Source organism: Mus pahari, chromosome X (assembly GCF_900095145.1).
Source record: "Mus pahari chromosome X, PAHARI_EIJ_v1.1, whole genome shotgun sequence".
NCBI lineage: Eukaryota > Metazoa > Chordata > Mammalia > Rodentia > Muridae > Mus > Mus pahari.
Genome location: NC_034613.1, coordinates 2,121,207 through 2,180,825, shown reverse-complemented (window position 1 = coordinate 2,180,825; position 59,619 = coordinate 2,121,207). Strand labels below are relative to the sequence as shown.

The 59,619-nt window shown below is 45.8% G+C and overlaps 2 protein-coding genes, 1 long non-coding RNA gene, 1 other non-coding gene and 1 pseudogene across 7 annotated transcripts; 2 read left to right on the top strand and 3 right to left on the bottom strand.

Moving 5' to 3' along the window:
* The first annotated feature begins 4,481 nt into the window (after positions 1–4,481).
* Was (WASP actin nucleation promoting factor) lies at positions 4,482–12,988 on the top strand. Its single transcript, XM_021188542.2, has 12 exons — positions 4,482–4,629; positions 4,938–5,078; positions 5,596–5,682; positions 5,810–5,912; positions 6,033–6,074; positions 6,168–6,221; positions 7,031–7,205; positions 8,166–8,208; positions 8,418–8,571; positions 8,681–9,117; positions 9,332–9,443; positions 12,532–12,988. Exons 1-12 carry the CDS (start codon positions 4,498–4,500, stop codon positions 12,585–12,587), a joined length of 1,536 nt encoding a protein of 511 aa, XP_021044201.1. The 5' UTR covers positions 4,482–4,497; the 3' UTR covers positions 12,588–12,988.
* Positions 10,853–10,957, bottom strand: LOC115063167. The gene has a single exon (XR_003843062.1). It is a non-coding gene; the product is annotated as a U6 spliceosomal RNA (small nuclear RNA).
* Positions 12,989–19,477: 6,489 nt separating the features above from the next.
* On the top strand, positions 19,478–32,838 carry Suv39h1 (suppressor of variegation 3-9 homolog 1). Of its 4 annotated transcripts, none has more exons than XM_021187429.1 (6): positions 19,478–19,695; positions 21,758–21,903; positions 22,837–23,499; positions 29,919–30,065; positions 30,151–30,280; positions 30,996–32,579. In XM_021187429.1, exons 1-6 carry the CDS (start codon positions 19,677–19,679, stop codon positions 31,127–31,129), a joined length of 1,239 nt encoding a protein of 412 aa, XP_021043088.1. In that variant the 5' UTR covers positions 19,478–19,676; the 3' UTR covers positions 31,130–32,579. The 4 variants fall into 4 exon arrangements, with proteins under 4 accessions (XP_021043088.1, XP_029390318.1, XP_021043087.1 ...); XM_029534458.1 differs by having other exon boundaries at positions 19,592–19,695; positions 30,151–30,289; positions 30,996–32,576; XM_021187428.2 differs by lacking the exon at positions 19,478–19,695 and adding an exon at positions 19,884–20,127 and having other exon boundaries at positions 30,996–32,838.
* Positions 21,266–42,777, bottom strand: LOC110313771. Its single transcript, XR_002380126.1, has 4 exons — positions 42,708–42,777; positions 33,685–33,764; positions 23,023–23,451; positions 21,266–21,879 (listed from the first exon to the last, which is right to left on the bottom strand). It is a non-coding gene; the product is annotated as an uncharacterized LOC110313771 (long non-coding RNA).
* Positions 42,778–49,247: 6,470 nt separating this feature from the next.
* LOC110314267 lies at positions 49,248–50,087 on the bottom strand (annotated as a pseudogene).
* Positions 50,088–59,619: the final 9,532 nt, after the last annotated feature.

The following is a 59,619-nucleotide window of genomic DNA, read 5'->3' as shown; positions in this document are numbered from 1 at the left end:
GGTTTTCTTTTTGTTGTTGTTGTTGTTTTTGGTTTTTGGTTTTTCCAGACAGGGTTTCTCTGTGTAGCCCTGGCTGTCCTGGATCCTGGAACTCACTCTGTAGACCAGACTGGCCTCGAACTCAGAAATCCGCCTGCCTCTGCCTCCCAAGTGCTGGGATTAAAGGCATGTGCCACCACAGCTCGGCTGGTGGTTTGTTTTTGTTTTTGTTTTGTTTTTTTGTTTTTAGGGAAAAAGTATAAATTTTAATTCTGTCTGCTACTTATAAATAAAAACAGAAACACAACCATAGTTAATTTTCTGATTTTTTGAGACAGGGCTTCACCAAGCAGCCCTAAACAGGTCTGGAATTTACTGTTGAGCAGCCTGGCCTTGAGCACGTAGAGATCTTTCTGCATCTGCCTCTGTCTCCCAATTAAAGGCTTGTGCCAACACACCCAGACAGAATCACAACTATCAAATGTTAATTTTAAAAATACCAACTAGCAGAAGCATGAAGGCCTAACGTCATGTGCTGCTCTTGGGCTTTTTCTTATTACAGAAGCAGGAAGAAGATGAAGAACAAAAAACCATAGGAGTAAGGGAGTTAATTTTAATTTCATGCATTCAAGTGTTCCGCCTGCATCTATGCCTATGCACTGTGTGTATGCCTGGGGTCCATGGCTTCCCCCAAACCTGGAATTTACAGAGGCTTAGCGGCTGGCCGGGTGCTAGTTAGAAAAGCAGCCTCTGAGCAATATCTCAATCCCCCAGAACAGGAGAATTTTATCTTATCCTGTGGGTGCCTCCTAAGAGTTGAGTTCTCACAGGACTGGCATCCGCGCACCACTCCCAAGCTTTGTGACCACAGACAACTTGTGCTGCAGTCTCCCTACCAGGAAAATTGGCATTCCCACGGGGTTCCCTGTGAATACTGACTGAGTTAACACATGAGAAAGCTTTTCTTTTTTTTCCCTCTTTATTTATTTTTTTAAAAAGATTGATTGATTGATTGATTGATCGATTTAATGTATATGAGTACACTGTAGCTGTTTTCAGACATACCAGAAGAGGGCATTGGATCCCATTACAGATGGTTGTGAGCCATGTGGTGGCTGGGAATTGAACTCAAGACCTCTGGAAGAGCAGTCAGTGCTCTTAACCACTGAGTTATCGCACCAGCCCTTTTAGAAGGTTCCAGAATAACAAACCACAGAAACAAACCTGGGACAAGCTTCTTTGAGGACACACATTATCAAATTGAAGGTTATTAATCCTCCCATTTATTCCTTCAACATATTTTCTTTCTGAGAGAGGGTCTCATGTAGCCCAGGCTGGCCTCCTATGTAGTTTTGGTTGACCTCCTACCTCTCTTTTCCAAATTTTTGGATTGCATGTGTGTGCTACCATACCCAACAAACATACTTCTTCTTTTTTGTCTTCTTCTTCTTCCTCTTCTTCTTCTTCTTCTTCTTCTTCTTCTTCTTCTTCTTCTTCTTCTTCTTCTTCTTCTTCTTCTTCTTCTTCTTTTTAACAAACATACTTCTTGAGTGTTTTGCTTGGGCTAGTTCCTAAAAATTGTGTGTGTGTGTGTGTGTGTGTGTGTGTGTGTGTGTGTTTTGAGACAGGGTTTCTCTGTGTAGCCCTGGCTGTCCTGGAACTCACTCTGTAGACCAGGCTGGCCTCGAACTCAGAAATCTGCCTGCCTCTGCCTCCCAAATGCTGGGATTAAAGGCGTGCGCCACCACTGCCCAGCCCTAGAAATTCTTAGTAGATATCATTCAGTGTGTACCATTAAGATGAGAGGACCCTGGTCAGTAGAGCGGTTGCTTGGCACAGGAGGCCCTGAGTTTGATTCTCAGCATCCCCTAAATCATGGTGGCACATGCTTGTAGTCTCAGTACTTGGGAAGTTGGGGCTTCGCAATCAGAAGTTCAAGGCCAGCCTTAACTACATGGAAAGTCAGAAGTCAGTTTGTAAAACATTTATTGTAGAAAGAGTTTAATTGAGATATTTACCTTGAAATGTACACATACACACACAATACAGGAAATTAAACCACAGCCTCTACCACACTGGGCCACTCACAGCCTGGAATGTCTTTTTCTCTTTTTCTTTTTCTTTTCTTCCTTCCTTCCTTCCTTTCCTTCCTTCTTTCTTTCTTTCTTTCTTTCTTTCTTTCTTTCTTTCTTTCTTTCTTTCTTTCTTTTTGAGCAAGGGTCTCACGATGTAGCTCTGGCTCTTCTAGAATTCACTATGTAGACTAGGCTGGCCTCAAATTCAAAGTGATCTTCTTGCCTCTGCCTCCAGAATTCTGGAGTTAAAAGTGTGTGCCACCATACCCAGCATCCTACAATGGTTTTTTTTTTTTTTAAAAGTCAACTATGTACTTGGAAAAGCCAAGGATGATGGCATCTGTAATTCCAGCATATGGGAGGAGGTACAGCAGTTAAGAGCACTAACTGCTCTTTTAGAGGTCCTGAGTTCAATCCCCAGGATGGTCAGAAGTTTAATATCCACAGTTACACAAGTTCAAGGTCATCCTGGACTAAGTGAGACTCTATAGGTCCCACACCCTCCCCCTAAATGAAAGAAAATAAGAATCAGGTTGTAAGGTGCTTCAGATCTGGAGATGTCAGTATCTCTGTGTGTTGTGGGCCCCATAAACTATTTGGAGACTGGGTGAGAGGCTGGAAGAAGTTGGAGGAATGATCTCAAAAGGCATTTGGAGTCTGAGTTCGGATCAAAGACCTTGTGCCTGCAAGCATAGACAGTCAAGTTCCAGGCAGCCCCGACGATATCTAATTCAAAGGGTTGTACCCACACCTGAAACCTGCTTCAGCATATCAAACTGCTGTCCCTGCCCCTGAGATCCTCCTCCCCAGCTGGCCAGCCTCATCCCTTAGGCAATGGGATGAGAAGGCATGAGGGTACAGCTCAGTGTTACAACACGTACACTGATACATGGTTAAGGCCCGGGAGCCAATTCTTATCACTAAAAGTGGAGAAAACTAAGCCTTCAAAGGTCCCCTACTTTCAAAATGTCCCAACATAATAAAACCTCAATCAAGATGCTGTTTTAGTGTTTATTTATTTATATATTTATTTATTTATTTATTTATTTATACTGTCAAATCCTTCCTTCCCAAATGAGGTTGAAAAGAAAGTAATTATGGCCAGGCATGGTGACACAGGTCTTTAATTCCATCACTCAGAAGGCAGAGGCAGATGGATCTGTGTCTCTGTGAGTTCAAGGCCAGCCTTGGCTATAGAGTGAGTTTTAGGACAGCCAGGGCTCTACACAGGGAAAACCTATCCCTCCCCCTCCCCAAAAAATCAAAACAAAAACCAAATAAAACAAACAAACAAAAAAAGGGGGTGGGGGTCTGAGTTTGGGTTGGAGAGATTGTTGAGTGGTTAAGAGCACTGACTGCTCTTCCAGAGGACACAGGTTTAAATCCCAGCACCCATATGGCAGCTCAGGACTATCTATAACTCTGACACACTCACAGAGACATACATGCAGGCAAAACACTAAGGCACATAAAGTAAAAATAAATTTTAAAAAAGACCAGCACTCGGGAGGCAGAGGCAGGTGGATTTCTGAGTTCGAGGCCAGCCTGGTCTACAGAGTGAGTTTCAGGACAGTCAGGGCTATACAGAGAAACCCTGTCTCGAAAAACCACAAAAACAAAACAAAACAAACAAACAAAACAAAAAACAAACAAAATATTTTAAAAAGAAAGTAATTGGGGTCTGGAGAGATGGCTCAGTGGATAAGAGCACTGACTGCTCTTCCAGAGGTCCTGAGTTCAATTCCCAGCAACCACATGGTGGCTCACAACCATCTGTAATGGGGATCCAATGCCTTCTTTCTGGTGTGTCTGAAGACAGCGACAGTGTACCCGAATACATGAAATAAATAAACAAAAAAGAAAGTAATTAGGGAGCTACAGGGGGCAAGAGTAAGAGATGGGGAAGTGAGTCATGGCCTTTTATATTGTTGGCCACGTCCAAAGCTAGAGACTGGTTCAATATGCCTTTAAAAGGAAAAGCTGTAATGCAATGGCCCTTTAGCACCTGGAGCTTTAGATTCAACCTCAGGCCAAGTCGGTGCTTTTGGAGGACGGAAGGAGGCTACACAGACTTGTGACTACTCTCTGCGTAGCTACCCTGAAGTAGAAGCGCTACAGATGGCGTAGCTCTCCCTCAGTGTTGACTAGAGCAAGGCTGATCTGAGCCTGTCAGAAGGAAATGGCCCCAAACAGCAAGGGAGAGGACATTGGGAAGAAAGAAGAAAGGAAGAAGCCGTGAGCTTATTACAAACTTGGATCTAGCCAGGCAAATGGAGGAGGGCCCAAGCCAGTCCTAGAGAGGAGGACAGGCCCTCTGGGGGGCCCTGGAGGACTTATTTCCCTTGTGGTTTATTGTACTTCCTGTTCCCTTGCTCACTGCGGAAGTTCCTCTTCTTACCCTGCACCCAGAGCTTGGCTGGAGAGGACTAAGGCAGGAGGCACCATGAGTAGTGGCCCTGTTGGAGGCAGGCCTGGGGGCCGAGGGGGACCAGCCGTTCAGCAGAACATCCCTTCCAACCTCCTCCAGGACCATGAGAACCAGAGACTCTTTGAGCTTCTTGGCCGAAAATGCTGGGTGAGTTGGGAGATCTCCTGGTCCTCCCAGTCTCCCTCCCTCTCCTCCTCTTCCTCTCTACCTCTTCTTCCCAGTTCTTCTTCCCCTCCTCTTACCCGTATTTCCCTGCTCCTTATTCCCATCATCCCTGTTTCCCCCTTGTCCCCATCTCCTCTCCCCAGATTCACTCACTCCCCATTATCTTGATGTCTACTCCCCTTCCTCCTGGCTACACCTCTTTCCCCAAGCTCATGAGAGCCACAGGCAGGCAAGGACCAGGCCTGGCGGCCCATGAGCAGACTGCACTGATCCCTGCTCTCCCCTCCTAGACATTGGCTACCACAGTTGTTCAGCTCTACCTGGCACTGCCCCCTGGAGCTGAGCACTGGACCATGGAACACTGTGGGGCTGTGTGCTTCGTGAAGGATAACCCTCAGAAGTCCTACTTCATCCGCCTTTATGGCCTACAGGTGATCCCATGCCCCACTGAACAGGAAAGCTAGTTCCCAACTTGCAAAACCAGTTTTTGTCTACAGCTCCAAGCCCTCACTCACATCAGTGACCCCTGAGCTCCAGAACCAAAGACCAATACAGATCTCAAGTTGTGTTTTTCTCATTCTGAGTCTAAGACGGACCGCAGAAGGTTTATATCAAGATCTTGATCTACTCCACAAATACCTGAGCTTCAGCCTCAAATCTGTTCTAAATCATGTTGAATACTCTTAGAACTGGAACCTTAAATTCACAATGTGGAGCCTTCAACTCCTACATACAGGCTTTGGCTCCCAAACCTAAATCTCTCATATCAGTGTCTGATTCTCAGACTGTACCCCAATCCTCCATCTCAGACACCTAGAACCCAAACTCTGATAGTGAGCTGAAGAGCTCTAAATAAGTCCCCAGGACACCAAACCTGGACACCATGCTCCAGGGGTCTGCCACACAGGATGCCTGGATGCCAGCATGCACCCCCCCACTCCTCTCCAGGCTGGTCGACTACTCTGGGAACAGGAGCTGTACTCTCAGCTGGTTTACCTCACTCCCACCCCGTTCTTCCACACCTTTGCTGGAGATGTAAGTGAGCAGCCTGTGCATCCTTGCGCTGCAGTTGCGGGTTATGGGGAGGAGATGAGAAAGTCCTGGGGATGTGGGTGTGGGTGTGGGGTGTGCTAGAAGTTTGCTGACCCCAAGGCATGTATAGGAATGTCAAGTAGGACTGAACTTTGCGGACGAGAGTGAAGCCCAGGCCTTCCGGGCCTTAGTGCAGGAGAAGATACAAAAAAGAAATCAGAGGCAAAGCGGAGGTAAGGAGGCCTTGGTGGGAATTGGGGGGGGGTAGTTTAGACAGAGGTGAGTGCCCGGGTGTGAGGCTGGAAAAGCCCCTCTCATGGTTTTGGCTCTCAGTCCACCCTATTTAACCACAGAAAGACGCCAGCTACCACCACCACCAGCACCAACCAATGAGGGTGAGTCCTCTAGTTCAAATAGAGGTTCTGAAGAACTAACCCAGAAATGTAGGGCAAGACTAGGACAGATCTGAACTCATTCCATTTTCCCAGAGAGAAGAGGAGGGCTCCCACCTGTGCCCCCACACCCGGGTGGAGATCATGGGGGTAAGTGGCAATTCTCACGTCTCTGGAGAGATGGGGTGGTCAGTAGATGAACGAGTACTTGAGTGTGTCTGTAAATTCGTCAAGAGGTGGATGGGTGTGGACAGATGAGCGCGGTGATAGATTGGAGGCAGACATGGCTACATTGGGAGATGGACTGATGATGGCGCATAGATAAATAGGTACATGAGTATTTGGGTAAATGGATGAAAACTTATTTGCATTTAAGTAATGAATAGGGGGTTCCGAGAATTCATGAATGGGCAGATGAACAGTGGGCAAAGAGGGCCACTGAGATGGCACAGCGCTTGCCACCAAGCCTAGGCACCAGAGTTCTAGCCCCAGAATCCACCTAAAGATAGGAGAGAAACAATTTCACAAAGCTGTCCTCTGACCTCCACACATGTGCCTTGTATGCACACACACACATAATATACACGTAAAGAATTCAATCATGAAAGCGAGATGAGAGAATACTCTACCCAAGGAAGATCAAATGATTAGGTGTGAATGAATGAAAAACTTTAAATAAGCCTTTTGGCCAACCAGCCAGAGAATGAATGAGTCAGTACTTGAATGATAAAGACACATGAATTGGTGGTTCTTTCAGTTTTTGTTTTTGTTTTGTTTTTTGTTTTTTGTTTTTGTTTTTGTTTTTGTTTTTGAGATACATCCACTGCTCGGTAGGCCTTGCTTAGACCTCTCTTATCCATTTCCTCCATGTCCATTAAACATATCCACAAACTTCTCCAGTGACCTTTCTATTTCTTGTAGGTGAGTTGGTCAGTGGTTCATTCACCATTTTTCCACAGGACCATCAGGCAGTCCACTATCCCTAGGACTTGTGACAGTCGACATTCAGAACCCTGACATCACAAGTTCACGATACCGTGGGCTCCCTGCACCTGGCCCTGGCCCAACTGATAAGAAACGCTCAGGGAAAAAGAAGATAAGCAAAGCTGATATCGGAGCACCAAGTGGATTCAAGTGAGAACGTTTCCCCGGAGGATCCCGGTGGGCAGGGAAGCGTCTGAGCTGAGCAGAGGGAAGCCAGGGAAGATGGGTGAATGGGAAGAATTAATTCTGGACTGAAGACTGGACGGGGAGGTGATTGGTAGGAGTGGGCAGGTAGATGGATGGGTGAGTGGATGAGGATGCAGACAGATCATGCAGGTTGATTGGTTCACAGACAAAGCAGATGGGGATAAACTAGACAGTCAAGTGGATGAATGGTTAGCGTATGATGAGTGAACACACATGTGGAGAGAACATGTAAAAATGCAAATGGACTGCCAAGTGTGGTGGGGCACTCCTGTAATCCCAGAACCTTTGAGATAGAAGCCTTAAGGCCAAGGGCTCATGGTGGCTCACAACCATCTGTAATGAGATCTGATGCCCTCTTCTGGTGTGTCTGAGGACAGCTGCAGTGTACTCACATACATAAAATAAATAAGTCTTTTTAAAAAAGAGAACAACAACCCTCAGACAAGAAAGAAAGTGGGGAAGGAGAAGAGAAGGAGGAGGAAGAAGAGGAGGAGGAGGGGAGAGGAGGAAGAGGAGGAGGAGAGGGAGGAGGAGGAAGAGGAGGAGGAGAAGAGGGAGGAGGAGAAAGGGGAGGAAGAAGAGGAGGAGGGGGGAGGAGGAAGGGAAGGAAGAAGAGGAGGAGGGGGAGGAGGAGGAGGGAAGAGCAGCAGGGAGGAAGGAAGAAAAAGTAAATGTGGGAGTAGATGGGTAGACAACGATGAAAAGAGAGATTGGTGGGCAAATTTGTAAAATGTGAGCAGATGAGTGGAAGGACCAGGGACATGGCCAAGCCATGGTCTGACAGATGAATGGGAACCAAAGTATTCACTCACTTGCTCTGGCTTGTTGGAGGCCCTCTGGGAAGGAGAGGACAAGGGGTAAAGAAGACCCTGGGGTTGATTGCCATCCCTTTCCCTCCCCTAGACATGTCAGCCACGTGGGCTGGGATCCCCAGAATGGATTTGATGTGAGTAGCTCCAAAGACCACCCCCTGGGCCCCACCCAACTTCCACAGACTCTCCCACTGACCAAGGCTCAGAGCCCATGTCCAGACCCAGCCTTTTCCACAGCCCTCTTGGATACTTGACTGTGCTGGCTATGGTGATAATCTGTGCCCCTTCCTAATTCACTCTCTGCTTTTAACTCTGCTCTGTCCTTTGGTTCCTGCTGGAGCAGGTGAACAACCTAGACCCGGATCTGCGGAGCTTGTTCTCCAGGGCAGGAATCAGCGAGGCCCAGCTCACTGACGCAGAGACCTCCAAGCTCATCTACGATTTTATTGAGGACCAGGGTGGTCTAGAGGCTGTCCGGCAGGAGATGAGACGCCAGGGTAAGCTCCTTCTTCTTTGGTCCTAAAGGATGTTATCCTAGAAATGTATAAGAAAAAAAAATGAAGCTCAAAACTTACCATGGGTACATGTCATTTTAACCCTCTGCAGAGCCACTCCCACCACCTCCACCACCATGCCGAGGAGGAGGAGGAGGAGGAGGAGGAGGAGGAGGCCAGCCTCTGAGACCTCCTGTTGTGGGGAGTAATAAGGGTCGCTGTGGTCCACTGCCCCCTGTACCTATGGGGGGTGCCCCACCTCCACCAACACCACGAGGGCCCCCACCACCCGGCCGAGGGGGTCCTCCACCACCACCCCCTCCAGCCACTGGAAGATCTGGACTACCACCTCCTCCACTCCCTGGAGCTGGGGGACCACCAGCACCGCCACCACCACCACCACCACCACCACCACCTCCACCCTGCCCTGGGAGTGGGCCTGCCCCTCCCCCGCTCCCTTCTACTCCAGTGTCTGGGGGGAGCCCAGCACCTGGTGGGGGCCGGGGTGCACTTTTGGATCAAATCCGACAGGGAATTCAGCTGAACAAGGTAAAGATGGGCAAGATAGATAACAGGGAATCTGTGTAAATCAGAACATTGTGGGCCATGGTTGAGAGTCCAGGTTTTGGGGGAATCCAGTGATATATTGGAGATCAGTGTGGTTCCTTGAAAGAGTGTGTGAGAGAGGAAATGAAGAAAGGGCAGGAGAAATGCTCTTCTCCCAGTCCTGAGCCCTCCTCTGTGTGCCAATCTCTCACTGCAGACCCCTGGAGCTCTAGAGAACTCAGTACAGCAACCACCCGTGCAGTCAGAAGGCCTAGTGGGTGCCCTGATGCATGTCATGCAGAAGAGGAGTAGAGTCATCCATTCCTCAGGTGAGCCCACTATGCCAGAATTGTGACCTGACTCCCAGGGCTAGCTAGGGCTTGCAAACAGTTCCAGGTATTGCTCTTATTGGTGACACTAGGAGGCCCATGTATGTGGTGATATATATATATATCAAGTTGTCAGGCAGCAGTAATATAATTAAGTGGATCATTGGCAGTAATATTAGCATATGCCAGAATATTCCCACAGTATGCACATTAACCACATATGTTCAGTGATAGTAACATTCGTTGTATGACAAGACTTTTCTTACCCTGAATAGGGAGCCCATGACAGACCGAAATACCACCAAAGTCCAACATGGTGAATCAATGAGTTTTATTGGGGTTACTTACAGGAATATGGGTGAGGGGTTATTTACAGGAGCAGATATGATTCAAGACAACTGTATCACCAAAGCCCAACACAGCATGGGTGACAGCTCATAAAAGCTAGGAGCCTGGAGCCTGCAGACTGATAACAGGCTGGGAAAGTGTCCTTCCCAAGTGAGTCTGGTCTAAACCTCTTCCAGGCAGCTGGTCTGGTCTTCTTTGTGGCTGGCATGTCTTGAGAGTGACTCACAGTAGTCTTTACTGCCTATTCTGAGAGGAAGGGGCCTGGTGAATCTGGTCAGTTCCAAGGATTTGCTGAAGCTATTTTGAGTTGTTTACCTTCAGGCTTAAGCAGATGGAATACTTCAATCTTCATCTCAGAGGAAACTGGTAGACAGCATTAGCTCATCATGTGAAAATTCTGTTATAAAGCACTCCATCTTTGGTTAAAAGCACTGGCTGCTATTCCAGAGGACATGGGTTCAATTCCCACAGCCCAGGTAGCAGCTCAAAATTATCTTTAAACCCTTGTTCCAAGGGATCTGGCAGTGTCTTCTGGCCCCCACAGCCACCAGGCACATACTTGAGGCACAAATGTATATGCAAGCAAACACTGATGCATAAAATAATAAACTTAAAAAAAATAAGAACTCCATCTTTGCTGAGCTGGTATGGTGGTACATGCCTTTAGCCCCAGCACTTGGGAGGCAGAAACAGGTGAGACTCTCTGAGTTTAAGGCCAGCTTCATCTACATAGAGAGTTCCAGGGTGGCTAAGGCTACATATGGAGACCCTGTTTCAAAACAAAATCAAAGTGTTTAAGGGATGGCTAAAAGGCACCTGCTGCCAAGCCAGATGACCTGAGTTCAAGTGACATCCAGCATTCATATGGTGGAAGTAGAGAATCGGTTCCTGCAGTTATCTTCTAACCTCCACACTCGCACATGGGCACCCACACAAATGAATAATGACATAATTTTAAAAGGAGGAACCTCCATCTTTGGCAATCACATTACCATTAAATCCAACAATTCACAGAAGCATATCAACTCATGGTATGCTAATATAACTAGCTATTTTAGGGCAAAGATATGGAATGATACGTCATGAATGTCCACATCATCCTTCTACAGGGGCCATGCTAATCTTCTCCGTATCACTTCATATGCTCTGTATGTGCTGTCAGACACTAGCCTAGCCTTTCTACTATGTTAAGAACTGACTATGCTAATTATATTGTCATTAACTTGGGATGTGGAGGTGATACTAATCTTGGCCTAGTTCCAATAGGTTGAGAGCAGGTTCCCAATAATGTCATTAACTTCAACTTCACAATAATATTAATATTAACCTAAGTTTGTCTGCAAGACTAATGTGAATTCATTGTGTGATGATATTCTAACAAATGTCATTTGACGGTATTCACATTAGCTTCATTCTGAACCAGCAGTATTAGCATTAATGCACCAAGAAACAATAATAAATTACCCCACTATTGCTGATGTTTAAACCTGCCATATTTAGTAACAAAGGAGTTAGAATGAATGTTCAGACTAAGAACATGTGGTTGTTGTCTGAGGCAAGGTCTCCTGCAGCATAAACTACAAGATATTGAGCTTCGGGACTTCCCGATTCCACGGCACCCCCCGGGGGGGTCTGGGATGACAGGTGTGTACCACCACTCCAAGTTTCTGTGGTGCTGGGAATCGAACCTAATACTATCCTGGAACTCACTCTGTAGACTTGGCTGGCCTCAAACTCAGAAATCTGCCTGCCTCTGCCTCCCAAGTGCTGGGATTAAAGGCGTGCATCACCATGCCCAGCCTAATGCTTCTTAAGTACTAGACAAGCTGTCTAACCACTGAGCCACATCCCTAGCCATGTGTACTTTCATATTTATTCGTTGGTTGGTTTTATGTCTGTGTGTATGTTGGTGCACATGTGCATCTCACATGTGTGTGGGGTTTCTCTCCTTTTCTACCTTACGAGTCCTGAGGATTAAACTAAGGTGGTTAGGCTCAGAGGCAGGTGCTTTTATTTTTATTTTTAAAGATTTATTTATCTATTTTATTTATATGAGTACACTGTAGCTGTCTTCAGACACACCAGAAGAGGGCATCAGATCTCATTACAGATGGTTGTGAGCCACCACATGGTTGTTGGGAATTGAATTTAGGACCTCTGGAAGAGCAGTCCGTGCTCTAAACTGCTGAGCCATCTCTCCAGCCCCTTTTCTTTTTTTTTTTTTTCTATTTTTTTTAAGACAGGGTCTGACTATGTAGCCCAGGCTAGCCTGGTCTCAAATTCATGATCCTCTTGCCTCAACCTTCTGAGTTCTGAAATTATACAAATGCGCCAGTGTGTGCAACTCCACTAACATTTGTTGTTGTTGTTGTTGTTGTTGTTGTTGTTGTTTTAATACAGGGTCTCACTATTATGTAGCCCAGGTTGTCCTGGAACTCTCTGTGTAGACCATGCTGGATCCACTTGCCTCTGCCTCCAGAATGCTGGGATTAAAGGCATGTGCCACCAAACCCAGCCTGACTTTTTCTTTTCAATACTGCATGGACTTGAACTCTAGCTATTACACCCACCGCTGCAGTATAATCTCTATTTTGCCCAAGGTGTGCCTTCAGCAGAGAACTTTAGTCTCTCGACACCCACCCCAGGCCAAGTCCCTTCTAAGCCATAGGAACTTTCTCAAGGCCTTTGAGCCTACCTTCCTGTCCTGAGTAATAAATACTCTGAATCTTTCTTCCTCCAGATGAAGGGGAGGATCAGACCGGTGAGGACGAAGAGGATGATGAATGGGATGACTAAAATAATCCTCCTTCTGGCAAGCCAGTTCCTCTCCACACTCACTCTGCCATCTAGATTCTGCTCTACTGTCAGCTTGCCAATTCACCTGTGGGGGAGCCTCATACCCAGTCTAAACCCCACATCACATCACCTTTCACCTCTCATCACTCAGGGATGAAACAGGATAAAATTGAGTCTTTCATTCTCATTCTAAAATTGAGTGTGTGTTCATTCTCATCCTAAATGAGTGGTTTGGGCTTCTTTTCCTCACAGTCCCTTTTGGCCTTGATCTTGCTTTGTGTGTTGTTTACTGAGCCTTTCACAAGTATGTTCATTTATTCCATTAAGATTTCAGCCACATCGCCTGTATTTCTTTATTTTTCCCTTCCCCCCCCCCCCGCCTCATCCCCGTTTTAAAGAAACTTGAAATTGGGGCTTGGAGAGATGGCTCAGAATTTAAGAGCACCGATTGCTCTGCCAGAGGTCCCGAGTTCAAATCCCAGCAACCACATGGTGGCTCACAACCATCTGTAATGGGGATCTGATGGCCTCTTCTGGTGTGTCTGAAGACACCTACAGTATATACATTAAATAAATAAATCTTTTTTTTAAAGAAGCTTGAAATGTTGTTATGATTTGGGAGAAAGGGGCTACAACAGTCTCAGTACATGTTACCTAGGTTTTCCTCAAACCCTTGGACTTATCCAATCCTCCCGCTTCAGCCTTCTAAGAACTGGAGATCCAGACATGGGCCACCACATCTGGCTTTAGCCTGTATTTCGTTTCTTTCTTTCTAGTGTGTGTGCATGTGTGTAACATAGAGAAAGTATGTGTAGTGTGTGTAAGAGAGAGAGAAAGAAAGAGAAAGAATGTGTGGCGCGCGTGTGCCTGTGTGCGTGTGCGTGTGTGCGTGTGTGCGTGTGCGTGTGCGTGTGCGTGTGCGTGTGCGTGTGTGTGTGTGTGTGTGTGTGTGTGTGTGTGTGTGAGATATATTCATAGGCCAAAGGCTGGATATTGTACCTGCTGGTTTTATTTCAATTTGATACAAGCTAGAGTCATCTGAGGCAGGTGGGGGCCTCTTTTGAGGAACTGCCTCCATGAGATCCAGCTGTAAGACATTTTCTCAGTTAATGCTCAATGGGGAAGGCCCCACCAATGGTGGTGGCACCACTCCTGGACTGGTGGTCCTGGGTTCTAGAAGAAAGCAAGATGAGCAAGATATGAGGAAAAAAATCAGTAAGCAGCACACTCCATGGCCTCTGCATCAGCTCCTGCCTCCAGGTTCCTGCCCTGTGAGCTTCAGTCCTGACTTCCCTTGGTGATGTGGAGTGTAAGCTGAATAAACCCTTTCTCCCCAACTTGCTTATGGTTAAGGTGTTTTGTTGCAGCAAAGAAGGACAGATCTATTCCTCAATTACTCTTTATTTTCTAAGATATTTTCTTGGTTTGTTTGTTTTGTTATTTTTTAAAAGATTTACTTATTTGTTTTTATGTACGTGAGTACACTGTAGCTGTACAGATGGTTGTGAGCCTTCATGGGGTTGTTGGGAATTGAATTTTTAGGACCTTTGCTCACTCCAGTCTGCCCTGCTCGCTCCGGTCAACTCTACTTGCTCAGTCCCTACTTGCTATGGCCCAAAGATTTACTCACATAAGTACACTGTAACTGACTTCAGACGCACCAGAAGAAGGCATCAGATCTCATTAATTGTGGTTGTGAGCCACATGTGGCTGCTGGGGTTTGAACTCAGGAAGAGCAGTCAGTGCTCTTACCCGCTGAGCCCTCTCACCAGCCCCTTTATTTTGTTATTGTTGAGACAGTCTATGTGGCTCTATTTGTCCTGGAACATGCTGTATAGATCAACTGGGCTTGAACTCACAGAGATCTGTCTGCCTCTGTCTCCTGAGTGCCACCATACCTGGAGACATTTATCTATCTATCTATCTATCTATCTATCTATCTATCTATCTATCTATCTATCTATCTAAGGAGGGTTTCTCTGTGTAGTCCTGACTGTCCTAGCACTCACTTTTGTAGAACAGGCTAGCCTTGAACTCACAGAGTTCTGCCTGCCTTGGCCTCTGGAGTGCTGGAATAAAAGGCATGTACCACCACTGTCTGCTAACACCTTTAAAAAAATGTGTGAGCTTCCATACTAGACCTAAAATCTTCACTCAGTGGACTCATATCAATAAACCCAGCCTAATCCAATTTTATATTCCTTTCACATGAATCCCACACCAATAAAATCTATTTCCACACATATCCCCCAGACTTCTGCTTGAATGAGTTAGCAAACTCATTAAACTTTAGTAGTGTAGTGCAGTTCCTCATGGACTGCAGTTTCCACTTCCCCTCCAGGAACCTGCTTAACCTTTAGTCTGATTATAGGTCTAGAGGCAACTGTAGGGACATCAGTATTGTCTTGCCTGGCATCAGAGAAAGTCACTGTTGGTTTAACAGACAATGAAGGATTAATTTCCTCAATCAAAGCTGAAAAGGCTTTGTGGGTGTGAGTTGGGGTTCATCTTCTGCTGATGGTGGAGAGACTACTTCCTCAGATGAGGTAAACTCATGAGAGTCTGGGGGTTCAAAGTTCTCAGCTTCACACATCCCCATCCCAAGGTACAAGATCCCATTCTCTACCAACTAATGCCCTTTCTTTAACTGCCAACACTCTCCAAGGTTGGGACTTGAATTTTCACTGTAATTCAGCCAACCTTGTACTGAGGACTTCAGTTTGACTTCCCACAACATGAGCTCTGTGGCTGCCAGGGAGAAGAGAAACCTTTAGACTGTTTGTGAGCATCTGGCCCAGGTCAGTTTTTATCACTGAGTTCATTGTTGTCCTTCACCATATCCAGAGATGCTAGAATGCCCATTGGTTAATTTTTATCACGGGGCCTATTCCTTTTCTTTGTTCATTTATCCAGAGATCCTGGGAGCTACCAGCCAGCATCATCATTTGCCTTATTTTTCCACAAATTGTCAAAAGTGTTACATACATAGTCACAACTGGTGAATCAGGATAATCTTAAGTTTGTAAAATAGTTCACATCATGTGCTTTCAGTAGTCTCCAATCTCCCGAGAGAAGCTTTAGTAACTGGAGGGGTTTTTACTGTAGGTTACTGTAGGTGTTGACAAACTGGAAATCCTATTTCAGATATTTAAAAAAATTAATCCTTGCAGGACAGTGGTGACACATACTTTTAATCCCAGCATTCAGGAAGTAGATAGATCTCTGTGAGTTTGAGGCCAGCCTGGTTTACAGAGAGAGTTCTAGGACAGCCAGAGCTACACAGAGAAATCCTGTCTGGAAAAACCAAACCAAAAAACAAAAAAAACAAACAAACAAAAACCCAACCAACCAATCAAACAAACAAACAAAACCCCACATACACAAAGAAAGAAAGAAAAAAAGAAATTATCCTTATACTTTCATTTCTCTAGAACCACTTGATAAACAGAATTTACATTTAATTATATATGTGCATGCATCTATTTGTTTTTATATTTGGGAATTTTTTGGAATGGTTTACAGGCTGTGGTCCTGGTAGTTCAACAGTAGCTATATGGCAGAATCCTGAAGAAGTAGCCTTTAATGCCAATAAAGGAATGGACTTGCCAGCTAGAGCAGGAGCAAGCAGGCAGAGAGGGAGAGGGACAGGGAGAGGGACAGGGACAGGGACAGGGACAGGGAGAACAAGCTTCCTTCTTCCATGTCCTTCTTATAGGCTGCCCATATATTGTAGCCCAGCTGGGCAGTGGTGGCACACACCTTTAAGCCCAGCAGTCAGGATGCAGAGGCAGGCGGATTTCTGAGTTCGAGGTCAGCCTGGTCTACAGAGTGAGTTCCAGGACAGCCAGGACTATACAGAGAAATCCTATCTCGAAACAGAAAAAAAAAAGTTGTGGCCCATATAAAAGGAGGATTGTCTCAAATAATCCCTCACAGGTGTACCTAGTCGCTTAGTTTTTTTTTTTTTTTAAGATTTATTTATTATTCTAAGTACACTGTAGCTGTCTTCAGATGCACCAGAAGAGGACATCAGGTCTCATTATGGATGGTTGTGAGCCACCATGTGGTTGCTGAGACTTGAACTCAGGACCTTTGGAAGAGTAGTCAGTGCTGTTAACCATTGAGCAATCTCTCTAGCCCAGTCACTTAGGTTTTAATCATCAAGTTCAGATGCAGTGAAGTTGACAACCGAGAATAGCCTTTGGAACCTTATAAGCCCCGGAGGGAGAGCAAGAAGAGCGTGTGACGTAGCGATACTTCAGTTTTCTGATGCTGTGAGACAGTGAACATGCAGGCTGTATGACACGCCTGCCAGCACTGGTTGGGGTTGCTAGCTTTACAGGCCGATTCACTGACAATCCACACCACCGCGGCTGTCCAGATTACCAGATGCTGCGAATGGCTAAAGCACCATTCTGGCTTCTACGAACCACTTCTGGCCTAAGAAATGTCTCGATCTGTGAACGAAAGTAAAGCCAAGGAAGCCTTGAAGGATCTCCCTAGCTTCCTTTGCTTCCAAAAACTCCCCAATTTTGGAGGTCTCGACAGCACACCGTTTTGTCTCCCGCTAGCTTTGCTGTAGATAGCGTCTCGGAGTGAGGCTGCTCGATCACTTACATTGTTGTCTGGCAAGGTGCTTTGTGCCCCCTGTTCCCTGCCCCATTCAGTAGCTTAAATCACAAGGTTAAATAACTTCCTGACATCAAGAAATGAATCAGAAAACTTGCAAATCAGTAACCTTCCTTGCGATTTACAGACTCCAGAACACCAAAGAACCTTTAGACAATAACAGTTTACATGTCGGAAAAACAGGCCACTGTGGAATTTATGACCATCCCGTCCTCCTCAAACTAGAAAGATTACTTTCCTCAGATCCCCCAGTTGCCTTATACCTGCAGACTCTAAGCAAAATGGTCTCTGTTTGAGATAGTATCCTATCTTCTTTTGTTTGCCGACTTTCTAAATAGATCTTTTTTTGCTTTGTTCCCAATCTGGCTTTTTCCAGTCACGAGTAAATGAATGTGGGTGCTCTAATTACAGAGGTAATCTTGGAGATTTCAAGCTGGCTGATCAAAGAGTATGGAGCCTCCAGCTAGGCAGCTATTTCTGATAGCTGGTTATCTACCTGGGCTGAATCACATGATTCTGAGCATTCTGACTAAACACCTACAGGTAGTACGGTCGGTGGGATACCCAGACCTGCTTATCTGACAAGGTGAGAGGGAGAATGAATGAGTCCCGGGTTAGTGAAGCTCCGCCCCCTCCACCCACCCCCAGATACATACACGGTTACAAACTATCCTGATAGAATCCAAGCCTCTCTGAGGAACCTAACACGTCAGAAGATATTGACGGGTTGACCCATAGTGGGAATGAGAAACGATAGAGTCATTATAGGAACCCAGCTTGACATGACCACAGCCATTTTAGTCATAACTTCAGTGGTGGTAAGGCCTCAGCATACTTTCCAAACCTATAAGATAAACAAAGCCATTAAGATAAGGCAGGCTCCAGCTGCAGATGGAGCAGAGGATGGCCTTATCTGGCGTCAATGGGAGGGGAGGCCCTTGGTCCTGTGGAAGCTCGATGCCCCAGCATAAGGGGATGCTAGGGTGGTGAGGCTGGAGTGGTTTGGTGGTGCTGGGGAGCACCCTCACAGAAGCAGGGGGGAATGGGGATGGGATAGGGAAAAGGTTTAACATTTGAAATGTAAATACATAAAATAACCAATAAAAAAAGAAAAAAAAATCTAAAAAAGAAATAATAAAAGTCAGGGAAGCATTTCATGATAACTACTGATACCCAAATTATTTTAAGCTGATATTTAGTGACATAGATTTAGAAAAATAATTGATGGGCCACATTGAAGTTTGTGTAGAACATAACCCTCTTCCTCCTGTTATACAGTATAGGGTTTCTCTTGTTGACACTAGAGATACGAATAAGTGTGTAAATCTGTAATAATTGCACTTCGAGGAATCCTGGCTCTAACTCTTCTGGTATATATATGTGTTACTGTGGACTGTGTACGTGTGCATACACATAATGTAGGCTAGAGATCAACGTCAGGCGTCTCCCTTGATTGTGATCCATTTTATTTTTAATTTTTATTACATTTATTGGGTGTGTGTATGTGTGTATGCATACACATATGTAGGCCAAAGGTCAATGGTGAGCATCATCCTTGATTGATCTCATCGTATTTTTTTAATATTACATTTATTTGGGGTATGTATGTATACACCTACCAAGATGCAGGTGTGGAGAACAGATGACAGCTTCCAGGAATGGGTTCTGTCCTCTAAGAGCAAGCTTGGGGTTCCTGTCTCCCTCCTCCAGCACTTTGTCGCTGGGTGTGGCTCGTACATGGGTGCTGACAATAATTTGTTCTGACCTAATCCCAGTCCACTCCGGGACATGGGTGACCACTGGAGTTTATGAGCCGTTTCCTTCAGATGGAGAAAGGGGCTGCCTGGCTAACAATGTGATGGGGACAGTTTGAGGGAATAGCAGGCTGCCTGACTAACAGCACAAGGGCTGTGCTTCTGTGAACTCAGACGGCTGCAGGGCACAGCTGGATGCTACTACTGACTGGCGGAGTTTAAACGTAGAAGCGAGTGATGGAAACGGACATCTGATGGCGGCGACCGACTTATTTATTTCAATCAGGTGACTGAGCACCTACATGTATATATGGCTCTAGGTCCACCCTGGCAGTGAATGCCTGCGCGAGGTTAAAATAAATGACGGGCAGAATTGGGGTTGCACAAAACAAGCCCTTTATGACTGGCTGACGCAGCGATTGGTTAGCAATATGACTGACAGGGCTGGAGGGGTGAGGGGGCAGGGCCTGGAGCAAAGGCAACCACTGCTACTGCGCAGGCGCACTCTGAATAAAAAGCAGCGAGCACGGGCGATCGAGACCACTCCTGTGACGGGAGGAGTCCAGTCACAGCTCCGCGGTTGGTCCGAACCGGAGCGGCGGGGCGGCGAGGAGCGGCCAATCGACTGCGCGTCCCCGGCCACGCCCGCGCGCGCTCTCTTCTCGCGAGGCCGGTTAGGCCCGAATGTCGTTAGCTGTGGAGAAAGATGGCGGAAAATTTAAAAGGTGAAGCTGTGGTGCTAGAGACGCGAGCGACTGGCCCGGCCGAGTAGAATGGAGGGAAGGTGGCCAGGGCTCCAGGCCAGGCGTCCGGAGCCACAGAGCCCGGAGCTAGAAGGCCGGCGCGGAAAACGTGGGGCCGGAGAGCGCGGGCCCGGCGCGCGGCCAGGGCGGGGCTGAGGGGAGGGGGCGCGTGCTTCGGCCGCGGGGGGCGCGGGGCTGCGCAGGCTGCGCGCGGGGTTTCTCGGCGGCGCGCGGCTGGCCGGCGCGCCTACGCGCGTGAGCGAGCGAGAGTCCTGAAGGAGAAGGTTGCGGCCACGCGCGGGAAAAGGCGGCTCTCAGTGCCCGTTACCCTTTCGGTTTCCACGGGAGACGCCGGAAGGGGAGGAAGAAGTGGAACGGACCCCCTTCTCAAAATGGGGGAGCCGGCGACTCTAGGTGGGAAAAGGGATCGCGGCGAGATGGGGGCAGGGTTTTCGGATAGACGAGTCTCCCCAGAAAAAGCGGGACCGGGGACCTCCATGTGCAGGAAAAAAGAGGGGTGACTGTGCATGCTGGGCGGGCTCCTCCTCGGCCGCGAGTAGAGCGCTGAGAATAGATTCCACAAGTGTGAGCCCGAGCTCCGGTGAGGAGGAGTGCGCGGCCGCTGGTCGCGCGCAGCCAGATGCCTCAAACGGTATTCGCAGGCCACTTCTCGGGGCTTTCTAAGGCGATCCCGACGCAGGTTAGAGGCGTCAGGAACCGAGAGGCCTCAGAGGAGAGGGATTAGTCTCCGCTGGGTCTTGGATAAAAGAGGATCGGTGTATGCATACGCAACGATCTTTTTTTTCTCCTTTTGAAGTGTTTATATATCCTTAGGTTACCATCTAGAGCATCTTATTAGGATTGTTTTAGATTTGAGTCGTATGATGGGAGGAGAAAAAAAAAATCCTTACAAGATGGAATTGGTTATTGACAGCATACACCTAGCATCAAGTGGTTTTGTGACATATTTTGATTCTTAAAAATGGCTTCTAAAATTACGTTGAAGGGATGTGCTCTGAAGAAAAAAAAATGTGTATACTTTAAATCCGTTTCTCTTGAACAATTTTGGTGACCCTCAAGAGTGTCAGAGACATGTATTGTTTACGTGTTCCTGAATTGAGAACAGATCCCTTCGGATTGAGTTGTACTTTTCACAGGAACGTAGGATGGGACCCCCGAGACAGGGATTTTTTTTCTTGAGACAGACTAAGGCTGTCCTGGAACTCGGAGATCAGCTTGCCTCTGCCTTTCCTGCCCAGCTTAATGTAATGTCTTTCTACAATCTTTATAATTCCAAAATCTAAAATCCTTTGAAATAGAAGTCTTTCTTAAATGTGTCACTAATCATGGCAAGGGATTTTTTAAAGTGAAATTATTCAGTGAGAATATTTAATGTGAAAAATTGAGGCTTTTGCTATAGATGTGTTTGCTGTTAATGTGTTTTGATTATAGATGGCTTAATGCCCTATGCCAGGAATTCGCCTAAAATTACTTGTGTAAAATTCCCAAATGTTTGAATTCTAAAATCCAGTGGCCCAGGAGTTTAAGTGACTGAAGACTTTACAGCAACACCTCTGTTTGGTGCCCTAGGGAGTTTCATCCCTACCCCCGCCTCTCTTAGTTCCCACTGAGCTATGAAGCTGTTGTCTTTTGCAAAGTGCAAAGAGCATTGATTAAGGCGCTGACCTAAGGTAAGTCTGCAGGCAGCTTACAGCCTTGGATGTTCTGGGAGTGGATTCCTTTATGGACTGACCCATTGCTATAAGCGCCACTTCATCCTAGCTATTCTAGAGTTAGGGGGCAGAGTTTGGAGTAGAAGATTGTCCCAGAGGAGGACATTGGTCCTCTGATAGGAGAACTGGACGCTTCCATGTGCAGGGAAAGACAGATTGACTCTTCCTTGTGTGTAGGCTTCTCTCCAGGTTTTGCCCTGAGAAGTGAGCATTAGGGTTCAGGAATTGGCACTTCCTGTTGCAGAGGATCTTAGCTTTGGGTAAGGCCTGTGGATTGCGTTTTTTGTGAGTCTTTGGTCTTCTCATTCTAGGTTGCAGTGTATGCTGTAAATCTTCTTGGAATCAGCTGCAGGACCTGTGCCGACTAGCCAAGCTTTCCTGTCCTGCCCTTGGTGTTTCTAAGAAGAATCTGTATGACTTTGAAGTTGAATACCTGTGTGATTATAAGAAGATCCGTGTAAGTCTGGTGTGTGTGTGTTTGTGTGTGTGTGTGTGAGAGAGAGAGAGAGAGAGAGAGACAGACAGACAGATACTACACTGGCAGGGGACCCTCTTCTCCACCCAACCCCCACATCTGTTTGCAAAGAGGATTTTTCTCTTCTGAGTCTTCCTGGAGGGAAATAGAATGAATTGACCCTCTTATTTCCATATTACAGGGAGGGAAATTAAGTGGTTTTCTCAGAGAACAAGAGGCAGAATGAATCCTCTAATGCATGTTTATTTCCACCTAGAAATATAAACTAGTTACAAAATTGAGATTCTATGCCTAGGAGTGGAAGTAAAAGATGGGAACAGGTAGAGTGCCCACCAGAAACAGTTACTGCTGCCCCAGAAGTAGTAGCAGGATAGTTAGGAGCTCAATGAAAGTAGCATACTTAGTTAAAATATAGTCTGTAAAATGGGAGGGGCTGGAGTTGTTATAATTAGTTCTGGGTGTGCCAGCTGCTAGGGACAATACCTGCTACATAGTGAATGCTACATAGTGAATGCTACATAGTGAATGCTACAACAAATGTTAGCTGTTTTCCCTTCCTTTTCATCTTTAGTTCTAGGTAGGGTTTTCCCAACCTGAAAGAGGGAGGAGGCAGGGAACCAGTGGAGAGGCACCTACCAGAGGCTTGGCTGGTCAGCAATGTTATGATGTGAATGGTATTTAGTGGGGAGTGTGAGCAAATGAGGAACCAAGAATAACTACAGGAGTTTGGGCCTGAGCTGCTAGAAAGAAGGAACAGATAATTGGAAGATAGAGCAGGAAGTAGCCTGGGGAATTGAAATGAAAAGTAGAAATTTTAACAAATAGTAAGGTGAGGGTGGAAATTGAATCCATACTGTAGAGGGTTCAAGGTTTCTCAGCATTTATGGTACCCTTATGTCCCTGTCTGCCTAACAGGAGAAGGAGTATTACCTGGTTAAGTGGCGTGGGTATCCCGACTCAGAAAACACCTGGGAGCCACGGCAGAATCTCAAATGTGTACGAGTTCTTAAGCAGTTCCACAAGGACTTAGAAAGAGAGCTTGTCCGGCGACACCGCCGGTCAAAGCCACCCAGGCATCTGGACCCAAACCTAGCCAATTACCTGGTGCAGAAGGCGAAGCAGAGGCGAGCACTGCAGCGTTGGGAACAAGAGCTCAATGCCAAGCGCAGCCACCTGGGGCGGATCACCGTGGAGAATGAAGTAGACCTGGATGGCCCTCCAAGGTCCTTTGTCTATATCAATGAGTATCGAGTTGGTGAGGGCATCACCCTTAACCAGGTAGCTGTTGGCTGTGAGTGCCAGGACTGTCTGTTGGCACCCACTGGAGGCTGTTGCCCTGGAGCATCCCTGCATAAGTTTGCCTACAATGACCAGGGCCAGGTGCGACTGAAAGCTGGGCAGCCCATCTATGAGTGCAACTCCCGCTGTTGCTGTGGCTATGACTGCCCAAACCGTGTAGTCCAGAAAGGCATCCGCTATGACCTCTGCATCTTCCGCACTAATGATGGCCGAGGCTGGGGTGTCCGCACGCTGGAAAAGATCCGCAAAAATAGCTTTGTTATGGAGTATGTGGGAGAGGTGAGCATATGGGTCTGGGTATGTATGCAGCTTTCCCCACTCCCTGTTTGTAGTATGTGTGCCCCTAACCCTGTACCTCAAACTCTTCTGCTTTCCTGTAAGAAAAGCCTAGGGTGTTGGTTTGAGTATTATAGGGACATATAGGACACTGAAATATTCTGACCTCAGGTTTCCTAAGGGTATATAGCAAAGCAAGTGGGAACTGAGCTCCAGGCAGCATTTTTTCCAAAGTATGAGGACTGGGCATAAGGTTGCAGAGCCTAGAAAGGTGAGTTTGTTGTAAGGGTCAGTCTATCACAAACTGTAAATCTAAAGGAGCATGTAGGCTTGTCTTAGATAGAGGTTGGGCAATATCCCCTAGGCCATTGGTTTTCAACTTGTGTGTCATAACCCCTTTGGGGATAAAATGACCCTTTCATAGGGGTTTCTAAGTCAATTGGAAAATAGATATTCACATTCTGATTCATAACAGTAGCAAAGAAAATAATTTTATGGTTGGGGGATCACTATAATATGAAGAACTATGTTAAAGGGTCACAGCATTGGGAAAGAATTTCAGGTTACCCTGGGAAAGGCTAGGTGGTACATTTGCAGACTAGCTTTTGTAATCAACAATCCCAGATCTTTGTGGCTTAACATGTTAGGAGTTAGTCTGCATTGTTTTAAGGCAGTCTCCCTTGGTAGCCCAGGTTGACTTTTAGTACACAGTCCTCCTGTTCTCCCCTCCTGAGTGCTGAGATTACAGATATGTGCCACCATACCTAGTCTAGGGGTTTGGTTTCCCTGGTTTGTGAACACTGATGTGGGTGTTTCAGTGGATATACTGTTGACTTAGTGACTCAGCCCCCCCCCCCTATTTTTACACCTGCTCCCCTTGTGCCTTTCTTAGGGCCTTCCGGTCGCCATCACATTCTCAGCATTTTGTAGTAGGGGACCAAGGGGGGACGTTGCTAATGAGTCAGGCTACTATCTACTGGCTGGAAGTGTGTAAAGTATGTGGGTGTGTGTGTGTCTGGATGAGTAACTAGCAGGTGTATGCAGTAGGAAGTACCACATTGTGAGGTAAGACACTATGGGCACTTAGGATTGGGCTTTTGTTTTATATATAGACAAATCTGATGATTTGAGAGTCTTAGCTGCCCTGGACCTTTAGTGCCTAAATGTGTGTTTTGTCATAATGACGTTGTTCATGTATCTCCATAGGTCCCTCCTGAGTGTTATTTGCTCGGAAAGTGACAGTACTGGCCTGAGGATGTCCATCTATATCAGGGACTGATGACTAGGAGAGGCTTCCACTCTTAAAAAACTAGAATAAAGGGTCAGACCCTAGCAGGAAAGATGTGGTCTCAAGGTAGAACAGTCTACAATACAGTAGACAAGAGTCTGGACAAGGGGATGGCCAATATCCCCCCCCCCCATTGTCTGCGATACTCAAAGGGTTCCTGACAGGAAGGAGAGGGATCCTGAGCATCTGCAGTAAGAGATGTCTATATCCCACAGTGGCTCAGTGAGCTGGAGGAAGCATGAGTTCTCCATATTTTCAGAGGCATCTTCACCCCTGAGTGATTTTGGGCAGTGTGGTATATAGACATCTTTCTAGAAGAAAATGCTATTAAACCTGGGACCCTGGCAGACTGAAAGGGGAGGTGTCCAGACCCTCTGGGATCTCATTCCAAGCAAGAAGCAAGTCAGTTCAATTGTATTGACCAAGGTAGAGGAAAAGCTTCAGGAAGGCTCAGTCCCCTGGGCTTTGTGTCCTTGCTCCTCCACTCTGGACACAGCAGAGTTTTTCCAGGATCCTGCTCACCTCTTTTTTCCCATTCTTATCATTCTCTCCATGTTATTTCTTGACTTCTGTCTTGCCATGACCTTCTTTTTCTGTTTTGTTTTGTTGTTTGTTGTTTTTTTGAGACAGGGTTTCTCTGTGTAGCCCTGGCTGTCCTGGAAGTCACTCTGTAGACCAAGCTGGCCTCGAACTCGGAAATCTATTTACCTCTGCCTCCCAAGTGCTGGGATTAAAGGCATGCGCCACCACTGCCCGGCTGCCACGACCTTCTTAGGCCTTCTAGTACCCTTAGACCTATGGATCCTTCTGATGGTGTCCCCAAACACTTCTAAAGCTAAGCTCTTTCCATGTGGCCTCTCTGAAAGGCAGTACAATACAGTACAGTACCAAGGTTGTATCCCACTCCTACCACTCAGCAGGAATCACTTTGTCTCTCTTGGTTGTTTAGGTTCTCCCTACCTGTGAAGTACTGTCAATGGTACTTCTGTAAACTTAGACAATCCAAAATGCTCAAAAAGTGAAAGGTTTTGTTTTTTGAGACAAGGTTTCTCTGTGTAGACCAGGCTGGCCTTGAATTTCAGAGATCCACCTGCTTCTGCCTCTCCAGTGCTGGAAATAAAGATATGTGCCACCATTGCTGGATTGTGGATAACCTGACCTGACTTATTATCTTTGTACTTGGGGTTAGTGTTTATACTTATGTGGCACTGTCTAGATGCTCCTAAGGTGCTATATTATGAATCCACCCCTCTCCCCACCTAAGGATAGAACACGGGACTTTCTTTATGCTAGGCAGTACTCCTCCACTGAACCACATTCTAACAGGCAAGGTGCTATGTAATATAGAGTACCATTCCCAGTCTTGGATGCCACTGACAGCTTCCCTGTTCTTTTGGACCTTTCTGTGTTCTAGATTTTTGTTTCCACATTATTTTCACCAGGCAGAAAATACTAGAGAATACTGAACATGCATTCTGTATATATTTTATCCTCTCTGGAATGAAGGTGAGTTTTAATTAAGTGATAGCATTTCATTACCAGTAGTTTCTTGTTTTTTGTTTGTTTTTGGCGGTGGGGGGGGCATACAGAATAAAGATGATACTTATTGCAAAACCAACCCAAAACATTATTTCACCAGAGAGGTGTCATGTAAGAACTGGTCAAAGTTACAAGCTTAATAAAGTGAATGGTAGGAAACGCCTCTTTAAACCCAGTGCTGTGGCAGGCCTGCTGGCTTTCCTTCCTGTGAAAGTAGGCACAGGAGGGACTGAGTAGCCACTGACTCGGTTTCCTAGTCTCATTCACATCAACAGCCTTGTTTTTTTTATTTTTATTTATTTATTTATTTATTTTTGGTTTTTCGAGACAGGGTTTCTCTGGCTGCCCTGGAACTCACTTGGTAGACCAGGCTGGCCTCGAACTCAGAAATCCGCCTGCCTCTGCCTCCCGAGTGCTGGGATTAAAGGCCTGTGCCACCAGGCCCGGCTTTTATTTTTTGTTTTTAAGTGTGGGTATATATGTGTATGCACAATGGGTATGCCTGGTGCTCAAGAAGACCAGGAGAGGCCCTAGCTGGGGGCTTTTTGGCAGGGGGGGGGTTTGAGACAGGGTTTTTCTGTAACCCTGGCTGTCCTGGAAATCACTCTGTAGATCAGGCTGTCCTGGAACTCAGAAATCCGCCTGCCTCTGCCTCCCAAGTGCTGGGATTAAAGGCGTGCACCACCACTGCCCAGCCTAATGCTTCTTAAGTAGTAGACAAGCTGCCTAACCACTGAGCCACATCTCTAGCCATGTGTACTTTCATATTTATTTGTTGGTTTTGTGTCTGTATGTATGTTGGTGCACATGTGCTGGGATTAAAGACATGGGCCACCACTGCCTGGCTGAGGCCATAGATTTTAGGACTGGAATTAGAGTTCTCCATCTCCATGTGGGTGCTGGGAAATCAAAACCAGGTCCTCTGGAAGAACAGCAAGTGCTCTTAGTCAATGAACTATCTCTCTCCAGCCCCTCAACAGCTTTAAAAAAAAAGATTGACTTATTTAATATACATGAGTGCCCTGCCTTCATGCACACCAGAAGAGGGCATCAGATCCCGTTACAGATGGTTGTGAGCCACCATGTGGATGCTGGGAATTGAACTCAGGACCTCTGAAAGAGCAGCCAGTGCTCTTAACCGCTGAGCCATCTCTCCAGTCCCTTCAACAGCCTTTTTAAACTGCCTAACTCCTAGACCATCTGTTTTCCTTGACAGTCTGAAGCGCTACAAGAGAATAGAATGGAAATAGGGATAGGACATCACAGGTGAGAGACAAGGAGAGCAGGTTAAACCTGGAGGCTATGACTCATCCTTGTGAGACCGGAGGAGCAGGTAGGGACAGAACAGACCAACAGATGGAGTGGGGGAGGATGTGGACATTCCTTAGGTTTGAAGGTGGCTCAGAAAAGAGCCAGTCTACAGGCATGCATGGCACACACACAACATAACTAACAGACTGGCTGACTTCTGAGGGACTGAAAAGACAAGTGGTCATATGGTTCTCAAGGAGATAGGAGCCTACCTCAGCATACTTTGCCTTACATGAGTATTATTGTGGCTATTGCTGGATCCTTCAGGAGAAAAAGATTCACTGGTGGCCCTATTATTATGACCTGGGGCCTGCTTTACAGGATGAATTTTTTTAAACTTGTTTTACCTTGTGTGTATGTGCTCTCTGCAGGTGCTCATGTAGTCCAGAAAAGAAGAGGTTATCAGATCCCTTGAGCTTATTTGGTATTTGGGTTGTGTTTGGTTTTGGAGACAGGATCTCCTTTCATTGCCCTGGCAGTCCTGGAACTCACTCTGTAGACCAGACTGGTCTCAGGCTCAGGGATCCACTTGCCTCTGCCTCCCAAGCACTCAGTTTAAAGGTCGTGTGTGAACATGTCTGGCCAAGTTCTAGGTATTTGGGAGCAGCCTGATATGGGTGCTCACATCTAAATTCTGGTTCTCTGATAAAGCACTAAACCATTGCTGTAGCCCCAGGCTATATTTTTTAATCTCCCCAGTGATGTTTCCCTGAACTACGTCTTACAGTGTAGTGTGGGTGTCAGATTCTATCTTTGTTGCCTCTGTGGCCTGTGAGGGTCAGGGGTAGGCCAGAATTCTTCCCCTATCAGATTGTGGCCTTTGTAAGCAGGATCTAGATAGCCCCCAGTGGGACAATGACCTGGGGTGCTTAGGGTATATATTGCATGGATAGAATGTGAACAAGGTCCTGAGTTTGTCTACCCTACCAAAACAAAGGACCTGAGTGAATGGAGAAAAAAGTTGCAGAGGGGGAGGCTAGGTCCTTAAGGAATGTGCTAGAGTAGGGGGTGGTGTGGAGTGTGGTCTGGAGAGAATGTGATAACAAAAGAGGCAGTTAGGACACTAATATAGCCTTCCTTGCTAGAGAACAGAGAAGTCATGCCCAGAGGAGGGTATATTTGAAACAGAAGAACATGGACACCAAGTTCATAAAGTGCTAGGAAGGTCTATGTCTGATGTCATCTGGGAGGTGGACAGTGTCTTTGAGGAAGAGAGGAAAGGAAGAAGACAGGTGGGGAGTGAATATTGGAAATATTGGAACTACCTACAAGACTGCCTCTTGGGCAGAGGGTTTTTTGGGCCATAGAACACAAGGAAAAATAACAGTATGTATGTGGTGGAGTGAGGGTACCCTAGGCTGAGGGGATGGCGGTACAGTATATGGGGCCCAAGAAGAAGACTATCAAGTGAGGGTGAAGTTAAGAAAAAACACATCAATAGCATTTGGGAGACATGAGTAGATCATACCTAAGATGGTGAAGCAGCTTTATATATTTACTAGGATAGGAGCAGTGGGGAGGAAATGTGGGGAAAAGTGCCTTCTGTTCAAGCTCAGCTGTTAGGGCCTTCTCTCAGCTCTAGTTTGCTCCCCTTTCCTCTCATGTTCTCTCTTCTTAATCTCCCTTTATGTCATTTTATTGTTAGGTTTTATTCTCGGCCTCTTTCTGATTCTCAGGATTTGAGGATCTTGGCCCTGGACTTCTCTGTGGGCCTTGATCTTCTCTCTAACCTGGATCTTTCGAATTAAGATTCTGTGTTTTTGTTTCTGCCTCTAGCTCTCCTGTCTGAGTCCCCTTTCCATTCAGTCAGGCCCTTGTCCTCACTGTCCGGGGCCTCTTTCCTACATCCTCTGTGTCCATCTACATGGTCTGCACTGGTCTCACTCCCTTGTTGTTGCCTTGTGCTGTGTCTCTTGCTGTCCTGCCCCAGGTCAGTGAGTTTCTCCTTGTCTTTCTTGTACCCTGGCTCTCATTTTCTTGCCTGTTCTGGGTCTGTCTGTGTCTCTGTCCTATCTTGCTCTGCCCCAAGTATACACGAGGCTCTGGGACATCTCACTGAGAACAGAAAGTAGAGGTCCTTCCTTTCACAAAGTGGACCTTGCAGCCACCTCTTCCCCCACCATTGCAAACAAGACAGCTCTACCATTTCGGCTGGAGAAGGGTGGGTGGTGGATAGCCTCTACATCGCTCCTGCTCACCGGTCTCTTCCCAGGGGCCAGGTCAAGGTCTAGTTGGGGCTGGCTTTCCTGAACCTTCATGACCAAATCTTACCCCCCTTCTTCAGATTATTACCTCAGAGGAGGCAGAGCGGAGGGGCCAGATCTACGACCGCCAGGGCGCCACCTACCTCTTTGACCTGGACTACGTGGAAGACGTATATACCGTGGATGCCGCTTATTATGGCAACATCTCTCATTTTGTCAACCATAGTGTGGGTGCCTCCAGCAAGCGGGCAGGGGGTTGGGAGGGGCAGGCTAGGGCCCCTCCTTACCTTCCCACTGTTCTTTCTTGCCCAGTGTGATCCCAACCTGCAGGTGTACAACGTATTCATAGACAACCTTGATGAGCGACTACCCCGCATCGCATTCTTTGCCACAAGAACCATCTGGGCGGGCGAGGAGCTCACCTTTGATTACAACATGCAAGGTGGGGGTGGTAAGGGCCCCACGGGCAGGGGCAGTGATATGGGATGTGAGGACCCCACCCCAAGGCATATATGGGTCATTGAGTGGACCAAGGGAAATTCTTTTGCTGGAGTTTTAAGATGTTCGTCCTGATTTCCAGCCTTCTAAGTGGACCCTGCCCATGGCTTATGGGTTCCCATATTTGTACCCCCTGAACCCCAACCCTGATACACTTATATCACCTTCTTTCAGTACTTGTGGGAGAGGATGTTTGGTTGAAGAGTTAAAGCATACTCACTTCATCTTAAATCAACTACCCCCTATCCCCTCTGACTGTAATCCTCCTTCACCTTCCTTATTCTGAGCCTCTGGATGCCCTTGTGGTTTCTAGCCTGACCTCTTCTTGATTAAACTAGTCATCTCTGAGACACTTGGCAGGTAGTGGGCAAGAGTTCAGGTGCCTTTTGGATGCCCAAATTGCCCTCTATTCCTGAACTCCACCACTTGAATGAACCCCTTCTGTTTCCCTGTCACCCTTCTTCCTACCTAAACATCCCTCAAACCCACTCATGAACAAACCCCTCTAGTGTTGTGCTCTAGTTCGAACCCCAACCCACCATCCTAAAGATCCCCTCCTAACTCAATTCCCAAGATCCCTGGGTCTTCTGATATAAGGGGTAGCAGGACAATTCATGCATGCCTTCTAACAAATCCCCCCCCATGCTGTGACTTCACAGTGGACCCCGTGGACATGGAGAGTACCCGAATGGACTCCAACTTTGGCCTGGCTGGGCTCCCCGGCTCCCCCAAGAAACGAGTCCGTATTGAATGCAAATGTGGGACAACGGCTTGCCGAAAATACCTCTTCTAGCCCTGAGAAGTCTGAGGCCAGACTAACTGAAGGGGCCTGAAGCCACCTTCCTCTCCTACTGCTACCCTCTTGTCAAGGATGACCATCAATCAGAGCCTTGTCTGCCTCCACTTGTCCTCACTTCCCCTAACCTGCTCTAGGGTCAGGGCTATTGTGAGGACTAACTCTGGGTACCCTTTTCCTGTTCCTTTCCCCTGTTCCAGGCCCATCAGGCATTGCACTTAAAACTCCCAGCCCCATTTTCAGAAACATATTTTTCACATCTTGATTCCCTAGAGTTGGAATTCATGTCATGTAATGGAGGTCCAGATTGAATAACTCAGCTCTAAAACAGATTATTATTATTATTATTATTGTTATTATTATTATTTTTGGATAGCATCTCTGCAACTCTGTGTAGTTAAGTCTGGTGTTTGGACCTTTAATCCTCCTGTCTCAGCTTTCCTCATGATGAGATTATAGGTGTAAACCCAGCTAAGATTTTTGTTCTAATTGCATCTGCTTCTGCTTGGAGCTTGTGTGTGACCTGTTGCAGGCCTCTTCGTTGCTCTAATGGTATGAGGAAGCAACCCCCTGGCAGACAGACATCAAAGCTGAGATGCCAGCCTAACATCAAGCTGGATCAGCAACCATAGAGCCTTTGTACTCATGAAAGAAAAGGCAGTCTCCAGAGCTGGGAGATATAGCTGGTTCCGCTCCTTGTACTTTTGATGCTGGCTGGTGTTAACCTTAAGACCTATAGGGTCTCAAGAATTGCAAGTCTGAAAAGTAGTTGCCCAAATGCCATCAGAATGAGGATGGATTAAATACCTCTTTGAAAGCCTCACAGAAGGGTTAGAACTAAGTTTTACCATTGGGAAGTAGAGTGCTGGGCTTGCTGGAAACCCAGCCTTGGCATTTGATGGCCACTATAACTACTAGAAGCTGGAACCAAGATCTAGGTATTCTGTAGATAGCACTTAAGACAGTAATGTGCATCGACTAGAAGGTGATGTGATGCCAGGCACTTGGTAGAGCACCTGGTTCATACAGATTGTCTCAGGGAAGCCTTGAAAAACCACAAAGGTGGACCCCAGGAAAAAGCCCATGTGACAGAAGGCAATGTCTAGGCCAAAAATACTTGTCAGCTCCAAGTATTCACCTGGGTCCACTTGTCTCAAAGTTAACTGCCTAGAAATGTACGAAAGGCAAAGATTCTGATGGCTGCCTTGTCCCCTGCTTCCCCACCTCCAGGAAGCCTTTCCTGACTTCCTGTACCCAGAGTGCCCTATGTGAAACTCTGTCTGTACCCTGCTAGCAGATGCCAGATCTGTGTGTGTATTTTGTATATATGTTTCCTGCTCACACTTCCCAGGCTGACCTTCAGGCATAGACTGAATCTGGTTCTCTATGTACCCCTCAGCCTTCCCTAGCCTGGAGTGCACACCAATAAACTCTGTTGTTGAGTTAATAAGCTTCAGATTTGAGAGATTGCGGTCTTGATGATAACTGGGAAATGAGAGGTTAGAAGCTGGGGTTGCTATAGAATGTGGTCAGAAAGGCGTGAGTCATCTGACCGTGATATTCCTATTTGGGGCCCCTTATAAAGTGGTCTAAAGCCATTTTAAAAACATACTTGAACAAATAGTCCAGCTTTTTCTAAATTGATTAGTTGCTACAAACAAACAAAAACTACCTGAAGAAATAAATACAATGGAAATCAATGTGCTCAATTCAAGCTGGGCCCTTACTGTTCTTAGAAGTTTTCAATTTAAAGCCTACCTGGTACATTTGAAAAGAAAATGTTCCATAGTCTTTTCTGCCAATATTTACTGAGCATGTGTATATGCTAAACACACTGCCTCATGCTTGGTTTTATCATTCCTCAAAGTGAATGTGATCCACTTTCTTTGTCTTTGTTTCTGTGTCTTTGTTTTTGCTCAGAGGTTCTGTTCTGTAGGTGACAATCTCAAACAGCCTTATACCATATGACATTCAAAACCAGAGATACAATTCAGGGCACAGCGCAGACCTTAGACCTTGCATTCATACTCTGAGAATATACCAATGTACCAATGTACCAACTTTGTTGTATTCAGACTCCCAAACAGCTCCCAGACCTCAGATTCTACTAGGAATTTGGTTCTCAAACAGAACTTGGCTGCTGTCTTCTGTGAGAAGTTATATAGACATTTCTTTACAACTTTCAACCTCAAATCTGGGCAGTAGACCCTCAAGTGACACACTGAAAAAACGAGTCAATAAACCAAATCCTCAAAACCTGCCAGAAATAGCAAAAAACTTGGGGGCGGGGGACTTCATACTGGTCAGAAACCTCAGTCCTTAGAAACAGACCCTTAATAAGCAAACCTCATACTCTGACCAACAGCTGAGGGATTTCAACAGCAAGTGTTACAGGGACTAACTGCAGGTTTCTGCTTTGGAACATGGGTAAAGTACTTGGGAGGCTCAACACAGTAGATGGACAATAGTGGGAAAATAGCAAGTGCCAGGAACAGATTCTGAAGCCACTCAGAAAAATGAAGACAGAACCCGTAATACCATGAAGGACTCACTGTGATACAGGCTCAGAACTTCCTAGGTTCCAAATCCCAAATACAAAGTCTCCTCATCATATGAGAGTGATATTTCACACCTGTAAAGAGATTTTTAAGTTGCTCAGAGATAAGTCAAACCCAGCTCAGACACTACCACAGAGTTAGGTACAGAGGTGCAAACATAGAAAATGTACCCATTATTGCCTACTCGCCCATTAAAAACTCAGCTGACTTTGCATGAAACCCCTAATAGGGCAAGTGTATCATACTCTGGGACTGAGACTACTCCCCCAAAAACAGAGATATCTTACCTGGCAACGTATTCTGAGTAGTCAAGAAACTTGAACCAGCAAGCTTAGGGGCCATATATCCAGGCCATTAGATAGCTAAGAGACCTCAATTTAAGTACAATCATCCTAACAGGTCAGTGAACAAACCCATGTTACATTGATTAAAATCCCTCAAAACCATCCAGGGTTAAGAAATACAAAGTTTGGGGGCTGGAGAGATGGCTCAGCGGTTAAGGGCATTGACTTCTCTTCCAGAGGTCCTGAGTTCAAATCCCAGCAACCACATGGTGGCTCACAACCATCTGTAATGAGATCTGATGCCCTATTCTGGTGTGTCTGAAGACAGCTACATGTACTTACATATAATAAATAAATCTTTAAAAAAAAAAAAAAAAGAAATACAAAGTTTGCCGAGCGTGGTGGCGCACGCCTTTAATCCCAGCACTTGGGAGGCAGAGGCAGGAGGATTTCTGAGTTCGAGGCCAGCCTGATCTACAGAGTGAGTTCCAGGACAGCCAGGGCTACACAGAGAAACCCTGTCTCGAAAAACAAACAAAAAAATGAAATACAAAGTTTTAGGATACAGACTTCAGAATATAATTCAGAGACCACACTGGAAGTATATAGAACACAGAATAATTCAGACATTTCAAATGGCGATATGTACCATTTGAGACCTCACACATGAACACATGGGTAGGGATCCCACCCCTGTGACATACTTAAAATAGCTAAAAGAGCTGGGCATGGTGGCACACACCTTTAATCCGAGCACTTGAGAGGCAGAGGCAGGNGAATTTCTGAGTTCAAGGCCAGCCTGGTCTACAGAGTGAGTTCCAGGACATCCAGGGCTACACAGAGAAACCCTGTCTCAAAAAACCAAAATAAAATAAAATAAATAGCTCAAAGAACTCAAATGCTAGGAAATATTCCAAAGAACCTCACATCCTGTGTCATACAGATCATTCAAAGCCATTCAAGATGAGATACATATTCACAAACATTTCCGAGGAATAACATTCAGGGCCACATTAGCAACGAATAGATGAGATCATAGATACCATCACCTGAAGCATAAAACGAGCCATCGTCAACCAGGAATGGTGGCACATGTGCTTTAATCCCAGTACTTGAGAGACTGAAGCAGGAGAATTGTAATTTCCAGATCAGTCTGAACTATATAGACCATGTCTCATTTAAAAAAGGGAAAAGAATTGAAAAAAAATAGTCATTTAAGTCTGAAATGTATTCACAGACTTTTAAGTCTCTGATACACTTTTTGGCTTATGTTACAGAATGTTAGTAATCTGGTGTTTGAAGTATCTGATGTTTTAAATTATTTAGAGATATCTAGGGCCAGGAATACCAGAAACAGTTCCTAACCTGATATCCTATAAAACAGAGCCTCAAAAAGGTGATAGAGCTCACTCATGATATCACAACCCAGAGATGAGAGACTGCTATCATCAGACATATATAGATCATGGAGCTCCCAACCAGGGACGGAAATGCCAGAAGCTAGGATACTGTATTTACAGAAACAAAATATATTTTACATTTCTCCGGGTCAGAAGAATGATAAGTTTTAGTACAAATGATTGAAATCAAAGTGTAGTGTGGGCTCCGTGATACACACTAGTCAGCTAGTCAGAAAGCTGAGGCAGTAAGATTGCTTGAGCCCAGCATTTTGAAGCCAGTGTGGGCAACATAGCAAGACACTGTCTCATCCATCAAGCTACAGGTGAGAACAGAATACACAGCATGGTCTTGTTTATGTGTAAATGATTTGGATACAGTCATGAAAAAAACTATAATTTTGCTTTTTTAAGTCAATTTGGCTGAGTGCCTGAGGGATAATTTACCCCTGTAGGAGGCCTACATTCTGTGCCTTAACTGTTCCTTCCTCCTCTACCTTCAAAATGGATGGCATTCTACCATTCACAATTTTTTCACCCTTAGCATCATCTTCCTCCTGTCTCTCTCTGTGTCCATCTATTTCTCTAACTCTTGGATTTGTTACATTGTCTTGTTCTGCTTCCACCATTGCATCACCTCTGACCATCACCTTCATGCTTCCCTCATACAGTGATACTTTGTGATCATGCTGGACCATCCAGATACTCTAGGAGAATTTTCTCTTCTCAGGATACTTAATCCTATCTACAAAGCCCCCTTACTATGTCGATTGGCATAGCTACAGGTTCCAGTGTTTGTGCCACCCTAGTCTGTCTCTGTTCTTTTTCTGCAGCTATGTCCCAGACTTTTCAGTCACTTGGAACTAAGCTCTCGTATGTGCTAGTGCGTTTAGTTCTAAGTAATTGAAGACCCTAAGGATGTTTTGGTATATGTCTCAGGATGTGTATGTGTGTGCATTCCTTTTGTATCTCTGTGAGTAGGAAGTGTGTGACTTGAAAAAAATCATTGCTTCATGTGAGGTCTGTGAGCTGTCTGTGTGTGTATATGTCTCTGGTGGCCAGATAGCAGTACCATAAAGATGTCTATTTCCCAATTCCTGGAACCTGCAGCTATGCTAATTGATATGGTTAGCATAGCACGAACAAAGATATCAGGATGACACAGCCTGGGAACTTCACACCTAGGTATATCAACTGTATAAGCCTTGGACACACACATAATGCAAAGGGAAACATACGATTAGACATAAAGCCACAAGCAAGTCCTTATAAATGGACACATAACACTATTGAACACTTAACCCCCCTGACAAATGCATACAAAAAGATCAGGTACGTATACTCACAGACTAGAAACCTCAGAGAGAAAAAGAGAATTTAAAAAGAGACGCAAATTCTTCAACATGGAAAGACAAAGAGGTTGAGACTTTATAGGAAGGATATACACCCCGAATGAATAGACACTTGGCAATCTGGGATAGATAAAAGCATGTCAGAATCCTTACCACCTGAGATTTCAAATCCTGCAGTAAATATCCATAACCAAGCCACAGACAGGCTGCACATGCAAGGAAAAGATCCAGAAACATTGTAAATCTGAGGAGTTTCCAAGAGAGGGTTTCTCTGTGTAGCCTTAGCTGCCCTAGAACTCACTCTGCAGACCACGCTGACCTCAAACTCAGAGATCTGCCTCCTGAGTGCTGGGATTAAAGGCATGTGTCACCACTGTCCCAAGATCTGAGATCTTATAAAATACAGCTATAATGAGATTAGAGAGGAGCTGGGGAAATGGCTCAGTAGTTAAGAGTGCATGCTGCTCTTACAAAGAACTTTATAGTTCAGTTCCCAGAACTGACATGGCACCTCATAATGCCAGTAACTTCCAGTTCCTATGTCTTCTTCTGGATGTTTCAGCACAGACAGACATAATCTTCTCTTTAATTGTGTGTGTGTGTGCGCGCGCGCGCGCCTGTGTCTTGGGATTTTATTGCTGTGAAGAGATGCCATGACCACAGTAACTCTTTATAAAGGAAAACATTTCATTGGGGCTGGCTTACAGTTTCAAGGTTTAATCCATTATCATCATGGCAGGAAGCAAGGCAGCGTGCATGCAGACATGGTGCTGGAGAAATGCTGAAAGTTCTACATCTGGATTGGCAGGCAGCAGAAGTGAACTGGTCTGAGTTTCTGAGACCTCAAAGCCACCCCTAGCGATACACTGCTCCTCTAACCAAGCCACCCCTAGCGATACACTGCTCCTCTAACAAAGCCACACCTATTCCAACAAGGCCACACCTCCTGTAACTAACCATTTACACACAAGTCTATGTGTGCTATACTATTCAAATCACCACAGCCTATATGTATGTATGCATGCATGTATGTATGTATGTATGTCTGTGTAGCATGTGCATGCTTTGTCCACAGAGGCCAGAAGAGGGTATTGGATCTTCAGGAACTGCAGTTACAGATGGTTGTGAGCTGCTATGTGGGTGCTGGGAAATGGGGTCCTCATGGAGAGCAGCCAGTGCTCCTAACCACTCTTTAATCCATCTTTCCAGCCCATAAAATAAATCTTTTAAAACAAAACAAAGAGCCTGCCTTCTGAGCTATGCCCCAAGTCTCAGAATGGTCAGAAGTCTTCAAGGCAAGGTAAACAAACCACAAAGACCCTAAGTGACGCCACAACCTGGACACACTCACCCCTGCATGTTTATCAGCTAACAAGTTTATCAGCTAACAATTGCATGTACTTAAAGATACACTCCCAAGCCTCAGAGAGCTGACATCACAGGGTACACATGTCCCAATAGTTCAGGGAACATCCATGAAGAAGAGCTCAGAGACCAAACTGGGGCTAGGACACCTGCTGGGACATGTGGGATCTTAGGTCTGATACCCAAAAGTGCAGGGAAAAGAGCTTTAAAGAACGTGTACCTAGGGCAGTCTTTTATGACTAAATTTGCAAGTGCTGTGAGAATACCCAGACATCAGATTTTATTGACCTCTCACCAGTGAATACATCGGACATTTAACATCATCCAACATCCCTACGATTAGTTTAGGAAATTCACCTTTTGGGATCCACATCAACAGAGGGGTGTCCAACTTGTTTAGCCTTATTTTGGGGAGGCGGCATTTTTTTTCCTTTTATTATTCATTTATTTATTTTTGATTTTTTTTCAAGATGGGATTTCTCTGTATAGCTCCCGCTGTTCTGGAACTTACTCTGTAGACCAGGCTGGCCTTGAACTCACAGGGATCCGCCTGCAGAGATCAGAACCAGCAAAGATATACACCCTGTACATATATATGCACAACTTAATCAGGGACCACACTGCCCTAATGTATGGACCCAGAAGCATACCTGGGACACAGACTTAAAAGGATCACGGACCTCTTACACCCTCATTTATCTGCAAATGGATCCAAGAATTTACACTATCTGATACACTCATACCCTGAGATATAGACCAAGAAAGAAGTTATAAGTTTCACAGCTTGACCATGTGTCAAGAACCTCAGAGGCTACAGGCACTTCAGAGTCCTAATACTATTTCATATCCTGGCATCACACTGGTCAGGGAGCTCAAGTCCTAGAATATGTGACCACAGTCAGGTTGGAGGTCTGCCCATAGACCCACAAAGAAACCAGACTTCAAAATCAAGTTCACACCCAGGGATTCATGTTACAAATAATGCAGAGCTGTATAATACCTGAAACACCCACAGATGGAAGAGGTCTCCTGTAAGGTACCTCCTTAGTCAAGACAGAGGCCTCCCCTACCAGGAAAATGCCAGAGATAGATCCTAGTTCTGACATCTTATAATCTAGATCCATGAACAAATCAAGAAGCTCATGCACTGAGACACCAGAAAACAGGAGAGGCCTCAACAGAAATCATTGTCCCTCCAGCAGGGCAGTTGTGGTGCACAAAGAACTTTAATCCCAAGAAGGTAGAGGCACTTGGATCTCTGTGATTTGTAAGTTCAAGGCCAGCCTGGTCTACAAAGTGAGTTCCAGGACAGCTGGAGCTATCCAGAGAAATCCTGTCTGGAAAAAAAATCAAAAATGAATAAATAATAAAAGGAATAAAATGCCTCCCTTAAATGAGACTAAACAATTTGGACATAGTTCCCCCAAATTAAAATAGCTCATGTACTATAATATTACCCTCACACACACAACTCAGCTTAGAAGCTTTTCATACTGTGATATGTGCATACCAATTATTTAGAGATCACAAATTCTAGGGTACCCACAAAACATTCAAAACCCTCCAAGTCTCGTCCACATCCATGCACAGAGAGTGTAGCTTTACCACTGGAAACACACAGTGTATAACTGAGCTCAGTGTCTGTAGATGTATACTAGCAGTCATATAGAGACATTGAAAGCTAGAACAACGTATTCAGTTCCTACTTCTGCAATAAGAAGCCACACACAATCTTAGAGCCACACAAGCAGATACTTTGCAAGCTAGGGCAATTGATTAAACAAAGGATACCTTACTCCTTGATAAATGAACGCCCTGTCTTGTTCCATTTTGGTTTTGTAACAAAATGTTGGAGGCAGGGTACTTTATACAGAAAACAGGTCTTTTCAGCTCACAGTTCTGATGGCCGGAGGTTACAAACAGTATGGGACACTGGCATACTGGTGAAGGCCCCTGGCTGACAAACGCAGCAGCAGCAAACTAGAGAGGGAACTGGCTGTGTGCCTGTGTCCAGAAAGTGTGAAGACATGGGGGTAGTCTTGTTCTACAATACCCTGCTTCCAGGCTGAGGAGATAGATAGATAGAGCTCGGATGTAGAATTACTCCATAGAATGCTCTAGGTCTTGGGTTCCGTCTGTAGAGCAGCAAAAGGAGAAAAAAAGGCAAAGAAGAAAAAAACTCAACCCAGTCAGAAGAGAGATATGACCCACTCCTACAGAGAGTGTTGAGGATGGTGGAGCCCTGTGGGGTTCTCTACAGGAACAGAATGAATATACATTCAAATGGAATTCATTGGGCTGTTCAGGAGGCAGGACAGGCAGATCTCTGTAGGTTCCAGAGTAGCCTAGTCTACGTAGCCTACCAGAGGGAGGACAGCCAGGGACACATGGAGAAACCCTGTCCACCAACAAAATTAGATTGGCTTACGATTTGGTCCAATCATGACTGTATCACAGCAGAGAGACACAATCCAGCAGTCGCTCAGTCCACGAGGCTGCGTGCCTCCGTAGTCCCAGTTTGGCACTGAAGGCCTGGAAGATTCCTGAAGAACTGCTAGTCTTCGGTCTGTACTGGAAACTTGAAAAGGCTGGTTCTACCTAACTATCAGCAAAGTCAACAGCAGGGGCAGAGGTGGAAATAGGATATGCCCACAAGAGTGAAGTTCAAGGAGCAAAACCAAAATGCTTGCCTCCTTCCCTCCTAAGTCATTTAACTGCTACCAGACAGTGCTGAGGAGGGGGAATATGTATGTATGTGCATGCTTATGCACGCTGAGACAATTAAGACAATCTCTTCTAAAATACAGATTCATTCTGTTGGTTCCATTCCCTAGAGAAGCCCTGAAACATCAGATTTCAGTACCAGAAGTTCTGGAGAAACAGAACCCTAAGGATGAATTTCTCTAGTGGGTGCTGTGGTATCTAGAGCCATTTCTCCAACAAAAGGGACCTTCCCTGCAGAGCACGGAGCGGGCAAGGCTATGCAAAGGATATCCTTTGATATTCCTGATAGACCTCCTCAGAGCAAAGACTTCCTAGGAAGGCAAAGACCATATTGATGCTGCCATCTCTGGATAAAATGCAGAGGAAAAGAATGAGCTCACTGATAAAAGTAGCCAACTCAAGATGCACAGAAACAATCAAAAAGTGTGTCCTGGAAGAAAAATCTCTCCAGCTGCCACAGAGCCCAAGTTGCTGAAAAACAGACCCAAGCTGATGCCATATGACTGGCTGATGGATGATGCAAATTTAAGCCTTAGTCTCGAAGGTACCTGTGGTTAAAGTGAGAGAATGGATGGACAGAAAGTGGCATCCTACAACTTATCATGGAGATGGATGAGAGGACCAGAAAGAGCATGAGGGCATTGAACTCAGTTCTGTGGGATTCATTCAGCCTGAGGTAGTCTTCCCATATTCCTCTCCACACACACCCCTATGGAGCCAGGAGTGACTTGCCCTGAAGGAGACAATCAGGCAGATATCTCTGTTTTGTCCACCACCGCCTCTAGACCTGTAACAAGGTCCTAGATGTGAGAAAATGAGGTCCCCAGGGAGGTAGATGACACCATGAAAGAAGTTTTTTGTTTGTTTGTTTGTTTGTTTGTTTTTCGAGACAGGTTTCTCTGTATAGCCCTAGCTGTCCTGGAACTCACTTTGTAGACCAGGCTGGCCTCGAACTCAGAAATCTGCCTGCCTCTGCCTCCTGAGTGCTGGGATTAAAGGTGCGCGCCACCACCATCCAGCGACCATGAAAGAATTTAATAGATTTGCTAATCTCATTCAAGCAGCAGTGTGAGCATAGGTAATGGTGGACAGCACATGAACCTGGATCAGGCAGAGTTTATCAATATGGGCCCTCTATGCAGAGATTCTAGGTTTAATATTGAAGCTCAGTTTTAAAAGGTGCCAAGAGTTTATTTGATTGGTTGGCCACAGTCTTTGCCCATCAATGAGAGCCTACTGAGGAGGAGCTGGACATACTTGGTATCTTTAGACTTAGTGTGGAGGACGGGATTCTAAGACTCAAATAAATTAAGTGCTGGAAGTGGATTTGTTGTTTAAAACCTAGTCCTCCACCGGGCGTGGTAGCTTAATCTCAGCGCTCTGGAGGCAGAGGTAGGTGGAACTCTGTGAGCTCAGGCCCAGCCTGGTCTACAAAACCAGGCTTCCAGGAAAGCCAGGGCTACACAGAGAAACCTCAAAGAACCCTCATCCTCCACAAGGCAGAGCTCTGAAGATCCACTCTTCTTAATACCATTTGAAGTGCTTCAAGTTCACTTTTCTAGTTAGGCTCCAAGAGTAGCAGGGGCCAAAGGGACAGCATTATATCACCAAAGGCAAGGTGAGCAGTTACCATAATGCAAAGTACAAATAATGTACTGGTTTTTTTTAAGATTTATTTTATATATAGAAGTACACTGTAGCTGTCTTCAGACACACCAGAATAGGGCATCAAATCTCATTACGGATGGTTGTGAGCCATCATGTGGCTGCTGGGGATAGAACTCAGGACCTCTGGAAGAGCAATCAGTGCCCTTAACCTGTAAGCCTTCTCTCCAGCCTCCACTTGTATAAAGGAAACTTTTCTAAAGGAAAAGATATAATTGGGGCTAACTTACAGTTTCAAGAGGTCTAGTCCATATGGCAGGAAGCATGGTGGCCGGCATTCTGGCAGATGAGGTACTGGAGAAAGAGCTGAGGGGAGAGTTCTACAACCATATCAAAGCTTGCCCTTAGGGCAATATTTCCACCCAAGACGCCACGCCTATATTGGGAGGTAGTTTGTGCACTGTGTATTGAGATGCTGATTGCTGTGCCCAGAGATCACCTGGCAGTCCAGAGGTGAGCATTGTCATGCTATTTGGAGCATCTCCTGTCTCTAGGATGTGTACAGATTCTTTTCCACACCTCCTATTGATTAATAAAGAGGTGATTCTGCTTATAGCTGGGCAGAAGAGAATAAGGCAGGACATCCCACTCCAGTCTGGGAGGTCCCAAATGAGAAGGGGGCGGGGGAGGCAGGAAAAGGAAGGAGAGAGGAAGAAGAGGAAGACAAGGAGAATTCACCTTGAAGTGCAATGAGAGAGCAGCCATGAGGACACAGGGAATCGTGCATGGTGGGTGACTCAGATGCAGGCAGCCTCAGAGGGCCAGAATGGAGGAGAATCCGCCCAGCAGAATGCCTGCAGCTTGTTAATAAATTTACCAGGTTCCCATGTAATTGGGAGCTAAAATGAGCTGGAGTGCGTGGACTAAAACCCCATCCTGACTCCGGAGCAAAAGTAGTGAAGAAAAGCCCCCAGAATTACTAAGTTACACACCTACTCCAACAAAGCCACACCTCTTAGTAGTGCCACTCCCTATGGGCACATGGGGGCCATTTTTATTCAAATTGCCACAGAGATGAACCCCAGAGCCTAGACTCCCCAGTCCTCCCAAAATTTAACAAACTTCTTATAAACCCAGGACCAGTAGCCTAGGGATGTCCCCCACTAACAATGACCTGGGTCCTCGCTCATCAATCATTAATTAAGAAAATGCCCTATCAATTTACTTACATTCTGATCTTCTAGAGGCATTTTCTCAAATCTGTAACTTCAATTATTTCAACCCTTATTTTTTTAAAGATTTATTTATTTATTTATTAAGTATACAATGTTCTGTATGCCTGTATGCTTGCACACTAGAAGAGGGTACCAGATCTGACTATAGATGGTTGTGAGTCACAATGTGGTTGCTGGGAATTGAACTCAGGTCAATGCTCTAAACCACTGAGCCATCTCTCCAACCCTCAAACCACTTTTTTTGTTTTTTGTTTGTTTTTTTTTGTTTTTCGAGACAGGGTTTCTCTGTGTAGCCCTGGCTGTCCTGGAACTCACTCTGTAGACCAGGCTGTCCTCGAACTCAGAAATCCGCCTGTCTCTGCCTCCCAAGTGCTGGGATTAAAGGCGTGTGCCACCACCACGCCCGGCTCAACCCTTATTTTTAATGATGGTTCTTAGACACTTTAACCTCCCTTGTAGCCCACCACCCACCAGAGGTAGTAGGAAAGAAAGGATATGGGGAAAGTAGACCTGTTTAGAAATGGCTCTTTGGAGCAACTTCCATCTGTGTTGTCGGAAAGTCGGTAATTCAGTTCCCAGGTTAGCAGCAGCAGCAGCAGCAGCAGCAGCAGCAGCAGCAGCGTGATCCACTGGCAAACACTTCACAGATACAGCAGCAGTCCAATTCGGTAGAGTCTGGATAGCAAACAGGAATCAGCAGTGGGTGGCACTAGCTAGCAGAGACAGCCAGGACTCAGCCTCTACACAAGTCAGCAGGAGGGACCTGGAGGAACACCAGGAGAGGTTCTCAGCTGTGCCTCTCTCAGAGAAGTGAAGAGCAGCAAAGACAAGAGATCAACAAGTGTTGCGCAGCTAGCTCTATAAGCAAACCTAGCTCAGCCTCTGTCACTGTTTGTGGAGTCCTTTTTATACTTCCTCCAAACTACACGTGTCCTCCACAGGTCTTCCCTCAGCACCTGAGTCCATCTCTGTCTCAGCTGACGTCACTCTGCCAATCAACCCGAGTTCCAGGAAGCAGCTAGAAGCGAAAGCACAGCACCAGAAGTGGTTTTGGTGCATTTCTCTCTATGGAGTCCTGACTAATGGAGCTCAGCTCCACAAAGTAAGTTGGACCAATACATGCACGTCCTTAGTGAAGACTTGGTCATCACGTGCCCTTTCACGTACTTGATTTAGCAGAACATCCTTTCACCTGTGTCTGCTTTAGCGAACCATTCTTCCATGAGTCTGCCTTAGCCTTTCACCTGTGTCCACCTCAGGAAAACACTCCTTCCAGTGTTTGCCTAGCAAAACACTATCCAGCACAACTGACTCTCCAAAGAACCCTTAAGTTTTCACTTCATATATCCTTTCTGTTTAAAAATTATCCTTTTCACTTCGTGCACATTCATGAGGCGCCTAGACATGGTGGCGCACACCTTTGATCCCAGCACCTGGGAGGCAGAGGCAGGCGGAACTCCATGAGTTCAAGGCCAGTCTGGAATACAGAGTGAGTTCCAGGACAGCCAGAACTATATACTGAGCCCACATCTCAAAGAAAGAAAGCAAGGGTTAGAGAGAGAGCTTACTTGGTAAAGTGCTTGCCCAGAGAGCATGAGGACCTGGGTAGAACCCCCAGAACCATTTCAAAATGTGGATGTAAGAGCATGTGCATGTGATCCCAGTCCTTAAGAGGAAGACAGGAGGATTCCATGAGGCCTACTGGCCAGCTAGTCTAACCTTACTGGTGAGCTCTAAACCAGTGAGAGACCATGTATAAAAGGAAGTGGATGGTGTCCCTGCAGATGACACCTATTGGTGTCCCCTGGCTATAAGGCATGTATTTTTCCAAATCTACTTTACTAAGGGTTCAACCTCTCCTCTAGCCCACCACCCAGCAGAGGTAGTGGAAAGGAAAGATTATTAGGATACAGGGGAAGTGGACCTGTTTAGAAATAGTTCTTTGGGCCGGGCGCTGGTGGCACATGCCTTTAATCCCAGCACTCAGGAGGCAGAGGCAGGCAGATTTCTGAGTTCGAGGCCAGCAGCGTGGTCTACAGAGTGAGTTCCAGGACAGCCAGGGTTATACAGAGAAACCCCGTCTCGAAAAAAAACAAAAAACAAAAAACCAAACCAAACCAAACCAAAACCCCAAGTTCTCTGGGGAGATTCTAATCTTCGTTGTTCTCAGCCCAGTCCATTAGCAAACACTAAACATCCATCAGTATCTGCAGTCCTGTCCACTTGGCCAGCTTCCCACGAAAACCAGCAGGGCAGCAGTCCAGAAGAACCCATGAAGCTCACCAACCAGCCTGAGTCTGTGAATGTGGCAAGAAGCCACAGGAACCTCACAAGACGTTCTTTAGCAAGTTTCTCTCTATGATGTCACCACAAAAGCAGCCCAGCGACTCAATGTAAAGTGAACCAATACATGGATGTTATCAACAACAGGGAAGACAGGCAAGGCAGAGCAAAGCGACCTGATACTCTAGCCCCCACTGTCTCGGGAATCATATTTATATTCTCTCTAAATAGCATGCGTTCTCACACGTGTTTGCTATTAAAAAAAAAAAAACAGCCTTTCACCTGGGTCTACTTCCGAAAAACATTCTTCCCCATGTCTACCCCCAACAAAACAACATTATAATCTGAGTTTCAAAGAAACCCAGAATTTCCACTTTACCTGGCCCTCTACATAAGTGCATCCAATTAAAATATAACAAAAGCAAATAATTTGTAATAAATAACAATATACAACAAATGTTCAGAGATGCCATATCATAAGTGATACCATATCTGTCTTAGTTAGGGTTTTACTGCTATGAACAAACACAATGACCAAGGCAACTCTCATAAGGACAACATTTAATTGGGGCTGGCTTACAGGTTCAGAGGTTCAGTCCATTATCATCAAGGCAGGAACATGGCAGCATCCAGGCAGGCATGGTGCAGGAAGAGCTGAGAGTTCTACATCTTCATCTGAAGGCTGTTAGAAGAATACTGGCTTCCAGGCAGCTAGGATGAGGGTCTTATAGCCCATACCCACAGTGAGATACCTACTCCAACAGGGCCACACCTTCTAATAGTGCCACTCACTGGACTGAGCATATGCAAACCATCACACTGTCATAAGCCACCTTTGTATTTTAAGAGTGCAAGTATAGGGCTCAGTAGTTAAGAGCACGACGGCTCTTCCAGAGGTCCTGAGTTTAATTTCCAGCAACCACATGGTGGTTCACAACCATCTGTAATGGGATACAATGCCTTCTTCTGGTGTGTTTGAAGACAGCAACAGTGTGCTCACATACATAAAATAATAGATTTTTTTAAAGAGTGCAAGTATTTGCCTTTCTAGGCCTGGGTTACCTCACTCAGGATGATCTTTTCTAGTTCCATCTGTCTGCAAATTTCATGTCATTGCTTTTAATGGCTGAGTAATACTTTTAAGTGGACATTAGCTGTTAAGCCAAGGCTAATCATACTACAATCCATAGACTGTGAGAAGCTGAGTAACAAGGAGGGCTCAAGTCGGGAGGGATGCATGGATCTCCTTGGAAAGGAGAAATAGAATAGATGTCACAGATGGACCAGGGGCAGGTGGGGACGGGAACAGGAGGGATTGGGGTGGGGAGGATAGAGGGGAGAACCCTGGCAGAGACTACTGGAATCAGTGGGCATTTGGGGAGTGATGTAGAATCCTAGTGTACTACCTCCCTGGAACTGACAAGAGTTACCCTAGGGAACTCTCTTAGCAATGAGGGATCTGGAGCCCGAACTGGCCACCTTCTAAAACCAGGCAAGGCTCCTAGCAGTGAAACTGCTATATCAACCCAGCCACAAAACTTTCAACCTACAATCTGTCCTGCCTGCAGGATGTGCTGGGGTAATTGTGGGAGTGGCCAGCCAATGACTAGTTCAGTTTGAGACCCACACCATAAGAGGGAGCACGTGCCTGACACTGCCTGGATGGTCTGGCACAGCAGGCAGGGCCATTCAGAGACCCAGGATAGAACCAAACACAACCGGCAAATAAAGTCGGTGAAACAATTCCTAATGACTCATAGCTCAGTGCCTAGCTCAGTTGTCATCAGAGGGGCATCACCCAGCAACTGATAGGGACAGATGCAGAGACCCATAGCCAAGTACTAGGCAAAATCAGGGGAGTCCCACAGAAAAGGGGGAGGAAGTATTGGAGGAGCCAGGAGGGTCCATGGAATTAACTAATCAGGGCTCATAAGGGGTTCACAGAGACAAGCAGGGAGCCTGTATGGTCTGAGCTAGGTTCTCTGCACATACCTTATGGCTATGTAGTTGGTGTTTCTGTGGGACTCCCAACAGTGGGCGTGCAGAATCTCTCTCTTTTTTTCTCAACATAATATTTTTTATTGATTCTTTGGGAATTTCACATAATGCACCCAAATCACACTTCCATATCCACCCCACACCCTTGTGATCTGTATGTCTGTGTATGCATGGGGACCAGAAGAGTGTGTTGGATCCCCTGGAGCTGGGGTGACAGAGGGTTGCAAGCCTCCATGTGGGTGCTGGGAACTGAACCTGGGCCCTCTGGAAAAACAAGAAGAGACATTGCTCTGGCCCCAAAGACCTAAAGTTTGAAGACATTTTCCAGAGTGTTCCCATGTTATATACCCTGAAATGACTTTTCACATGAATACCATATAAGTATACAAATGACTTTGATTTCTCTGCCAATTACAGAATTAAAAGGCAGGGGGAAAAAAAGAAGTATTACCAGATATCTTGGAGAGTCCCAGTAGAGCCATTGTAGGATGGCAACATATAGTACAAGGGCAATCAGGGTCCTCTTGTAGACTTCTCAATTTCATTAATAAAATATTTTTTGTTGTTTTTTTAAACAGCACCAGCAGGGGTTTATCTAGTGGCAGAGGTTAATGACTCCTTCAAATCAATGTAAGACAGGCCACCTGGTTTATTCAAACTGCATTTAAACCTTAGATATCTGACTCAACAGTAACGTAAGAAACCTTTAATGAAGCCGGGCCTGGTGGCGCAGGCCTTTAATCCCAGCACTTGGGAGGCAGAGGCAGGTGGATTTCTGAGTTCGAGGCCAGCCTGGTCTACCAAGTGAGTTCCAGGACAGCCAGAGCTATACAGAGAAACCCTGTCTCGAAAAACAAACAAACAAACAAACAAACAAAAAAAGAAACCTTTAATGACACAAATCCATGTTAAACCAAAGACAGTTTAAATGAGTCTCATAAGCTCTGCTATTGATGGGCTGGCATCTACATCATGACAAGTGTTCAGTCCAGTTACAAATGCACATTCGAGTTTCTTGCTGTCACATTGGAAGCAGATCTGAAATATGCTGTCTTATAAGGATGTCACCGTGTCCCCACCGCTGCCAGTCTCCAGTCATTGTGGTTTCTTCAGCCCTCGGAACATTTTTAGGAGAGATTTTCTTTGACCTGCTTGCCTTGTCAGGTACAGAAGAACCCAGTCAACTGACAGAATGAAGATTAACTGTGATGCCAAGAAGAGAGATTTCTTCTCACAGAGTGGGCACCGGGTCTGTGTTAACTAAACCCTGATAACCTTTCATTGGTTTAAAGCACATGAATTAGCTTCTTGTTATCAGGTGTACATCATCTCTGCCGTGTGGGACATTTTCTTAGGGATATACAAGTAATACTACATGTAGCCTGCTAGGTCCTCAATGGTCACATCATCCACATAGACACGAGCTTGCTCGAAACAGAATCGAGGGGAGCCAGACAGAGTTCTGATGTACAGTGACTGAGAGTAGTCCTCAAGTGATCTTCATTCTGGGGCCAGAGGAGGGACATTCTGCAGACCTGAAAAGGAATACACTTCCATGTCATGCCATCTCTTACACTGGCACTCTTTGCCTATACATACATGGCTTGCCCTGACTTAGCTTGGAAACAGATTGAAAGTCAGAGAGTTCGTTGGCCGTGAGACTTTCTTGGGAGAGCTCCTCTGTTTTACTCTCAGACGGGAGCCTCAGAACCGAACTTCTCAGAGACTTGGTGGCTGCTCCAGTGTGATTAATATCAAGAGAAGTAGAGGTTTCTCCTGCATTGGGTGTTGAAATTCCCCATCCACTGCTGCCATCGGGTGGCTCAGTCTGGCTTCTGTGTTTAAGCCGGCTGCTGGAAGGAGATGCTGTTGTACTGCAATGTATGAACTTGGGAGGATGAAGAACAGGAGACTTAGAACGTCTATGACGCTGGGTTCTCACTGCTCCTCGGGAAGATGTCCTTGTAGACCCATGCCAACTGTGCATGTGTGTTGTAGATGCACACATTGTTTTCAGTTTGGTATCATCTGCGGCTGTTCTGACTGATGCCTTCACCAACAGAGATATATGATGGACCCTGATGCGTCCATTCTTAATTTCTTGAAGGCAGTTTGCAGGGTTTCCTCCTCTCCATCCTTGGCTTCAGATTTCATTGTGAAAGTTTCTATATGCCCTCCTGTTAATATTCCTCGAAGCTGGGGAGCTCTAGGGATTCCAGCCCCGTCTGCTCCGGGCATCTCTCCTTGACCACTGTGCCTGACTAATAAAATACTCTTAAAAGGACTCGGGGTTGGAGAGATGGCTCAGCAGTTACAAGATCTGGCTGCTTTTTCAGAGGACCCAGGTTCAATTCCCTGCACCTACATGGTGGCTAACAATCATCTGTAACTCCAGTTCCAGGATCTGAAAGCATCTTCTGGCCCCTTTGAGCACAGCATGTACACACATGGTACAGGTACCTGTACATACTCAGCTGGAAAGGAGCTTTAGAAAAAGAGCAAGGGCCAGGCGTGGTGGCACATACCTTTAATTCCAGCACTGAGGAGGCAGAGGCAGGAGGATCTCTGTGAGTTTGAGGCCAGCCCAGTCTTTAGAGCAAGTTCCAAGACAGCCAGGGCTCTGTTACAGAGAGAAACCCTGTGTTTAAAAAAAATAATAACATTAAAAGGTGGGCAAGGAAGCCCAACACGTAAATTAAAGGGAGTTTAAAAACAAATTTGGGTTGCAGCCAACATTCAAAAGAAAAAGAAATAGTTAATGCGAAAGGCAGGCAGATCCATCTGAACCTCCTCATGGTACTCAATTAAAGGGTGGGAATTCTGGGAAGGAAAAGTACACAGTCCTAAGGGGAACCTCCTCCCTAGGGGTGGTGACCTTACCAAGGTCCCTCCACCTGCCCCACTAGATAACTAACCCTTAAGAGAGGAGCCAATGGCCCATCTCCACCTAGTGGTAGAATCTATCCTTTACAACACCCTGAATAATACAGTTCTCCAAGTTACACTCACAGTGGAATAATAGCCTTTTTTTAAAAAAAGATTTATTTATCGTTATATCTAAGTACACTGTAGCTGTCTTCAGATGCACCAGATGAGGGCATTAAATCTCATTACGGATGGTTGTGAGCCATCATGTGGTTGCTGGGATTTGAACTCAGGACCTTCGGAAGAGCAGTCAGTGCTCTTAACCACTGAGCCATCTCTCCAACCTGGAATAATAACCTTATGAGTTGATTGGACCACTACTTTCCTCTTAGCCAAACATCCTACACTCAAAATTTGATCATTAAAAGTACAATATTGGGCTGGGGAGATGGCTCAGGGATTCAGAGGTTTGGCTGCTCTTCCAGAGCACCTGGGTTCAATTCCTAGCATCCACAAGGTAACTTACAACCACTCGTAACTCCAGCCCCAGGTGATAAAATGCCCTCTTGTTGGCTTCCAAGGGCACCAGGAAAGCTGCAATCAAAAGATCTGCACACATAAAATAAGTCAATAATTTATTTTTTGTTTTTTGTTTTGTTGTTAGTTGAGACAGGGTTTCTCTGTATATCCCTGGCTGTCCTGGAACTCACTCAGTAGACCAGGCTGACCTCGAACTCAGAAATCTGCCTGCCTCTGCCTCCCAAGAGCTGGGATTAAAGGCGTGCGTCACCATGCCCAGCCTGGTGGTGGTTATTATTATTAGAGAGTCTTGTATGACCCAGACTGATCTCACATCTTGACCCTCCTTCCTCTGCTTCCTGATTACTGGGATTACAAGGCACGCAGCATTCCATCTGTTCACCAGGAGACTTGAGAATATCCAACACCTTGAGACTGATTCCCTCCTAGAAACAGCCTTTCATTCCTGAGACCACTGATGGAAGTGTGCATTTAAAGATAAAATTAAGCCGGGCGTGGTGGCGCACGCCTTTAATCCCAGCACTCAGAAGGCAGAGGCAGGTGGATTTCTGAGTTCGAGGCCAGCCTGGTCTACAGAGTGAGTTCCAGGACAGCCAGGGCTACACAGAGAAACCCTGTCTCGAAAAACAAAAAACAAAACAAAAGAAGATAAAGTTAAACAGATGCCATATAAAACTGTTTACCCATCTAGTACTCTGTGCAGTTCCTCCTTTGTAATTTGACTTTCCTTTTCCTTGATGAGGACTGAAGGGGAAGAGCTCTTGTGTGTTGGGCCTTGGAGATGCTCTTCCGTGATGTGCTTGTTCCAATTGTTTGCTCACCTGTTTACTGACTGCAAAAGATTATTTAAAAGCATTTAATGAGCAGCCTGGCATGGTGGTGCACATCTAGCATCCCAGCACTCAGGAGGCTGAAGCAAGAGCAGGAAGATCAAGGACAGCCTTAAAGCAAGGGCTAGGGATGTAGCTCAGTCAGTGGAATGCTTGCATACTATGGAGGAAGCCCTGAGTTTGATACCTAGCACCTCATAAAATTGGTCTACCCTGGGCTGCATAGAACTCTGTCTCAAAACAAAACAAAGGATATCCAGAGGAGGTGGTGGTGCATGCTTGTAATCCCAGCACTTACAAGGTGGAGATACAAGGATTTTGAGTTCAAGTCTAACCTGGAATACACAGAAAGAGCCAATGTAAAACCCAGAACAGCTGGCATGGTGGCACATGCTTCCTGATCTACACAGTGACTTTCAGGCTAACCAGAGCTGCATAGCAAGACCCTGTTCATCTCAAAAAGTAAAAGAAAAAAAGATAAAATATTTACTATCAGCCAATCATTAAACATATTCTCAACTCCAGATAGGGTAGCACATGGCTATAACCATATAGCGCTTGAGAGGCAGAGGCAGGAAGATCAAGAATTCAAGACTATCTTCTCAAACAGATGCCATGTAAAGCTAGTCTCAGCTACATGAAACCTTGTCTCAGAAAAATTCATCTAAGAAAGGGCTGGAGAGATGGCTCCGTAGTTAAAAGCTGTAGTGTACAGATATACAGGCAGGCAAAACATCCAGACACATTAAAAAATATGACTTTAAGTGTAGAAAAGTTTTTACACTTGCTAACATGCTTGAAGCTCTAGTACCATAAGAAAACAATAGTAAAAGATTCTCTGTTGAATTTCCATGGCTTCTGCTTTTCTACAAGACAGCTGCACCTAGATAGTGACAGTAGCCTATATTGCAGCTGGTATAGCTGCCCCTCTGGATAGGTCCTGGGCTCTCCCATGATGCATAAGCCCACTGCTAGCTGGGCTTTTTCATAAGAGCCACCCTAACTCCATCTCTGCCTCTTCCTTTATCTTCTACGAACTGACCTCTTTGCATGTCTGGAAACCCCAGAGAGGAGTATGGGCAGATGTTTCCGTAATTCCACCAAGAGGTTCAGAAATCACCCACGTTTGTCGCATTGTGCATGGTCTCATGGCTCTTTGGTAAGTGGGTACCCCCAAACTCCCAGCTACTCGGAACCCTATTTGCCACCTGACCTTACCTAACTGAATATGCCTGGTTAATATTTTCTCAACTCTGTATTCTGAATGGCAAGATAGGTGAAATGGCACCATAAGTCAACACACTTGCTGTATAAGCCTGTTGCCCTAAGTTCTACTTCTAAAATCCCATTAAAGGTGGAAGAGGAGAAACCATGCCGCAGTCCTCTGACAGCCACAAATATGTCATAACACGTGTGTCCATATCCACATATCAGGCATACATCCATAATAAATAATGTTTAAAGTTATGAATGATAGTATAAACCGCTTATACTTTCATGGAACACTTGGGCCATATTTACACCAGACATGGTGGTGTGTTCCTTCAGCTCCTAGGAGGTGCTAAATTAGCAGGCCAATGTCTGTGAGTTTGAGGTCAGCCTGGTTTACCGAGTGAGTTCCAGGACAGCTAGCACTACACAGCAAGACCTCCCCCTGTATCAAAAACAAACAACCTCCCCAAAGCAATAGAGCCATATTCTTGTATTAATAAGATTTTTTGCTGGGTGGTGGTAGCACATGCCTTTAATCCTGGGACACAAGAGGCAGATGAAGGTGGATCTCTGGTGTATAAAGTTCCAGGACAGCCAGGGTGACACAAAGAAACCCTGTCTTAACAACGCCCCCACTCCAAAAAAAAAGCGGGGCAGTGACGGCGCATGCCTTTAATCCCAGCACTTGGGAGGCAGAGGCAGGTGGATTTCTGAGTTTGAGGCCAGCCTGGTCTACAGAGTGAGTTCCAGGACAGCCAGGGATACACAGAGAAATCCTATATTGAAAAAAAATCCAAAAACAAAAAACCAAAACAAACAAAAAAAGTATTCCTTTTGTTTTACTCTGCATGGAGGCTGGGGATGACGTCCAGGGCAGGAATATGGTAGGCAAGCACTCTAGCTTTAGAGCCAGTCCCTACACTGTTCTCTCTCTTTTTTCATTTTAAAAATGTATTTTATGTGTGTTTGCCTGCATGTATGTCTTGCATTGCATATTTTGCTACACATTTGCTTAGTGCCCACAGTAGCCAAAAGATGCCATTGGATCCCATAGAATGGGAGTTATAGACAGCTGTGAGCAGCCACGTAGCTGCTGGGAACTGAACTTTGGATCCCCTGTTCCAGAGCAGCAAATTCTCTTAGTCACTGAACCATTTTACTAGCTCCACTACAGTACAGTGTTTTGTTGTTGGTGGTTGTTCGTTTGTTTGCTTGCTTGCTTGCTTGCTTTTTTTAAGTTTCTCTGTGTAGCCTTGGCTGTCCTGGAACTCACTCTGTAGACCAGGTTGGCCTCGAACTCACAGAGATCCATCTACTTCTGTGTGCTAAGTGCTAGGATTAAAGGTGTGCACCAAGGTCTGCTTGGTCCCTAAGGTGTTCTTATAAGAGGAAGGTGGAGCAGGACCTGATATAGACAGGAACACTAGAACTTACACACCAAGGAAGACAAGCAGCCACCAGAAACTAGAAGAACCAGAAAATGAAGTGTCCTTCAAAGCCTGGGAATGGCAGTCCAGCTATCCCTGCAGAGCCTGGGAATGACAGTCCAGCTACTGCCCTGCCTTTTGCTTCTGTCCTTTCCCACCACCGACCCCCCTCCAACCCCTAACTATGAGAGAACAGATTTCTGATGTTTTCCCAGTACCATCTGGCACCAATCTGCACACACAATAGATTGTCAATAAATACTGTTTAAACAGGAAGAAGCCAGGCATGGTGGTACAGGCTTGTTGTAATCCTCGCTATTTCGGAGGCTGAGTCAGAAGGATTACTTGTGTCCGGGAAGAGGCCAAGACCCTCTTGGGCAGCTGACTGGGTGAGATTCTGTGCATTGGGTTTTCTGAAGAAGGCTTGGCCTGTAGGTTGTGGCCAAAGCATAGATAAGGTGACACCTTTTTTTCTTGGAACACCAGGACAGGCAGGGTGGGATTTCTAAGGAGCTGCACTCAAAACATCAGCCTGGAAGGCAACTCCTGCTCCCTGGGAAAGGGAGGCTCTGCTTTCTTTCTCTGCCACCTCCTGTCCCCCTTCACACCAGGCCTCTCAAGTTCCCAGGAGCACCAGCTCTTTCTTTCTTATCTGTCCTTTGAGCCCCTTGGCTCCAGCAGTTTATGAGCTAAATTCCAGCAAAGACCCTGCCTGATCCCTTCATTGACCCTTCTTGCTTTTGATGAGTAAGAGGAAGCAGAAGCCAAGTGGCCTCTGGACCTTCCCTTTGCATGGCCATCTCTGCCAGAAATTCTATAGTTGGGCTCAGTCTATAGCCTCAGACAAAGCAGGCTGTGTCTTTTGAGATTGCTGATTTCAACTCTTTTTAGTACAAAAGAAGAAAACACAACCTGGAGGGAAGCAAAGGATAGAACCTAAGTCATACAATAATTGCAGTACAGTACCCTGGCTAGAACACCTTGTAGTTCAGCTATCACCCAGCTTTTTGCTTCTGCCCTTTCCCACCCACCCCCAAACCCCTAACTGCGAGAGAACAGATTTCTGATGTTTTCCCGGAACCATCTGGCACCAATCCGCACACACAATAGATTGCCGGTAAATACTGTTTAAACAGGGAGAAGCCAGGCACAGTGGTGTAAGCTTGTAATCCTTGCTATTTCGGAGGCTGAGTCAGAAGGATTACTTGTGTCCGGGAAGAGGCCAAGACCCTCTTGGGCAGCTGACAGGGAGTCGTCATTGCATTGGGGTCTCTTGCAAAACAAATTGAAGAAATGCTCAGTTCTGCATAGGGGGGTCTTCCACTACTGTCCCCAAAGTCATTATCCAATTCTCCATAGAGCTTTGCTTGTTTTTTTGGTATTTTGAGACAGTTTCTCTGTATAACAGTCCTGGCTGTTCTGGAACTCACTGTGTAGACCAGGCTGGCCCCAAACTCACAGAGATCTGCCTGCCTCTGCCTCCCAAGTGCTGGGATGAAAGGTGTGCGCTACTACTGCACAGATATTATGACTGTTCTAAACCAGACATAAGAACTTTGCCTCCTGTGGAAAGCTACTCATCTTTGGAGGGAAACATTTGATATGGTTTTTCTCAACATGATAGTAGGAGTAATCTATAGGCCTTGTTGGAAGAAAGCCTTTGTCCTGAGATATTTCCTTCTCTTACTATTGTATAAAGATGTGAGGCCTGAGTGGAGGGACTGGGACACCAACCCAGCCACCAAACCTGCCACCTACAGTTTGTCCTGCCTGCAGAGTGTTTTGGGATTGGAGCGGAGTATAACCACCATCAGAGAGACCAGAGAGACTTCATGAAGCAAGGGATGGGAGCAGATGCAGAGTCCCACAGCCAGGCATTGGGTGGAGCCTGAGGAGTCCTGCGTGGGTTGGGGAGGAAGGATCTAAGGAAACAGAGGGGTCGGGACACCAGGAGAACACAGCCCACAGAATCAACTGACCAGGCTTCATGGGAACTCACAGACATGAGGGAGCCACTAGGGGTCTGACCTAGGTCCTGTGCATATATGTTATGCTTGTGTGGCTTGGTGTCTTTGTGGTGTCCTAACAGTGGGAGCAGAGGCTGTCTGACTCGTTTTCCTACTTGTGGCAACTTTTCTTCCTACTGGGTAGCTTTGTCCAGCCTTGATGTGAGAATATATGCCTGGTCTTACTGTAGTTTGTTATGTCCTATTTGGTCAATGCCTCTGGAAGGCCTGTTCTTTTCTGAGGTGATGTGGAGCGGGAGATGGTTTGTGGGTGGGGGGAAAGGAGGGAAAGCTGCAGTCAGGATGTAATATGTAAGGTATGGAAGCGCAGGTTCTGTCTTGGACTATAAAGCACTAATTATGAAAACAAAAAGTCTTTTTGTAGTTTGGGGGAATAGAATTCTGGGTTTTATGCATGCTAGGCAAGTGCCCTGAACAGCACCCCATGCCTGAATCTGTGTACCCCTGCCCCAGAGCTTCTAAATCTCTTTTAAAATAAAAAAGAGTCAGGCAGTGGTAGCACATGCCTTTAATCCCTGCACTTGGGAGACAGAGGCAAGCAGATTTCTGAGTTCAAGGCCAGCCTGGTCTACAGAGTGAGTTCCAGGACAGCCAGGGCTATACAGAGAAACCCTGTCTTGAAAAAAATTTTTAAATAAAAAAGAAACAAACTTAGTTTTAATTTTACATGTATGAGTGTTTTGACTGCATGTGTGTTTGTGCACTACGTATGTGCCTAGTGCCCATGGGGTCCAGAAGGGATTGTCTTATCCTCCTGGGACTGAAATTATAGACAGTTGCGAGCCACCATGTTGGTAGCTTGGAATCCAACCATAGTCAAACAGGACAGCTAGTGTTTTTAACCTCTAAGCCATCTTCTCCAGTCTCACACATGTGTTCTTTTCTTTTAACTTATTTATCTATTTATTTAGATAATATAAGTGTGCTCTGCTGCATATACACCTACCTGCCAGAAGAGGGCATCAAACCCCTTTTTAGATGCTCGTGAGCCACCTGCTGGGAACTGAACTCAGGACCTCTGGAAGAACAGCCAGTGCTCTTAACCACTGAGCCATCTCTCCAGCCCCACATATTCAATCTTAAAGATGATCAAGATGATGAAGAAGGTATGTTGACTCTTTTGTCAGAGCTTCAGTTGTCCACCCCAGCTGTTTTGGCAATAAAAAGACAAAGTCCCTTCGCACCTGAGGGACACCCTACTATGACTCTGTCACTTGTGTAGGAAAGAACATCTCACCAACGGAGGCTCTTTTCACATACTCTCTTAACTGGCACTTTGGGATGGCCCATTTTAAAGACAGGAAACTGAGGTGCAAAGACTGTATGCTTTAAATGTCTTTCAGTCTCTCTTCTCCTCTTCTTTCCCCTCCCCTCTATCCCTAAGACAGTGTCTTTTGTAGCCCAGGCTGGCCTCACAATCTCTATCTAGCCGAACGCATGCTCCTCCACCCTCTGCCTACCCAATACTGACATTCCAGGGCTGTAGCACAATACACAGCTTCAGTGTCTTCCTTCCAGCTCTCCAGAGCTCCTGCTATGACTGAAAGGGGGGCAGTCTGGAAGGGGGAATGACTCAGCCAGCCGAGTGTTTATGGTACAAGCCTGATGGTCTGAGTTCATTTCCGTAGGACCCATGCAACGGTAGAGAACAACCTGACTCTGCAAGTGTTGTCTTCTGACCTACACGCACTCCCTGTGGCATGTACACTCCTCTCACCTTACATACTACAATAACAAATATTCTTTGGTTTGTCAAGACAGGGTTTCTCTGTGTAGCCCTGGCTGTCCTAGAACTCACTCTGTAGACCAGGCTGGCCTCAAACTCAGAAATCTGCTTGCCTCTGCCTCCCAACCACTGGAATTAAAGGAGTGTGTCACCATACCTGGTGTCAAGCATTTTCTTTATGGTAGAAATATGCTCTCGAATAGAAAAGCAACCCATAGGGGGCTTGAGAGATGGCTCACTGGTTAAGAGCACTGAGTGTTCTTCCAGAGGTCCTGAGTTCAAATCCCAGCAACTACATGGTGGCTCACAACCATCTGTAATGGGATCCAATGTCTTCTTCTGGTGTATCTGAAGATGGTGATAGTGTACTCATATACATAGAATCAAGGAAGGAAGGAAGGAAGGAAGGAAGGAAGGAAGGAAGGAAGGAAGGAAGGAAGGAAGGAAGGAAAAGAAGCAACCCATAAAGTAGAAGAAAGTATTATGTAAATTATAACTGGCCAGGGATTTATATCCGGAATAGATGGAGAATTCCAGAAACTCAACAAGAAAAACAAAAAACAAAAAACCAACAACAACCAATTTAGAAATGGGAAAGGAGGTAGGGGAGATGCTCAGTCAGTGTAATGCTTGTCCTGCAAGCATGAGATCAAAAGTTCCATCCCTAGAACACATGCTACAATGCTGGCATTGTGGCCCAGAAACATGCCTGTGGTCCCGTGATAGGAAAGAGCAGAAAGAGGATCACTCATCAGCTAGTCCAATAGCTGGGAGCTCCAGGCATGAGATGCATGGCTGGAGGTGACAGCTGAGCTGGTTCGTGGCCTCTACATGGATGTACACACATGTGCATATATACTGGCTCACACACACATACTTCAAAAAAGAAATGGATAAAGAATACATGTAGCCGGGGGCTGGTGAGATGGCTCAGTGGGTAAGAGCACCCGACTGCTCTCCCGAAGGTACGGAGTTCAAATCCCAGCAACCACATGGTGGCTCATAACCATCCGTAACAAGATCTGACGCCCTCTTCTGGAGTGTCTGAAGACAGCTACA

Bases quoted from the DNA above. Each gene is read 5' to 3' on its own strand.
- Was (XM_021188542.2), top strand. From the start codon at position 4,498: ATGAGTAGTGGCCCTGTTGGAGGCAGGCCTGGGGGCCGAGGGGGACCA. The intron at 6,075-6,167 runs GTGAGTCCTCTA...CCATTTTCCCAG, and splicing joins ACCAGCACCAACCAATGAGG to AGAGAAGAGGAGGGCTCCCA. The intron at 9,444-12,531 runs GTGAGCCCACTA...TTCTTCCTCCAG, and splicing joins TAGAGTCATCCATTCCTCAG to ATGAAGGGGAGGATCAGACC.
- Suv39h1 (XM_029534457.1), top strand. From the start codon at position 20,106: ATGGGGGAGCCGGCGACTCTAG. The intron at 20,128-21,757 runs GTGGGAAAAGGG...TTCTCATTCTAG, and splicing joins GGGGGAGCCGGCGACTCTAG to GTTGCAGTGTATGCTGTAAA. The intron at 30,290-30,995 runs GTAAGGGCCCCA...GTGACTTCACAG, and splicing joins CAACATGCAAGGTGGGGGTG to TGGACCCCGTGGACATGGAG.